Here is a 70,751-nt window from a genome sequence, read left to right as displayed (position 1 = left end):
CAGCTTTGCTAATTTCCCTGGTGCTCATCCCCTTCTTTTGTGCACGGTTCTCATGTGCTGGTGGATCTGCTGGAGAGGCCATGCTCTTGACAGCAAGTATCAGATACAGTCTGAGATCTCCTGGGCACCAGCAGGCTCCTCACCAGGCTATCCAAGTTGTGCCAAAGCAGTCTTTCTCACAGCCTGTGGAGGATTTGTAAACAGGCTAGGATCTGACTGAAGCAGCTTTGTATTGTGTATTATGATTTGTGTGCACTTTTACAAACTTACAGTAATTGCTGTTGCCTTCATTGTAAAGAGCGAAAAATAAATACACACAATAAACCCCCTAAATGGGCACTGATCCCACTGGCACTGATCTTGAGTAACTCTGAATAAAAGCAGATGCTAGCAAGCCGACTGGGCTGACCTGCTTTCCCCTTTCATACAAATATTGCTTGTATAAATGGGGGACACACACACACACAAATTAATGGGCTCAGGCAAGCCACCTAAGGACAGAGACTCCCCATGTACTCAATGCTTACATCAGCCTGAGGGCTGTTTCCAGTTAGCTCTTCTGTGGAGGGAGAAGTTTCTCACAAATTAATGGTTCCACAGCTCTGTGCCGTCGTTTAATAAGAAGGAACTGATGTGCATCTAGAAAGTAAGCACCCTGAGCTGCTGTGTGGCCTGTGTGTTGCAATAGGTCACGGCAGATACTTGCTGCTCAGCTGAATACACAGCATGAAGTCCCTTAACACACCACCTTTTATTGTCTTTATGTTGCAGAGAAGCATTAGATTTGCGTGGTCTTGCAGTGCTTTAATTCACACGCCTGTTGTTCAGCAGGAATGACAAATTTGAAGTGAGATTTCTACTGCTTCTAAAGATGCGCCTCACTGTGTTGTTATAACAAAACACTTTCTGAGGAATGACATTAAAAGTAAAGAGGGGAGATTGAGGTTAGATGTTAGGCAGAAATCCTTTAGTTGAAGAATGGTGAGGCCCTGGCGCTGCTGCCCAGAGCTGTGGGTGCCCCATCCTGGTGGTGGCCAAGCCCATCGATGGGCTCTGGGCAGCCTGAGCTCCCAGCCCACAGCAGGGAGTTGGAACTCAGTGATCTTTAAGATCCCTTCCAACCAAAGGCATTCTGTGATTCTATGAATAGTGCTTTTTTTTACTCAGCAAAGCATTTGCTTGGGGTTGCTATGCCTCTGCTAGAGATCATAGCCTGCAAAGGTAACGTTCTGAACAAGGTGACTGCACCCTCAGTCTCTGCAGTTTGCAGCCTGGTACATCAGGGCCAGCTGTGTCAGCTGGACCCACTGCTGGCTTGGTGGAGACACCGTAGTATCTTTAAAGGCTGCCTTCCTGGATTGGGTTAACAGGCATTTAAGACAGTCATTTAAGAAGGCCTCTTATCTCACATTTCTTTTTCAGTGTGAAAATTGCATTTCTTTTATAAAAAGCTTCGGTATCAGACCAGGAAGTCTTTGAGGCTGGTGACAAATTGCATGGATACCGTATGGTGACAGATGAAGACAAGGAGTATTACAAACACATATTTCAACTTGAAGAAACATTTACAGCACGGCGATAGGAGAAATGTAGGCTTTCTGTCCTCAGCACACACTGTGTTTGTTTTATTTTGCTGGTTGGCAGGGAAAGCAGATGTTGCCCTTTATAATTTAGTAGCTTGTGCATGGCTGAGGGCAAAGCAACAGAATGAACAGCTTCTGCTGTCCCGGTTGCACTGGCTGTGCTGATCTCTGGCAGAGGCAGCTGGACACCCTTCAGCTTTACCTGTTTGTAGAGGACTCTCATTTTAGCTTCTTAAAGCACTGCATAAAAATCGAAAGGAGCCAGCTGTTTGTGTAGTGCCTGGGTAGAAGAGAAATTACCAGGGCGACGGCATACGTGCCATGTGGAGGCAGCTTAATGTGAGCGATGAATAATCTGCAGTCTTTGCTTGCAAACCTCTTTTATGAAGGAGAAAGGAGATTTACAAATGCTGTCATTCTCAGCCATTAAATTCGTTTTGTTTTCTTACTGAATGCTTTGTAAGTTTGTGCACTGCTAACAGAGCAGAAGCGTAGCTGTAAAGTTGTTCTTAATGAAACCTACCGAGCCAGTAATATGGATACTTAGTTGATTGCTATCCACAAATTGTCAAATCAAATTGCAACATTAGTTTTTTTTTAATTTTATTGCTGAATATATTGTAAGAGTGCATGACTCGATGGCAGTTCTTATGCTCATGAGCAGTGCAGTTGGCTGGTATTTTATTCACTTGTTTTTCTGAATCCTCCAGGACTAAGCAGCCCTCCTGCTTTATGCATTGAACAACGGCCAAGTTTTTCTGGTACCTTCTTCTTGCTGCAGCAATACAAAGGCTGCCTCTAATTAAATACTATTAAATGCTACAGATGCTCTTCTCTGAAATACCTGTTGAAAATATGCTTCTGGTGGTTGCATTTGCAAGGAGCAGTGATAAATAATGGAGGTGGGTTCTGTTTTGTCTGCAGACTACTGCGCTCTGGTTTTCATCACGAGTGCTGTCACTCAGGGGAAGAAAATAGAAGTCTACCTAAAAAATTAATTCAGATTGAGAACCTTCGCATCTCTTGTTGTATAGAGACTGCTTTCCTTCTCTTATCTAAAACTTTTCTTTTACTTTTAGAGCAGGAAGAGCTGTTCTTATGGACAGTTCTAAACAACTTAAGTGAAAGTTGCGGAGTGTGACACAAAATACACAGCAGGTCAGTGAGAAGCATGTATTTCCGAGTGCCTTGGCTGCAGGAAGGTCGCTGTTTCTCTTTTGTACAGCACAATTTTGACTCTCTGTTAATGCTTTCTGTTTTAGGGTCAGATAGGTACATATCTTCAGTGCAAAATAATAATCAGCCATGCACAAACAATGGAAATGTGCATCTCACAGGCCACCCAGAGTCTGGGAGCACTGCATTTATGTTTTGGGTCAAAACGACGCATTGAAAGCAGGTTAGACTTAATATGGTTTGACCTGCTGACCTCCATCCTGCTTGTTACAGTAAAGCAATAATCTCAGGGTTGTGCATCATGGCCTCATTTTATGCACTGTACCTATCACGAGACATAGGCAGGGCTGTGTTTGTTTTAAAGGCAGTAAAAGAGCTGCAGTTTCTGTCCCTTGTCAGGCCACTGGATCTTCAGTAGAAATAGAAGGCATGGAATTTGCTGGCGCTTGCTCCATTGCTGTTATTTAGTTTGTTTTTATAATCGTAAAACCATAATTAGAGATCTTGAGAAAATTATTTTATTTACTTAACAGCTGCCATTGTGCGCTGTTATGTAAATCACAATTAATAAATGGGAAATATTTACTAGCTTGTGTTACAGCGTAAATACACCATTAGCTTCTTCAGAGTGCATGTTGCTCGTTTGAGTAATTGGAAGCGATCCTGGAGACATGCGAGCAGCGAGATTACACAGGGAATGCTTGTTTCTGGAGAGGGAGCTTCCTTCCTGAGTTTAAAAAAAAAAAAAACAACAGTAAGAAAAGAAGGGGAAAGAGTTTCCTGTTGAGAGTCCTCACTTAATGGCCAGGCAGCCGTGCTCTCCTGCCCCAGCTGCTTTTACATGCAGCCTTTGTGGAGGCGGTCGCTGCTGAACGCTGTCTAAATCCACTTTCACCAAGCTCGTTTTACAAGAGCTAGAAGCATTGGGGTCTGTCTGTGCGGGCAGATGTAGGGTTTAAAGAGATTTTTGCTCTTCTCCCATCTGCTTTTAAATGCAGGGCTAAGGCAGGCGGTATCTCTGTGGGTAGAGTCTGATAAAGGCTGTTCTGTTCCTGAGGTTTGTAATCTAGCAGCAGCCTGACGAAGAGATTCCAAGGAAAGTTGCAGCTCTATGTAAAAAAATGTCTTCTGACCTCGATATATATGATGTGAAAAATGAATAATAGCAGCACTGCAGGCAAAACCTTCTCTGCTATGATGTGACAACCCTCCCCTTCATTGGAGGTTTCAAGAATTTGGCTGTGCTCTTGGAAATCAGCCTCACGATTCTGCTGGAGAGATGTTTTAGCTCAGACAGAGCACAGCACACAACGGCTTTGTTAAAGCACTGGCTTTGTGCTTATGGCAGGAAACTGAAGCAAAAATGTACTTTTCTACCTATGATCTGTGCTGGTTGTTTTGAATGCAGCCAAGGCAGCATTTTAGTCCATGCTCACAGGCATGAGCACCCCTGCAGCTAGGAGACAGAAGCAGTTAAGAGAGCAGTTTGCCCCTGACTTTGTATTTCATTAGTTCAGCAGCTCTTTTTCTTTTTTTAGGACAAACCCTGTAGCTCTGTCTGCCCTATGATGGGCTGTTAAATGAGAGCATCCATTCAGCTCTTCAATTCAGCTGCTTTTTGCAAGCCTGCATGGAAAGTGAAGTACTTACAAAGAGTAGACTCCATGCATACCCACAGTTGGTTGGCGGTTGGACTTGGTGATCTTGAAGGTCTTTTCCAACCAGGACGATTCTGTAGGTCAGAGTGGTATCTTTAGGAGAAGTTTGCATCATGCAGCCCTGCTTGGCAATCTGTCAACCAGCAACAGAGCAGCCAGCAGCAGCAGCGAAGCTCGGGGGATGTGTGCTGGAGCTGACAGACCCCGGGATGATGTGATCTCAGAAGGCATCCAGGACATCTCTGTGTCACTGCGATTTGTAGGTGCACCGAGCTGGGCATCCCAAGTGTGTGTTTGTCCTCCAGTGTGAGCCGTCCGACTTTGTGCACGCACAGAGCACCGCAGTGCAGAGCTCACCAGAGAGAATATTCTGGAGTGTAAGCAAAGAAAGTTCAGATGTTTTCAGTCTGAGAGTGAAATCGCAGAAGGCCCTCCGTGGTCTGACTTATTGTGCAATCTCTGTAAGTAATTTGTAATCAAAATACCTTTGCACATGTCACTTTTATATTTCCTGTAATAAAACAGCAAGAGCAATTAAGATTTTGGACCATAATCTTCTACGAGTTTGCTTCTAAAAGGGGCTGGCTTGGGGATTTTTTCAGCTATGACTGAAAGAACCCATTTTAAGATTTCTGATTACTTCAAAAAAAAGTTTAATAATAGCTATTTTAACAGACTTCCAACTGTAGCCTGACAAACAAAGCCATTATGTGGTAACATAATTGATTTGGTGTTTACTTCTGAGAAAGTAAAATAAATAATACCACAGAACTCTTCACAGAACTGGGAGAACAGCTGTGCTCCAGTTACCCAGCACATGACCCACTGGGCTCCATTTGCTTAAAATCAGAATGAATTGGTAAATCTGCATCCATATTCATGCAAATGCTTCAGAGTGAGTGTGCCTGATAGCACGCTGTGTGCTGTGCATCTGCAGGGTCGTTCTGACACAGCTCTGAAAGCTGTCTGTGATCTTGGCATTCTTCAGGGAACATTAGATTAATGCAGCCTGCCTTCTCGTGTGAGTTTTTTTTATTATTTTTTTGGGTTAAGTAGGTGCACGAAGGCTGGTGCTGCATAAATGAATTACACGGAAGGCTTTGGAGGAAGAGGGTGCTTGTAAACTAGACTGAAATTAATGAATATAAGAATTAGAAATCAAAACTTTATGTTTAGTCTGAGGAGAAACAATTCCTTAAACCATAACCACATGGCTGTTTCTTGTTTGCATCAACTCTGGTTGACTGTTATTGTCTTCTGTTAATTCTCTGGGGCAGTGGCCTGACTTTGTTGAATGAGCCAATTGTTTTCCTTTGTGTTGCCCATCAAGTAAGTCCCCATCTGGTTTGTATCAGACTGTTTTCACAGCCAACAACTGCTGCCTTTTCTATATCCTGACACTTAAGGGCCCCATGCTATCAAAGCATTGCTGTGATAGCCTGTCTGGCTGGGCCTATACAGCTGTGCCTTGCAGCTTGAAACTATTACCCAAGTAATGGTAACTTAGAACTTGAACTGGCCCTTATTCCCATTGGTGTCGTGTGTACAGTGAACAGAATACATTTTTTGTTGAACTCGGTCCTTAGCAAGAATTCTTTAAAGCTCTTACGTGAGTTTATGTGATCGGTCCGTTTTTATTTTCCAGCAGCTTCCTGTATCTAGAGGTAGTTACGTGTTCTTCTAAAACATTAGTGAGCGCAAGACAAGCAATATTTATTTAAGGCACCGTTGTAATTACTTACTTTTATGGTACATTAAAGCTCAATAAGTGAAAATTAAACAAGCAAATGATTCTTAATAGGGACTTTTCTTATCAGATTGAGAATATATTGCCAGCAGTGGTCAGGAAGCTTTCTGAGTGTGATAAATGTGGGCTGTGTGAATCACACTGCACCTCAGCTATGACTCTGCTTGCTTTCAAAGTAGCTCTCTGAAAATACAGAGCAGCAAGTCTGCATGGACTTGTTTCTCTCCAGGTGGAACAGGGATTGGACAACTCTCTCTAACCTGGGAGGTAAAACTGTATTACAGATTGCATTACAGAACCCTCGAGGGGCCCCAGGCGTGACCCCAGGCTTTCCTCATCCTAGGAGACAGTCCTGTTCTGAGAGGCCTTGCAGCATGTGCGTTCTCTCCCTTAAATATGGTTGAAAACAACCTAATTGCATCAAATAACAGTGCCATTCAGATGTGATGATCTTTAAGCATTTGGTTTTCTCTGCTCTTGCATAGGCTGTTGTGTGGCATAAGTCTTAGTGAGGGGAAATATGTTCCCAAATGAGTGCATGTATTGAATTTGTAACTGTATTCTGGAATCACTTCTTTCATGATAGTCTCTATTGAAGAGAGGGAAACAAAGAGGGACAGAAGGAAAAAAGGTAACAAATAATGCATTTTAAATTTTTGCTTCTTCTGTGAGTCTGTATAGAAAGGGCATGAAAGCAGATTGATTTATCTGAGTGTTCCTAAACTTGGGAGTGCAGAGGAATGTATAGAATATATACCTAATGGAAATAAATTTGCTTCAAGTAAGGTACCAGGGAGCCACTAAATTCCATGAGCTGCTTTAAAATCAAATTATTGAAATTCCCTTGGCTTATAACAGTAAACTGTAATTACTTATGGACCTGAATGACTCATAGGTGATTTTATTCAGCATTAAGGTTTTGTATAGACTTGCATACACCTGTGGTACCCATGTAGCTAAGTTGGATCCTATTTCTTCACTTGCAAATGTTGTAAGCCCAGGACTTCAGCTGCTGCCTTTGCAGAACTGCGTGTTTGGTACAAGCTCACCTCAACTTCAGGACTGCAGAACTTGTTAGATAGGAATGGTTCACCTCTGTGCTTTTTGTAGTTGCACACTGGGTGTGATTGTGACAGATTAGGATTGTTGTAAACAATTGGCTTTATGTTATTGTCAGTTCTATAGAGGGTTTGCAAAGGTGCTTTCTTAAGGAGCTCTCTATAATTGCTGTTCCTACAAACTGTAACTAGCTGAATTCAGGAGCTGCAGTGTGCAGCCCCACAGATCTGCCCCATTCACCTAACTGAGTCACAACAAGTTGGCACGCAGCACTCACACCACTGCAAGCAGCCGCTCCCATGCATGCCTATTTGAGTTCCTCTTGCTTTCTGTTCCAGTGCAGATTTCCCCGTGCTGTGGCCAGGAATATTTAAACCTAGACAAGTGATAAATGAAGTTCATTCAGACAGCTTACGAGCTCTATTAATCATGTGGCCCAAAGCAATGAAGAAACCTATTGGTGAACCGAGTACAAGCCAAGATTGGCACCAACACTTTGGGCTGGGAAGAGTGACTGTCAAAGAGCTGCAAGGCTTTCTAAAGCAAGTTGGCACTGGGGACTGCAAAGAATTATCACCATCAATTAATGCTTCAACTTTTGTGTATGTGTATAGTTTTAGAAGTAAAGAACATCTGCCCAAATGAGAACCCGATGTGAGCGGGGCTTACATTTCAGGTTGGACCAGCCTCCTGGCTCTTGACTGAGCTGTAGGTGACCCTGCATGTAGCAGGGAGTTGGAGCAGTTAGCCTTTAAGGGTCCCTTCCAGCTCAAATGATTCTGTGATTCTAGGTAGTTATGTTTGTGTCCCAGGAGGCACTGCCTGGCTGCTGCTTGAAGACTGCAGAGCAGCTCCAGGGTTGCTAGCAGTTTGTTGGTTTTACTGGTGCTGGTGGGGAGCCGCTGGTCACCGCATCTTCCAGAAGCACAGTGTTAGAGGGAGCAGTCTGCAGTGCCTTTCTTTGCTTTGTACAACAACTGGCAGCAGTGGATGCATGAGCCATTACAATAAGCAGCAATGTGGGAAGTTAGGAAGGGGGTGTAGTGTGCTAAACTGGTAGCATAGCTGTAGAGCAACGTGTTTCTGCAGTTCATTGTCTCTATTGATTTAAAGCTGTGAGTTCTTTTACAGAGTATTGCAAAGGAATCTTGTTTTATTCTTTCCCGTGTAACAGGCTTTGGTTTTTGTTTTGTTTTCCAAGGAGGAATGCTTATCGTTACTCACAAAGTTTAAACATTCTTGACGTGTGCAAATGTTAAAATAGCACAAGAAAGAAAAAAAAATGCTGTCAAACATTTCCAACTTTCTGGTCCAGAGTATTGGATTGTAGACAACATTACTTGTCATTATGTTGGGTGCTCATTGCGAGGGAAGTTTTGGATACCCTTTGGCAGAATAAGGTCTGAACTTTTGCACGTTAACTCTCTCCCAGCACATCTGCTAGTAAAGACATTGAATGTATTCCTTATTTTAACATCATGCTGGTGTAGATTACTGTAGTATTCTTTCTGACCTAATGGAAAAATTATTTGCCACTTAAAATTTTCTAGAATTACTTATTCTTCATACATCTTTCAGAGTTAATTGATATGCACAAATATTAAGATCTTCAATTGCCACCTTCTGCTATTTAACATAAGTCTTGAAGGGAGATCTTTCTAACAATTTTGTGGGCACGCGTGCAAGCAATGTCTGTGCAGAATTGCAAAATGCAAAACTGCATAGGGCTGGATTTGTTCTGTCTTGTTTTGCTATGGGGAAAAAAAAATCATAATCTTTTTAAAGGGTGCAATTACAAAAATTGAGTAATTGTGCTGTAGCTATGGGCTTTTTAATATGCCAAATTTTTGTAGTGTTGGTACAGTAATGGCAGTCTTGGCAAACCGTTTCCATATGCAGAATCCCATGACTTTAAAAGTGAAAAAAGATCAAAACAAATGCACAAGGTCCTGTGAATATTAACGTCTGTAGAATGGAGGATTACAGCTAGGTGACAGTGATCATCTAGAAGAAAACACTTGTCATTTGAACAGCTTTTTATTCTGAGTAGGTCTGGTGTAGATTTTTGTTAAAAGAATGCAAGTAGTGACTTCAGTATAGGTGATGAGTGACTCACAGTGAGAAAATTCTGCCCTGCAGCACTGCTGGGGGGGCTGTGTGGTACAGAAGGTTTTCTCTTCCTGATGTCCATCCCAGAGCTTTCATGCTGACCTGACTGCTGCCATGGCTGGAGGGAATGAAACTCTCTGGCCAGGAAATCCACTTGTTTGGTTGAGAGAGAGTGCATCAAGGAATCTCGTCACGTTTTTAAGTGATAGAAAGTAGCTCTTGGCTTCTTGCCCATGCTCTGCAGTTTGTTGTCTCACATTCCTAACAATTGTTTTTAAAAGTCTCCTAGCTGGCCTTAATAGATGAGCTGAGTTAATAGAGCCGGATAGCAGATAATGTTTACTAAGCACATGCAGTGCGAACATCACTGCAGAGAACGTGCTCAGTCTTGACCTGCAACACACAGAACTTGTCTGATTGCTGTTTGTCTTGAACTGTGTGTGCACCCATCCCAAGTGATCTGGACAACTGCGCATCAAAGGCTGCATGAAAGCCATCGTAGTGCAGTGCATGGGCCACACTGACCCAAACAAAAATTCTGAGACAGGAGTGGATTCTAGAGGAACCCAATAGGTCTGCTAGCAGGTATGCCTGCTTATAAAGAATGTCACTTCTGGGATTCCCTCACTGGGACACCCATCTTCATTTCACCACACCTTGGGAAGATGCTCATTTTCAAACCCATTGCAAGCCTGATTTGCCGTGAGGCATTACAGAATTTGTTTGTCCAACTCTTAGCAGCTTGTGTAAATTATTGTTTAATTATTTCGAAATAAAAACAAGTCATGGAACTTTTATGAAGGTGCTTTGATTTTTTTTAACTTGACACTCCTCATGTAGGCTACAAACACTATTATGTCTAGCACTGTGGTACGGTGTAGATAAGGTGCAGGCAGTAGTACTGCAATTAATATGTAAAGATAAGACGTCTCAGAGGAGCCAAGCTTACTGCTAGGTTGTACTGAATGACTCTGCATCCTGACGGAGGTCTGTGTAACTTCATTTCAGAATTAATGTGAATTCATGCTATTGGTTGTATGAGTCCATTTTCTTACAGAATCATAGAATGGTTTGGGTTGGAAGGGACCTTTAAGGCCACCCAGTTCCAACCTCCCTGCTGTAGGCAGGGATATCTCCCTCTAGACCAGGCTGCTCACAGCCCTATCCAGCCTGGCCTTGAATGCTTCAAGGGAGGGGGCATCCACAGCCTCTCTGGGCAACCTGTTGCAGTGTCTCATTGCCCTCACTATAAGAATTTCTTCCTAATATCTAGTCTAAATCTACTCTCTTCCAGTTTATAACCATTTCCTCTTGTTCTCATGCTACCTGCTCAACCTTCCTAATAAAAAGTTCCTCCTCCTTGAGCTTTGTTTTGCTTTGCTTTGACAGCAGGCATGAAAATGTCTTTTGGATCCCCAGACATGAAGGTGTGAATAGCAGAGCTGTATGTGTTGCTTTTATATTACTACTTTCCCATCCATTCACCTTTAGATTTTGCAGAAAATGAAACAAAGAAAAAGAAAAAAGATTAATATATGGTTTTTAATGATCACTTGTCAGATTTTTCCAATCCCACCAGCTGTTTACCTGGGTTTTTTTGTGGACTGAGAGATTGCTCCCTCAAGCCTTGCACAAAATGCTTGTTTTCGTGGTATTTTTCTAGTGTTGCTGTACCTGCTGTTCCTTCTGCTGTCTGTTGTTCACTGTCTCTTTTACCTCTGAATAAAACTTGCTGTTTCCAGGTCTACTGCAGATGACCCCTCCTCTCCCTGTTTTGCAACAAAATGGTTGCAATCAAGAAACAAGCAATGCATACAAGTTACAAAATGAGTATTCATGTTCATGTCCCAAAAATCGCAGGCTTCTGCAAGGAGAATTGGAGCTGACTTTTCTATTTCTTCTTTGTATTAATAATTATTGCAGTTGTACGGAAAGATCATTGCACATCTTCTGGAAGTGAGTTGCTGGGAAACAACAGCAAGAGTTGCAGCCAGGGAACTTCATTGTTGAACAGTGAGATATTGTACAGCACAAAGTTTGTCAGATCGAAGGGAGGAGGGTAGATTTTAGTCACCAAAAGAAAATGTTTATTTAGTAAACTCTGCAATCTCATTCCTAGATGTTTTTGGAGCTGCTTTCTGTCTGCCCTTCCCTACCGGTCTCCAACAACTCCGTTAGGATTTTGAACAATCTGGTTCTAGTTTATTTTATGTATTTCTAGTTTTTGTTCTGTTTAGTGTTACTATTGGTGGGAATATAACATGTTTTGGAAAACCGCTGAACCTTGAACTCAGACTTGAGAGGAGGAAAAAAATCATTTTCAAATATTCTGCTTTGTAAAACGCGTTCCCTGCTTCGCCCATACCCCACCCTCCTGTACTGACTCAGGATCTGATTTATTTCCTTTTCCCAAATGTTTATAAGCAGGATATACATTGGAGTTTAAACAAACAAACAAGAAAGAGAAAAGAGTGTGTGTGTCTGCATGTTTATTTTCTGTGTATATGTACACACAATTTCCGTAAGTACACTACACCATGTGAAGATGGAATTTGCCAAGTTTAGGTCAAACCTTCAGCTGAACTCACAGTATGGAGTTTTCTGTCTCCTCTGGTGGCTGTAGCCCACTTATTGGATTTTATGAGTTGGCTGAAGTTTTCCAGAATGAAACTGTTTTTTCAGCTCAAGCAGTAGACTCATGCTTTTAGATCCAGACATTTTTTGGCTCAAATCCTGCAGATATCAGTCCATTTCTGTAGAATATCTGATGTGTTTTAATTGTAAATCTATCCCTTTCGTGTAACTCAGCCCTGGAAATTTGGCCTCAGTTTGCCTAGAGAATTTTCTGTTTGTCATGAAAGCATTTAAGTTATGGATGATCTGTTTTTGAGCTAGAGAACAAAACTGCTCGCATTTGCAGAGCATCTTGTTCTCTTGCTTTTGTGTTTCTAACCCCATGGAAGCCAGAGTTCTGACCTGCCTTCAAGAGCCCTGTGCTAAGCAGTGCATTTATGCAGTGAGATCACAGTCACACGTGCTTAAACATTTTTGCTTCGTTTTTGGCTGAGCTGGGAAAGGACATCTTCTCCATAATAGCATAAATGTGCACATGAATTCAAGGTGGAAGTGGGCCAGGGCTAGAAGAGTGGAGGACCTGTGGTTTCTAATGAGGGGAGAATAATCTTGTCCAAATGGCTGGGTTATTTCAGAAGCCACTGATGGCTGAGCTCCCTTCTGAGAATGTTGTATTCTTTGCCATCTTGATGCCATCTGACCAGTTCCTTACCAGACCAACTTTCAACTGTATAAGCCATTAAATCCTAGAAACATTGAGTTATGTATTCAGTATACAGAGTATAGCTTGACATGAGACTTGACTGGAAATACTGTTTCTTATAATATAATTAGCAACATGACTGACATTGCAGTATATTTTCTCTTTTCAGTTCAGCCTTCAGGACTGCTTACATCAAAATATGCCTGTTTCTTATTGATATATATCAACCCATTAAGTCTGGAATAATCTTGACTTTGCAGAAAATACCGCTTCTTGCCTTGCTGTGCTTAATAACTGTACAGCTAGGTATGAAAATGAGTGCACAAAATGGGGGAAGGATGGAGTAAAAACTATTAAGGCACTTTCGTTGGGGATTTTAAGATGCCGAGTTACGGATTTGCAGGTGCTGTGCTATCCCCTGTGCTCTGAACACTTGAGATAATGCCATCTGGAGGAAGTTATTTGTTGGGACAGGACAGCATTTTAATCTTTGAAGTCAGTAATAAACAAAGTGAAGCAGCTGGAACCTGGCAGGAGAAGAAACAAGCCATTCGTATCAACCCGTGCTATTAAAGGAATGGGAGTTCTGCAGTGGACTTGTTTTTTTTCATATGCTTGGAAAGTTATTCTTGCTCTAGAAGTTAGCTGCTTCAGTTTTTACATCGGAAAAAGAGTAGAGAAAGGGTTCTGGAGGGTGATGGTTGTTCATAAACTTCAGGAAGTAATATGCAGTTAATTAGAGCAATTATAGTCCCAGTTATAAACTACAACAACAACCTGGGTCCCAATCCTCCCTATTTATTGTCTGTGAAGATAAGTCCTTTTATTGATAAGGGTCTGATTTACCTCTTGATAAATTAAAAATGGAAACTTTATTTAATGTATGGACACCAACCCTAAGGAGTTAAAGCACGTGGTTTTTATTTGGCTTAAAAGTCAGACTTGTTTAGTCTTTTTATTTTGCCAAATCTAAAAATTTAAAAGGAAAGATTTAAACATTTTTCTTTGTTCTTATTGTTGCCATATGGTATGAGTAACAAAACCTCCCTTCAGCGTGTTTAATTCCTTTTCCATTTGGCATACATTCACGATACACTTGTATATAGCATACTCTCTGTGTGACGGTATGTCTTAGAGAAAAACTCCCTTCACAGGTCACTGGATGGTTGACACACCATTAATTTTTATGTTTCTGTTAAACAAAGATCTGGAAATTTAGTACTGTACACGAATTTGTTATAGATTGCCAAGCACAGGCAAAATCCCTAATCGCAGATCTGACATTTTCCATCAGTGGGTCATCAAGATGTTTTCAGTCACCGTTGAGTTTCTACCAGGCAGAGTCCCTTAAACACACGTAGGAAGGGTGTCAGTTTTCACAGTTTATACGAAAGTATTCTTTTAGATGGTGACAGTGAATTCGGAGAAGTGGAGGTCACCTGGGATCACTCATTCCATTTATTGGATTTTAACAAGGAAAAGTTTTATAAATACATCTAAGTACATGATTACAAAATTGTTTTGAGTACTTCCAGAACTTCTAAAGAGAAAAAGCTGCGAAGATCACCAATCGTCCTGCCCTGCCCTGCTTTGTAAATGGAGGAATTTTCCATATTTATTTTATGGCATATCAGAAGGTTCTAAGCACCAATGCTATGTGCATATTTATGACTGTGAAGGGTTTGGTGTGTAAGAGGAAAGCATCTTAGGCTTGGTTGTGAGCTGCTCTCTGATGGGGGGGAGGGAAGAAATGAAATGGAGTATCATGTTAAGGACCTGGACGAGGACTGTCCAAGCTCCATCACTGATGGTCAGCAAAAGCTCAGTATAGACACTGGAAAATACGTCTGCTTAAAAGCTTGTGTGTGAACATAGAAATAAGCATTTTAAGCCTGCATGCTCGTGTTTGTGTATTTATCCACATAGGCATCTCTGTATGTGTGCGCAGTGCGTGCCAGAGGTTAGATTCAGGGAGAGGTGAAAATGATAAAGCACGTGTGGGGGTAACAGAACGGTTTCATCTTCGGGCCCACATAGTGGTAGGACTAGCAGCTTTGTGTCTTGGAAAGTTACAGTCATGGAGCCGAGCTTATTGAGTAGGTGAAACAGGATATCCATCATATTTTACAGTCAAAGTGCTGACAATCTAGGTTCTGTATTTTCTCGTATCTTAACACAGTCAAAGACTTCAGACTTCAAGGAGTGTTTGCTTTGGTTATTTCTTACACTTTTCTTTAGGGATGTTTGGATTACTCAGGACCTGCTAATTTCTCAGCTGAGCAAGCAGATGGAATTATTCTGTTGATTTCTCTGTCCTTTTAGCATTTTACATCTGTCATAAAATTGAACTGCAGTACATCTGTAAAATATATTAGAGTACGTGTTAAGAAGAATGTAGACTGATATCATAGGGTCTTTCAGCACCCCGGAGTCAAATGCTTGCAAAGTTACTACAGAGCCTTTGGGATAAGGGAATATTCTTTTTTTTTCCCCCCTTTTTTTTTTAAACAAACCTGAAAACAGCTGTTGAAACAATGACCTCATGGAATATGACATGGCTGTGGAAATTATTAACAAAGTCAAGCTTTGAAAGCTTCAACCTACATGCGGAATTGAAGCGCTGCTTTGGTGTCTCGGATGATTTACAGGACTTCCTTGGGCATTACACATCCATGTCTTTACTGTGTGTCAGCTTCACGTCTAACCAAATAAAAGCTTTTGCTTTTCTTCTGTTCCCCTTCTGAGTAACCTATTTTTGTCATGCGAACGTGGTTACAGACTAAGCTCATGGAAGTACTGCTGGAAAAACAAAACGCATATGTTACTTGCACATCCTTGTGGTGTTACTGTAATGTGCTTTGGAATCACGTTGAATTTCTCATGCCATCTTACTGCTGCTGTGTTAGATTTGCTTGGGCCCACGCCAACACAAGCCTTGGCATCTGCGCCGTGCTGAGGGTTTCAGGAAGGGAGTGAAGAAGGCTATCCAGAAAGTGAGGACTGTGGTCAAACTACAGCCACTGCTTCTTGCAGAGCATGTGAGCAGCTGTGGCAGGCAGGTGACACTGGTTCCCAGGGGTCACACGCATGCTCCTGTGCTATTGCTGCCATCCCGAGGTGCAGGAGGCTCAGCTGACACAGGCTGCTCCATGAACTGGCTTTACCATCTCTGGCTTCATTTGTGTTTGACTTCCTAGGCTGTTGGCAGCTGCTCCAACATGAAAAACACCCAATGAAATTTTATTTTAGCAGTGGGTTTTTGTTATTTTAATTAGTCGTTTGGAGCGTGCTTTGCTACAAGGCAGATGAAAGCAGATTACCACTATAGTGACATAGTAGATAATTAAGTGGGGTGAAAGGAAGCCTAGCTTTCTTTTTTTTTTCATTGAGAAAATAGTGTTTTAATTACCTAGCCTGTGATAGAGGAAGGGAGGATTGTAATAGCTCACTGGAAAAAGAACAAACTCCAGAAGGGCCTTTGCTGTTGAGCACAGACTCATGTATGTTTGTTTTGCTTGTAGCTGCTGCATTTAAAATAAATATCCCAAGGACAACTGCAATCTCAAAACACTCTTTCTGGTTCTGTGAATGCTATGAATGCTATACCACTCATCCAATGCTATTTTTCCTGTCTGGAGCCTGATTCACATCTTGCTCCCTCAGCTCCACAAACTGACGCATCTTGTCTCCTTCCTGGGGCTAAATGCAGTAACTTCTGCCCATCACCCTCCTCCCTACCTCCGGTACCTGCCTGCAGGTTGTTTTCTCTCCCTGTAGTGCTTCCCAGATGGGGACTGAGCACTGCTGTGACTTTTCACAGCATGTATACACGTGTAGGTAGGTGTAAATACAGTCCATCCTTTGTATCCGTAGATATTCATCCCTTTGTTGTCTTAGCAAGAAAACTGTGATGGCTAAATCAGCATACTCTGAAATGCCTCGAAACTGTGGACAGTGAGCATGTCTGTCTCCTTGTATTCCCATGAGGTGATGTGATATGGAGATGAATTCAGTACAGTTAAGTTGTATATGTTGTAGGCTGCAAATAACGTGGTTTTGTTCTGCTTTTTTTTTTCTTTTTCCTAGGAGAAAGTGTTGTCCCACATTTACATTCACACGTTTCTGCAGAAAGGATGTCAGTGAAGCTGCCTTCCATGAATATAGATGACCAGACACAAAGTATAAGTAGCATTCATGGGGATTCAGATTCTTCAGGGGCAGATACATTTTAAGGCGTGTGGCTTTTTATGACAATCACTGTCTGAAGGTTTTGTCTTCAGTACATTTGTCAGCCTCGTGTGATGATCTGGATGTTTTATCCAAACAGTGGTCTTTCAGAACTGCTTGTTTTCTACTATTTTTCTAATAATTTTGTTACAACTGTAAATTCAGGCAATGTTTGTGAATATAACAAATGCTTTTAAGCAAATAAAATGATGTTCTTTTGGAATCGTTGTGTTTCAGTCAATGAATATGAAGGTCCTTTAAATATTTATTGTATGCACAGATGAATGTGAAAAGGATCAGTATTAAAATCCATGGCAAAGGTCTCTCTCAATGATGGAAAAAACCAATTGGCTCAGCACAGTACAGTTGAAATGGGGAGGCAGAGGAAAACGTACATGAAACCAAAGTCTTTGTATCAATATTGTGTTTTTATGGATATCTTCAGAACTCGGCTCTCAAAAGCTATGAAAAACGACTCCTTTTTGGTTGACTTGTACCTCGTTGTGGTGCCAGAGCATATAGCTTCATCTGCACAGCTTCAGTGCATCACTTAATGGGAGACACTTTGTTGTTGCAGATACTCATAACCGTGAACAGTTTCCATTACTCTTATTTTATGGAGCCTGCACTGATTTCATCTCTCTGTAGCAGAGACAGATTAAAGTTCCTGTTGGCTCTATTTTGATCTCATTGACACAAGGTTCGGTTGATTTGCTGCAAAACCTGCAAAGGGAAATGGAAAAAGAGAGAGCTTCAACCACTCAAGGTCAGTAATATCCAGACGATTCAATTTTAAAGGAAGTCCTTTGAGCACGTTATAGAGTTGTGTTCTTGTCTGTCTTGACAGACATGTAACTAGCAGATTTGGTTTGGGGGTAAAAGCGTGGCAGGCTTCATGTAACATCACTTTAAGAAATGAAAAGATACCAGAGTGACAGCATTACTGGGGGTTGGTTTTCACCATACAGTGTCACGAATCATAGAATCATTAAGGCTGGAAACGACCTCTAAGCTCATCTGGTCCAACCATCAACCCATCAGCACTGTGACCACTGAGTTGCACTGGAACTACCTATGGGGTACGGAAATGCAGTGGGGATGGCAAGAGCTCTTTAAGCCACCTTTCCTCCGAGAGAAAATCTTTGATGAAATTATGTTCCAAGTTCCCTGCTCTGTTTTTGAAAACGCTAATATATAATTTAGATTCCCTTTGTTGCAGCATAAATGGGAAATGTGTGAAATGAGCCGCACTGCTCCTGTGCCCAGAGCTGTCGGCCTGGATCAGAACTGTGTTTCACCAAAGTACAGTTACAGAATGAAGAACACAGACAGCTGACAAACCAGGGGTGAGACAGGAGACAGCAGACGGATCTCCAGGCAAGCAGAGCACACAGAGGGGTGAGACAGCCCTGGCTGGGGGGAAAGGCAGTTGTCCCATACCACGATAACGGCTGTGTCAGGTTTTGCTGGCTGCAGTGCTGAGCATTGCACATGTTTTTCTAATTCTCTTCTTTCTCCTCTTCTTGGAAACAAATGCATTTAAGTCAAAGGTATTGTCATTGACTGGGATGTGTAGAAACAAGCTCTGTTTTTAGGTGAATATGCAAGAAAATGCCCAGTAAAGACTGATTTCAACTGGTTTTGAAAATTCCATCTAGAGTTATGTACTGTCTCACCTCAGCATGACTGATAAGTATCTCTGGAAGCCCCTGTGTGCTTGGCAGTGTGATTTAGGTGGTGCTGGTGGGATGATGCTGTGGCACTGGGATGTGCTAATTGTTCGCCCACAGCAATCTCCATTTACCACTCACAGTGAACTGTGAGAGGTGGAGAAAGTGCAAAGTATTTGCTTTTCTTTCCCCCAAACTTACCCAAAACAACCTATCCTTCCAAATAAACATAAGGGAACCTCTGTAAATCTGGCACCCGTGCATAGATCGTATTACAAGGGACTATTTATAATCCCTAGGAACAAACTAAAGGCTGCGTGGGGGTTGGGGGCTTTGCTTTGTTTTTAATCAGGCTCTCATTTTTTCCTTTGAAATGGGAAAATAAAATGCATCTTCTAGAAATGTGTCTATTTCTTACTTTTGGATTCAGTCTTGTATTTCAGATCCCTGTAAATAGTTTTCCGGAGTTTGAAATGGTAAGCACATGTTCTGCGAACACAGCCAAGCCGTGATAAGGAATTCATCTGTCTGCCTCTTCAAGTTCCATTTTGTTTCTGCAGCTTTTATGATTGAAAATGCACATTTCTCATGGGCACTCACAGAACTGAAACAGCATGATTTGCAAGCTCGCTAAATGGATTTCTTCCAAGCAAGTCATTGGGGTATGTCATCAAAGCTTAGCAGCATCAAATAGAATTCCATCCAGGAAAAGTATTAAAAACCCACCTCTACACAGCTATACTTTTCAGTTAATTCTCAGCAGCAGAGGGGTGGGGGGAGGAGGTTGTTATTGGATTTCAGGATTGCAGCGTGGAAACCAAAACCCTGCCTTTATATTTTGGTTCAGCTGAATTCCTGGTGAAGCTCACTGGAGTCTTAACATTAGGAAAGCACTGGGACCAGGGCGTTTGCTCACAGATTGAACTCACAGTATATGAAAGAGCAAAACTGAAATGTCAGAAGTGTTTACTTGCTGAAGTCATTTTCAAGCTTTGGTAAAAAAATGTGGCAGCCTGGAGGTGAGGTGCTCAGAAACCAATTTCTTTCTCTTGCTCTAAGTAAAAAGAGATGCTGTGTGATTAAGGTGGCAGCAGTGAGGAGAATGGGTGGATCCATAAGCTGATCGTCTGATGCCAGCGTCACCTTTCCCTGTTCAGCTGATCTATCTTGGTTTTCAGCGTAGGAAGCAGAGCATTTCGTGCACGCGATTAATCTTATCTGAATTGGGGGAAATTGGATAAAGTGAGGCTTTTATTACTGCTGTTCACCTTCAGAGCTGAGAGGTTGAAGTTGTCAAAATTAGCTGCTGAAAACGTGGTGCCAACCTTCCAAGGTGCTTTACAGATCAATATAGGATAACGTTTCTGTCCTGCCTTGGTAAAGATGTACATGCCAGCCTTCTCCCTGTGAATTAAGTACTCAGATGTTTGAAATTACACACGTGCAAAAAATTGCTGGATCCCACTCTGAAATGTAACTGCTTCAGAGCTGGAACCCTGCAGCTATTTAACAGCTCCCTGTTAACACTAGACATGAATAGACAGAAGGGCAAGAGGGTTGCATCCTACTGTACTGAAATGACGTGAGAAGTTCATCTTCTCTATACAGGTGCAGCAGAGTTTTATAGGTGGGACTGAAAGCTACTTCATAAGCTTGTGATTTTTATACTGGCCAGCAGGTATGTTTCTATGATTCTCTCATTTTTTTATCCCATTCTTTTGGTGCACTCCTGATTTAAACATATATCTTTCATAGCTTGCCTCTAAAATACTCCTTGTTATGATCATGTGTCAACGCCTTCCCCACCTTCCAGAACTTGGATGAGATATTGCCTCTTTGGTCCCAGAAGTGTGACCATATGTGACCCGAATCTTGATGCTGTGTTGTCTTTGAGCCACATCGTTGTGTTTCAGTATTCTCTTGTTTCTGTCAAGACCAATGGCACCATCATTTTTGAAATGCGGAGATACTACTAAGCCAGAAGGAATTCTGGCCACTTTTCTATGACTTCTTCAGATGGACAGGGCTCTAGTCTGCCTCTCCAGGCTTGTCCTTCTTTTGCCTTCTTATTACAGCAGCAATTGCTTCATATATCATAGAATCATAGAATAGTTTGGAAGGGACCTTTAAGATCATCTAGTTCCAACCCCCTGCTATAGACCCTCTAGACCAGGCTGCTCACAGCCCCATCCAGCCTGGCCTTGAATGCCTTCAGGAAGGGGGCATTCAAAACATTTACATATTTAAGTTAGAAACCAAAAGGGCCACAGGCAGTGTCCCCTGTGTGGGGATGTGCTGCTGTTGTATTTGTGGGCTTATTCCCTGCTCTGCCATCACAGTGCACTGATTTCATATTGGCAGCTGAAAGATGTTCCCTTGATTGACACCTATTCCTTTATGCATATATATATATATATATATATATATATATAATATACATGTTGTCCTTACCCTACAGCCTTTATCACTTGGATAGCCCACTGTCTGATCACCCTATGAAGATCTTGGCACTGCAACCATGATTTATAGCTTATTTTTAATGGGTTCTGGGAGATGCTCGTTGCAGCGAGGGGGGATTTTGCAGGCTGAGTGGCAGCCTATCATTTTTTTCCCCCCTTATTTTTATTCTGACAGCTTTGGGAATTGTAGCCTTGGAGAAGGGCACCCAGCACCCCGCATCAGTCACATAAATGCTGCCTTCCCTTCTGTGCTGCAAAGCCGCTCTCCTTCTCCACTGTGTTTCGTTAATCAGCACCTGTGGCACCGAGGCATGATGAGACGTGGTGCTAAAGGGAGACCCAGTGCCTGCCTGCACTGCCTTTAGCTCTGCTAGTGCCCCTTGTTTGATGCAGCTTTCAGTGGTACAGTGCCAGGTACTGACTGTGCAGGAAGGGATTCCTCTGGCCCACAGATTTTGCACCTCAAGGCCAAAGAGGACGTCCGGTTCTGTGCCTCTCTCCATGTTACTCTATGAGCAGCTGATTTTCTTCTCTATTTCCCCAGTATTATTTCTCCCAGAGAGAGGGGATCAATTAACTACAGCCATCTTTGCAATCATGCTCTCTTTTAGTAAGCAATCACGCTGTTACCTCCCCTAATGTTGTGAACATGGTTTTCAGGACACCCCTCTCCAGGTTTGTTCAGTTTCTTGTACACTTTTTGGGGACAGTGCTGGCTGGTTGTTGCAAGTCTTGCTAAAGCCAGGAGGGCACAGGATGTGACAGGGACCTCACCACAAGGAGTCTGTACAGAAAAGAGTGCTGACAAAAAGGGTGACAACCCCTCTTCCATGCTTGTAGCAGCAGATCTGCATCTTCTTGCTGCACTGTTTGACGAGTAAAGGTCCCTTAGGGAAGCACTGCTTTTTCTCTGCTCTGGGTCAGTAAATAACGAAGGGACCACTCATCCCCACGCACCTGGCCCTCCTTGATGTTATCTTAATTGCTCCATTCTCACAATGCACACTTAATCTTTTCAGAAAATCAGAGCCTTCAACTTCATTCCCAGAACTTGAGGAAATCTCCCTGCCATTTCCCAGCATTGCTCATCTTGGAGAACAAACCCTATCTCTCCCTGCCCGATGCAGCCCAAATTTCCTCGGGGATTATCTAAACAGCGCCATGTGATCCCTTGCTCTCAAACTCTCTACAAATGGGAAAGCATAAATCATGTGTCCCCGCAAATAAACACAACTGGCAAGATGTTATTTTTCTCCGTCTGAAGTAACACCGGCTCTTTAATCTGCCGCCTCTTGTAAGCACGTCTGCTCAGAGAAAGTACAATCACTACAATGTATACACAGTGTTCTTCTGCCACTTTTCCTTGCGAGCTCTAATGGGAGCTCTGTGCCAGAAGCATTTAAAGTAATGCAGCCAAATGAATACCTCTTACTGTTCTCGCTTCTCTTCTTCGTCTTGGCTTTGAGAGCAAAGAGCATTCCTGCTTGTAAGGAAATGAACAGCCCAGCTAAGGAAGGGAAAATCCGAACCGTGAAATGCTGGTGCAGCTTAATTGTCAGACCTGTGACTTTCTTATAAGCACCATTTTATGGTGGTGGGTGGGGGGAGGGTGCTGGGACATCATTAATTCTGAAAATATTCTTTGTAAACTGAGGAAAGGGTAAGTCCTTGCCTAAACAGAAACAACTCCGAGCTGAGCACTTAGAAACACTTCAAAAACTGGAGATGTTTTTACAGTTAAACCTCGTCTGGAATTCATTTAAAATAATCATGTTTACATGGAGGTGAATTAGTGCGCCGAGCTCTGCCAATGCCTCAGCTAAGGGTGTGCAGCCAAGAGCCGCACCGGTGCTGGTTCTGTCCCTGCCTGCTGCACTGCAAGACTCTTGGGTAGGAAGCCCAGGGTTGGAGGGGGGGTGGAAGCCAAAATTGCTTTAATCAGGGATGAACCTTGTGGGGATAATACAGGAGGAGTGAGTGCTGGAGATATGTTTGGCCTTCCGTTGCAAACCAACTGGTTTTGTGTCTGCACAAGGCAGCCTGTGGAGTTCTTGTTGCTGTGAGTGCTGGATGGAGTCTGACCGTTCCACTCCTGCCCTTCAGCTCTTGTTTTAGGGCCTCTCTGCTTGAGATAAGACATCCTTATGAAGCAGGTGATACAGCAGATACCTGGGAATGTCTCTGCATGTCTGCGCTGTGCGGTCCTTCCAGGAGTCAGAGAAAGCATTTTTCTTGATGAAATGCTGAGTGCCAGGATCTCTTCCCAGCTGAGGTCTGTGAGCAATTGCAGACAGCAAAGCCTTTCCGTTTTGCTTTGATGGACAAAAATGCAGTTGCCTTGAGTGTCAGCTGATAGGAAAAGGAGCTTTATTTCAGTCATCCTGCACTGTTGTTTTCCTTTATTGAAGTTGATGGTGGTTGCAAGTCCCCTCCTGACCCTCAGCTTGTCCTCTACCTCCATCTGCAGATAGTGTGATGTCACCGGAGGTGCTTTTCCTGCCTGGGCTCTCAGCCTGGTCCTGGCAGACTGTGCCCACAGTGGGAATACGTGGACCCTGCTGGGGACTCGGATGTCACCGCCTGCTCACTGCTGGGCCTGTCCAGTGCCTGCTGTGCCTCGTGCGTGTGCCCCGAAGAAACACAGCTTTCAAATGTATGCTAAAAAAAGCAAAATAGGGTAAAAGAAAAGTTATAAATGAGACCAAACCTAGAAGGAAGACGGGGAGAAGCACGGGATGAGTGTTGGCAGCAGGGGGCTCTGTGTTTGGTCTGGATCTGCGTGAGCATGGGAGGTGATTTTCCCCCTCTGCATTGCTCTTATGAACCCCTGCCTGCAGTACTGTGCTCTGCTCTGGGCCTCCAGCACGAGGAGAACATGGAGCTGTTGGAATAAGTCCAGAGGAGGCTCAGGGGGCTGCAACACGTCTGCTATAGAGTCAGGCTGTGTCCAGTCTGGAGAAAAGAAAGCTCTGGGAAGACTTCCTTGTGTCCTTCCAGTATCTAAAGGGGCTGCTGAAAGCTGGGGGGGGACTTTTTCAGGCAGTGCAGTGACAGAGCAAGGGGCAATGGCTTTAAACTGAAAAAGAATCCTAAATTAGAGAATACCTCAACTTGGAGGGGACCCACGCGGATCCTTCCCTAACCACCCCAACCCTCCACGCCATTCCTCAGTACGTTTGCTGTGCTGACAGCAGCCTCTGATCCTAAAGCCATGGCTGCCACTGCTCTAAGCGCTTCTTACTAACCCATTTGCTTTGAATTCCTACAGATTTGTGTCATTTGCTACCTGTGGGACTGGGGAAGCTCTGTGCCGGTGCTGGCAGCTTTACCTGGAGATTTGCTTCTTCAGATAACAAATCTCAGGACCGGCAGCTGAACTAGTGCATGCTGCCATGTTAATGAACTGTAAACTCAGAGCATCTTAGCATGCTTGGAAAGAAACCACAAATCGGAGTTACTTCTGATTTCTTTCTTTCCTTTTTCCTTGTTTCAAGAGCATGCAAGCAGCCAATGATTAGGTTTCTTTCAGCTAATCGTTTCAAAATGGGCCACGTCACCGCCGGGCCCTGCGCTGCAGGGTCGGCCGCAACATCTGTTCTGTGCAGGAGCACCGCCTTGAGCAGAGATAAACCCCTTCCAGCAGGATGTCAGGGAACCCTGCAAACATGAGAAAACTGCTGCCACTGAGGCTGTGAAACCCAAACCTCTCGGAGCTGCAGGCTGGGAGCATCATTGCTGAAAGGAAGGGGAGAAATGGAACCCAGTTTCCATGCAGCGTGGTCGGGAATTGTGACCCTCCTGCAGAACCATTGCTTCACATGCAAATTTCAGACAGGATAATGAGCTGGAAATTCAATTCATTTTCAGCAAACATGGGACAATTCTTACACGTTTGTTTTCCTTGCTGCGGGCATCCACCACCAGAAGCACAACATGAAGCTCAGTGGATCGAGCAGAGCTCTTACGCTTCTCCAATCCGTTATTTTTATAGCTATTTCTGCATCTTGTTAGGTATCCTTGGCAGCAAAAAGGCTTTTGTTCCCCTCCCCCCCTTGTTTTTCCAATATATATTTGGTTTAATGGGGATTTTTTGCTGTGATACTTAGTTTCTGCGTGGCAAATGAAACATCTGAAGAGAACAGTGCTCAGAAACTGAATAAAGACATGCAAAGCTGAGATCTTGCGGCAAGGATTTCAGAAGAATAAAGGTGCTGCAGACATTTCTGACACAATCCGAGAACCTGATCAAATGCTGCTTTTCCCTGACCTTGTTCCTGGGAGTGTTTGAGTTGTTGGGGCTTCTGCTGCTGCTCGTAAAACTGACACAGTGTCTGCACCAAATGGAAAAATTTCACGTGCAAAGATTCTGAGCAACTTGAAAGAGGCTCAGAAAGGGGCAGGGCCTGGGACAAGCTCAGAAATGTGAAAGTATTTTGTATTACTGTGCCCAAGCCTCAAATTTACAAGATATTTAAAACACATGCCTACATTTAGGCAGATGAATACTTGCACTGACTCAATGAGATCCTTCACTAGGGTAAATGCAGGCCTAGGTTCACTTGTCTCACTGAATGAGAAATGTAGAAATAATCCATGCACTTCCTCCTTGGGTCACAATTAGTCACAGTGCAAACTTAGAGTAGATCCCAGCTGAGTACATAGAGCAGATGATGTAAAAATTCTGATAAATGCTAAGCTAGGTCTTAGATCTCGCTGACTGACAGCACAATAACTGCTTCTCCTTAAAATCACACAACCACTAAGGTTGGAAAAGATCACCAGGATCTCCATCTCCCCCCCCCCCCCCCCCCCCCATGCCCACAGCCCGCATCCCTCAGTGCCACATCTCCACAGTTCTGGAGCACCTCCAGGGATGGTAACCCCACCACTCCCTGGGCAGCTGTGCCACTGCATCACCACTCTCAGAGAAGAAATGTTCCCTAATACCTACCCTGAGTCCTTCAGACAGACCAAAGCATGCAGGATTTGGGTTGGTACACATGGAGCATTTCTCCTCATCTCACTTCACTCCCAAATATTCTCACTTTTGAGGGTGACGAGTGCACAGACAACAGCGTTGGGGGAATTTGATGCCCATTCTTCACTGCAATGTGGTTCAGTCATCAGAACTATGGTCACTGTTACTGGTGAATACTGGCCACAATTCCTCAATATCTGTATACACTAAAACCCAGATGCGTTCATTTTTTGTATTCTGGGCTTGATGTTCCCATCACAAGCAGGCTTCCATGAGCCACTGGAAAAAAGTGAGCAGGGAGCCCTGGTGCATGCAGCAGCAGCAGAAACACCTTGTTTTCTCAATGAGGGCTTCAGAAGAGCCACGGCTCCAGCACTGCATCACACCTGGACACCTGCTGTTCCCAGAGCTCACACTAACCAGCTGGGCCAGGGGCTGCTCACGGAGCTCTATCGATCCACCCACGTGTCCAGCAGGGCTCATTGGGCTGAGCTGCCTGCTTTGTCAATATCCACATTAATCTCCATGCAGACTCCACTCCAGCCACTTTGCAGCTTTGCTGAAGGCACGAACATATTTCCCATTTTCCTGCTGAATTCACAGAGCTGCAGGTGCTCGCTCACTTCCCTGGCTGCAGCCGCAGTGTTGCTGCCTGTAGGTGGGAACTGAAGGCTGAATTACTTTCTCTTGTCTTACTGATGGGCTCGGTGCTGGAGTTGATGTTTATTGCTGTTGTGCAAGTCCTCGATGTCCCTGTCATGTTCCCACAAGACACTGAGACGTCTCGTTCTTGGTGTGAACCAACAGCTTGGGAAGGGGCAAGTTGAACCAAGCAGATTTCCCACCTTTGGGAGCATGGGAAGTGCTGGGCTGTTGTGTAAATCATGTACTGTTTATTTCTGACCAACCCCTCTGCAACGAGCAGGGACACCCACAGCTCCATCAGGTGCTCAGAGCCTCATCCAGCCTGACCTTGGGTGTCTGCAGGGATGGGGTACCGTCACCTCTGGGCAACCTGTGCCAGTGCCTCACCAACCTTATTGCACGCAACTTCTTCCTTACATCCCATCTAAATCTCTTTTAGTTGGAAACCATTTTTGCCTTGTCCTGTCACAACAGCCCCTGCTGAGGAGTCTGTCCCCTTTTTTCTTACAGTCTCCCTTTAGATACTGAAAGTGTTCACCCCACAGTCCTGAGAGCAAACTCACACTGCCTTCTGTTGGCAGGAGCTGCAGTGAAGTTGTCTGGTGCTCTGCGATGCTCCGCAGCAGCACATCATGGTGCAGCAGTAATGCAATGGGATGTGGTGACGAGGTGGTCCTGGGTCAGGGCATGTTGCTAATGGCATGATGAAGCCATTTAGTTTTGAAGGGTTTAATGAAAGTCTCGAAACCTTCACTCCAGCGCTGTCTTGGTGCTGTAGAAGTAATACTGGATTTTCAAAATTCTCTTAGGAGGATACATGGGAGGACTGCTATTAGTTGAAGAATACCAGTTACAACGTGGCACAGTGCCTCCTTTTTCTAAGCTTTTTCTAAGCTGAATTCAGTCACCACCATTGAGAACTTCCCCTGCTGGGCTCCGATGTACCACCCTCATACAGCAGCTCCCTGCAGCCCTGCTCTCGGGCAGATCACCATGCTGAACCAGGCTCTGCTGAGAAAAGAGAGGGGAATAATGAAGTCAATTAAGAAAATTAAGAAAGAGTTTTAAAAAAAAAGGATTGATCCACAGATTGATCAAGCTAGGGGTGTGGAGGCATGAATTGCTTTGCCCATGGATGTACCTCCTCCCACCTGGATGGTCCCCTTCTTGCAGCCCCCTTCTTGCTGCTCCCATGTTTCCCTGCAGCCCCTGCATGGCCATAGCAGGAAGGCAGCGGTTTGGTGAGGGCTACAAAGCAGCTCTGCCAGCCAGCAAGCCGGCATGGAAAAATCCAGTTGCAGATTTCTTTGAGCCCCATAATCCCTTCCTCCCTTCCTTCCCACAAGAGCTCCCATAAATCTCACCTCCCTATCACAGAGCCCGTGCCTCTCCTCCACAAAAACAGAAAGAGCATCCTTAAAACTGGAAGCTGTGCTGGGGCAGGGAGGGGCAGCACCCAGCTGTTGGCTCGGATACCCCTCACAAAGGAGCTCGAACTGCAATATTTGTTTGCAACTTGTGTTTTCCTCGCAATAGATGCGTTATTGCTTAAAAAGAAGGTAATATCTGTAATTTCTCCAGGAGGGTTCATTTTCAAACTGGAACCAGGCTGGGTTCTCAAACTGGGATGTGGCTGTATCAGCAAGGGATCTCGTCCTGCTATGTGAACTACTATGGAATTCTTCATTTCCTTTCACAACTATTCATTATCTTCCCTGTTTTTAGGGCACTTTCTCCACGTGCTGTGGGCATCCTCAGGCCTATCGGTACCACTGCCACCACTGAAATTACATCCTGGGCACAGAGGGAGCTTTGGCAGCCACCTGTGCGGGGCTCACATTATTCTAGTGCAGAGGGAAATGCCTCTGTGCTGCTGGGCTGCCTGCTTCCCCCATCTGATGTATTATTAACGATGCTCCTGGCACTGAGCTCATTAAGAAATGCGTTCCCCAGCTCCTTCTAGCTGGCCCTGCCTCTTTTAAAATTGAACCTTTTAATTTGAATGAATCTTTAATTCGGCTCTGTCTCCTTTCATGCCCTCCCTATATAGAGCTATTCTCCCGGTTCCTTAGGACAAGGAGTTATTTGATCAGTTTGAAATGGGGATGTGTAGCCGTGGCATTGATCTGATTTTGTTGATGTGGCTGCAGGATTTCATTGCCTACTCATAGCAGGGATTCATAGTCATAAAAAAGCAGGAGGGAAGTCTTCGGGTTTCTGCTCTGCTCATCTCCGATGCTTTTAACACATGGGAAGGGCTCACTGCTGCATTGGTTTCCTTGGTTTCTCTGGGGGATGCATCATTTTCAGCTGTGCCTTTTTTGTGCTAGAGCTCTCCGTGCAACAGGATGCTGGGAGGAAGGGAGTGGGGTTTAGGAAAGACAATGGATCCGAGGGGACTTTTTTTGAGGGGTGGGGTTAATTGGTATTTGTAGGTCCTGATCCTCTTTCTGTGAATTAAATACTCATGGGATTTGAGACTTTTTTTTTTTTTTTTTTCAGAGGGATGAATGGAGAGGGTGAATGGAACCAAGACAAAGCATCGTGGTGGCTCTGTGACTGTGGGTTTTGACTACGATGGGACCAGCTGGTGACCTCTTTGGTAGCACATGGCCAGGATGCTTCTGCATGGAGACATGGCTGGGAACCTGAAACCCCTCTCCTGCCCATGCCCCAGCCCCTTCCTGCAAACACTTACTTACCAAGGTACAGTCACAGAATGGGTTGGTTTGGAAGGGTGCCCTCCCCAGCTCAGTCTGCACAGGGCCCCATCCATGGCCTTGGGCGCCTCCAGGGATGGGGCACCACAGCTCTGGGCAGAATTGTCAGGGCCTCACTGCCCTGATGTCAAAAAACTTCTTTCTTATATCCAGAAAGATCTCAGCTTTGCATTTCTGTCCATTCAGACACTAAGCTGGCTACATCCGTATCTTGCAGAAAAGCTCCCAGATGCTTCCCTCTCCCACATGGGCTCTGAGCACCATGAATGAGCTGTGGGGCTTTGCCTTAAATTCCTCCTGCCCTCCAGGAATAAAGTTAGCCCCAGCTGTCTGAGCCCTGGTGTTTGCACCTGGCCCACCTGGGAGGATGGAGAACATGGATTATGCTGCCCTGGGAGGTTTAAATTACCCTTAACCCTTGGGTGTGCCTTTGTGCATGAATCCACATCTGGCCAAAAGCTTCTTTCCCATTCAGGGTGCACAGAGAGAAAAATACAGCTTTTGTGCCACTGGATCTAAATTGCCACTGGTATTTAGGAGCCCAGAGCTCTAAATGCAGCCAGAGAGACCTGGTTGGCCTTTGCCTGGGGTACCCAGATTGCTGGCATCCCAAATGTGCACGCAGTGGGGCTGGTGCTGGGTCTGGGCGTGGAGAGATGGAGCTGCTTGGTGCTAATGTGAGATGTTAGTTGTGCAGATAAACCACATCTTGCAGCTGATTTAGCTGAATTTGGACCAGCAACATCACTCCCAGCCTGGTTCTCCATCTTCTTCCCCCTCCCCCTTCAACTGTTTTATGGATTATGCAGCTCCTGCCAAAGGTTTTAAGTTTGAAACTGTACCATAGCTCGGCACATAAAGATGTTGAACGAACGATTTAAAACTCCGAGTCATTAAAACTGTCCAGGAGAACCTAATGGATGTTATTTACTGTGCTTCCCAGCTCAGCCGAAATCTAGCTTTTTCTTTGCCTGCTTTCTATACTTTCCTTTTAAAAACAGCAGCCAAAATTGTCTGGAAAGCATTCCTTCCGAGAGACAAACTGGATCCGTAAGTGGAAATGTCAGTTTTTAAGAATCTCTGCCGCTGCTTTGAAGTAACTTAACTTTTTGTTTGATTGCCCTGCCTCACAAGCTTTATCTTCTGGGCTATCTCTTACAGAAAAAAAAAAAAAAAAAAAAAAAAAAAAAAAAAAAAGCAAGCAATCTAGTGGCTGCAACCAGGGTTAAAATAAAAGGAAAGCCAACCAAATCATGCTCTTTTGATGGCTGCTCTTCAGAGGGCTGCCTAGGTGGGCTGGCTCCTGGGCTGCGCTCTCTGGTTGGAGCGTGGCTCCCCCCACTCCTGCCATGCAGTGGAGGTGGGATAGGGCCCCGCTTTCATTTCTGTTTGTGTTGCTGAGCTTCACCTTGGAAATGGAAATCCGACTTGAAAAGAGACTACATGCGATTAGAGGCTGTGAAAAAAAAAAAATGAGTTGCTGCTTTTAATTCCACATCTGAAAGGCAATCTATTACTGTCTTTTATCACTTCTGTCTCCTATTAGAGAAGCAATCTCGTGCTGGGACTCTTTCAACACCCAGGCAGTTAATATACATTATAATTATTGCCTAATGTATGAAGAGCCTGGTGCGCCCGAGTTCTCTGCTCATTTTTCCTTGGCTCCCAGAAAGCTGGTGTGCTACGTAAGCAGGGCAGGAGTAGGGATCTCCTAAGATTGATGAGGGTTTTGGTTTACTTTTTTTTTTTGCAGTGAGCTCTCACCTATTTGAGAGTACATGCAGAGCAAGGGACTGCTCCAGCCTGGGAGAGGCTGTAGAGACATGGGCAGAGGATGGAAAAGATGGAGAGAAGTCACAAGGATGGCACCAGGGACATCCTCAGCTGTGAGCTTGGGGGCCTGTGTTTGTATGGGACATCTCTGCTGTTACAAAGAAAAAAGAATTTTATATATATATATATATAAGGAAATTTTAGGAAGGACAGCATTCCCCAGATTTCATTTCAATCTAAGTAAAAAATGTTTTGTTTTGTCCGCGAATGATGAATCTGTGCTCATTTCCAGGTTACTTAGCCAGATCTAAAGCAAGAAGCAGAAGGAAACAGGCAAGTGCTTTCCATGCCACATGCTCTGCATGCAGATCAAAGCAAAACCTCCCCCCTCCTTCACAGGGGGTTGATTTGATGTGGTGCTCCAGCTGTGAGCTGCTGCCGAGAGGTGCTCGGGACCAGAGCGGGGCTGCGTTTGGTGCTCTGACTGATGGGCAACACGCTGCAAAACCCCAGCCCCACTGTGACCCAGCACGTGGGTTTTGGATAGGACAGAAGCTCACAGCAGGTGGTGGGCATCCTCTGTTCCTTGCTCCATCCTGGGGACTGCGTGCTGTCTGCATGCTGCTGCAGGTCCCTGCCACAGGCACCAGTATGCTGGACCAGTATACCAACCAGTATACTCCAGTTGCCTTGTTGCATTCAGCCTGCCCCATCGGGCAATACCTCTGCAAACCATCCATTGTCCAATCAGTCCCTCATCCATTGGGCTTTCGTTGAAGCCTTTTGTCCAGACCCTTTCCCAAGGCTATTTGAGGCTCTTTGCATTCTGCTGCTCCTTTTTCACCAGGACAATTTCCTTGAGGACCATCTACCCTCAAGGACAATGTCATCCCCAAAACTGTTCACCCAACTGCCTTACAAACCACCATCACTGTGGGACAGAGAGTTGGGATCCTCCTTCAGCAGCCTATGCTGACCACAGCGCTGGTCCAACTAGAGCGGCCCAAACCCATGGAATAACTAATTTACCCCTTCCTAAAATTGCTCTCAGAGCACAGTTAATCATTTATAAGCCTTAACTCTTACAGCGGTGCGGACCCAAGGAAGGAAGGGCATTAAAATTCCACTTGATGCTCACCAGGCCTGACTAATAAAATAATGTCCAACAAGGACATCAATTAGCCGCCGAGTCGCTAACGCTTTGCGAGGCTAATGACAGCTGGAGCGAGGAATTTGAAACCCGAGTCATTTCTCCAGCCTGCACCAGGGTGCCAGGGATAAAAGGTTAGTCATGTGTACCAAATGCAGCGTGAGCTCCTCCATTATTTATGTGTGTCAAACAGACAAGGAGCGTTTCAATGCCTGCAGTCGCTCTATGGTAATTTGTTTTATATAAACAGATATAATCTGGTCATTAATACACATAATTCTGAGGGAGCTGACAGTAATGAATCTGGAGTATATTATTGCATTGACTCATTCTCTTCCTAAATAATAGTCTGTATTAATAAGAGCTGATGTAGCCGGCAGCACCCAGGAGTTTCATGGTGGACTCAAGATGGGTGGCTTTGCTCTCTGCTTCTTGTCCTAAGCTTTTCAGCCAAGCTGTCCTATAAACTAAAGGGATTTAGGATCCTCTCTCATCAGGCCAAGTCTCTGCTATTTCCTGGCTCGGGACTGCTTGTGTTGCATCAATCACAGCTTGGCACTGCACGCCCCAAATCTCTGGCTCTGGTGAGCTGGGTTGGGCTCAGAGGCTTTCCTGTTTTCTCCCACCTCTCAGGAGAATGTTTTTGTTCACTGCTAATAATTGAGGGTTTATTTCTGTGGTGGTGCAACAGGCGTTTTCTGGGAAAGTGGAGGTGGGTGTGTGTGGACACTGCTTGGAGACTTGACTTGCCACAAGTACGTCAGATCAGCGCTGTAGATTCGCTTCCCTTGTGAGGCACTGCAAGTTGAAGGTACCGGTTGGCACATGCCTCCACATGCATACCACAGATGAGCAGGGCGGCTCGGCTATTGACCCTTGAGCCAAGAGTGGCCAGCAGGATACGTTTGTTTGACTGCTCACCCTTAAAATGGGATCTGCCTACTCACATGGGTGTGTGGTCAGCCCAGGCTCAGTCAGGAAGATGGGCAACAAAGGGATGGAAGAGAGTCCAACCACAAGCTCATTGAGCTGTCCCGGGATCACTTCATCTGGATCTGTTTCCATCAGTTTAGGTGACTAACTCTGCCTTTCCAGGCAGCTCTGACGATGTTTTTAGAGCTCCCAGAAGGGCTGGAGCTCTGCTAAAGAGCAGGGAAGAGGCTGAGGGTTATGGAATTTCTAAACCAGCTTTGCAGTAAGCAATCTTGGTTAACAAACCCGGATGAGGTGGGTCTGGGAGTGTCCAGCTGGAAAGGCAAGCACTTGATCCCACAGCAAGCCCAAGCCCAGGATCCATAGGGGTGTTACGTTCATAGATCCTGACCCACCCAGCGCCTGAACCTGTTTCCTGCTCTGAGGGGCTGTGGCTCTCACATCCCATAGCAGCAGCAGCACAAGCTCCTCATCAGATTTCATCCACAGCATCTCACTGCTTCATGAAGGCTACTCCCAGTTTATCATCTTGCCCAACAAACAACTTGGCTGTGTCTCTGCATGAGAGATCCCAGTGTTGCTCGCATCAACAGAGCAGGAATGGGAAATTTCAAGGTAAAAGCCCAGTATGGGCAATACTGCAGGTTGGACAAACCCATTTATTTAAAAATAACTAGCTTCTGTCTAATGATCACCTTAGCTACCACTGGAGTGAAAAATATGTCATCAGCCCCATATGATGTCTCCGTGCCATCTGGCCACTCTCAAAAGATGCACACTGGAAATGGTGCCTTCTCTGCAAGGCTGTTTTGTCCCCCTGCACAGAAAACAAGAGGTTCCCCTGTAATTAAAAAATATATTAAAAAAAAAAAAATCAAAAAGCCAATTCTTCTGGCTGTCTCCTTTCCCTTGTGCCCTTTTGTTTCCCAGATGGATGACCTGTAGCTCCTACCTTCTGATTTGTATTCACTGCTCTTAGCTCCCCTTTCCCTGCCTGGATCCAAAAGGAACCTTGGATTCTCTGCTTGGTGAAGAGGGGCTTGCTGACGAATCACTGCGATAGTCTCTCTCAGTTCTGAGACTGCAGCTTTTAGTGAGTACAGGGAAATGTTCTTAAACACTGACTAATTTTCATTTTTGTGGTTTTTCATCTTCTTCTTCTTCTTTTTTTTTTTCCCCTTTTCTTTTTAAATTCCTTCTCTGATGTGATTTGCCTCACGAGCATTTTCAGGTTTGTAACAGCAGCCCGGGAGAGCAGCAAAGCAATATCTTCCTGGGTTTGATTTTATTCTGTCTGCACATTACAAACGTTTTCAAGTGGCAATCACTTCCTACCTAAGCTACTGTGTGTTTTTCGTCCTGTGATCAAATTCTCTGTATCTGACAAGAAAAAAAAGAGGTCTACTATACAATTCCCCCTGTTGGATGTGAGAGTTCTTTTGCGATGGGGAACAACCACCATCATCTTTACAAACACGGAAGCTGTTTCAGCACTGGAGGCAGCTTTCCTGCAGAATTCACTGCCTGTGAAGTCTCCTGGTGACAGCCTGGCCCCTTTCCCCCCTTGTCTTTAGCAGGCTCTCAGGTAGACGTGGGGCTGGTTTGCAGGTTGGATTTTGTGCTCTGCTGCCGACACCAATTGGTCTGTTTTGTGCTTTCTCTTGCAGATGATGGAGCCATCAATTTTCAGATTAATTTACTACCAAGTCTAATGACCTGGATGCTCACAATCCTATTTCTGACCTCTTCTTTTTTCCCACTTCAGCCTTCCCAGAAGCCCTGCTTGTAACACTCCAATCAGCTTCCCACCAGGTTTCCACCATTCCAGCTATGCTGAATTTCTCCCTGCACAAAAGCCATTCCCTCTCTTTATCAGCCAGGACCTACCTTTGGTGGAGGAGGAGATGAAAGAGTTTCTCTCCCTTTCCTTCAGAGCTTTGATTAATTTTCTTCTCAGCACCTTCATTATGTGCTAAATGAGTTTCCATTTGTTCCCTCTTTGCACCTTTCCCTTTTGTTGTTTGTCTAACACCTCCCTGCCTGAGGCAGCCTGTCTTTCCCTCAGCAAATCAGTTTCCAATCTGGGAAGGAAGCATCCAAAATCCTCCAAACCCTCTCTTGGAGTGCTTTGCAAATGACACTCATCTTGCCACTTCAACAGTCCGCTTTCCCACCAAAGATCTTCCGTTTTTCTTCACTTACAGGAGAAGCAGAATCTTAAAGCTGTTTGGGGCGCTTTTTTTCCATCATTCTTAGGATTGATGTAGCCTAGAAAACAAGATAAGCTGTGATTCAGGGGCATTGGTGTCTGCTTCAGTGATGTGCCTGCCCACAGCCACCACAAGGTAGATGTGGCTTTCTTTTTCAATGGGTCTGGCCCTTTGGAAAGCTGGTGCAGCTTGGTAAAATAGCAGAGAACGAACAAAGGGAAGAACAGAAAAAATAAAAGGGAAGCCCAATGGGTGCCCCAACAGCCCCCTGCAGCACCAAGACACCCTGCTGGGGCTGCTCTCTTTGCTGGCAAGCCAGATTGACTTAATTTCAGTTTATATTTGAAAGGCAATTAATTTCACTGGATTTATCCCATTGATTTTGACTCCCGTTCAGAAAAACGCTTCCTCTCCCTCCCAGACCACAAGCATCTGCGAGCATCCTATTCATCACCAAACACTCCAGCAGATGCAAAGCATCCCTTGGAAACTGCTGTGAGAGCTGCACACACACTTAGGTGTTCTGCAGAACCGGGGACTCTCTACATGAGAAGAGGCCATTAGTTTTGGCTCATTAGCTAAACAGAGATGACTATTAAATCCCACTCCTCCCGCCACTTTCTGTAAAATAAACTTAGAAATGAGCCATCTTTGCAGCTGTGACTGGTAATAAATCCAATTAATTTCCATGTCTTTAGTGTTAATATATGCATCAGACGTGTCAGCCCTGCCTTCTTGTTGCCTTCACGGAAAAGCTTGTCTCAGAGATTTCCTTTTAATTAGAGTGGGAATTTGCTGCTTTCCGGGTGTATTCCTCCAGGAAGCCACACACTGAGAGACAGCATCTCCAGTCCCAGGGAATGTGTTCCTGTTAAGCCATCTATAGCAGTTCCTATCACAACAAATTCCAACTTCCCCTGCTAACTGAAGGGTTAAGGACAAATCTCCGCTTTGTCCCGCGAAAGTGTGAGCAAACACAGCAGAACCCAAACACACAGATGCGCTCCTCTTTGAAATCTGCATCGTAATTAGTGTTTACAGTCCTTCCCCTTCATCGATGGCTCCGATACAAAGGGTACAGTAAACAGCTGGGTGGGATTCATGGTCAGATCCATTAGTGGAATCACCTCTCTCACCGACAGGCAAGTCTCACACTGGTTGAGACTGGATAACAAGCTCTCTACAGCTCCCTGAAAGGAGGTTGTGGTGAGATGGGGTTGTCCTTTTCTCCTTGGTAACAGAGGCGTCTAGTTGTGCCAGAGGAGGTTCAGGTTGGATATTAGGATACATTACTTCTCTGCCCATGGAGTGGTGGGGTCGCCGTCCCTGGAGATGTTCAGGAACCATGGAGATGTGGCACTGAGGGTTGTGGGCAGTGGACATGGTGGGGGTGGGCTTGAGTTGGGTGTGGGGATCTTGGAGGTCTTTTCCAACCTGAATAATTCTGTGATTCTGTAAACACCACATGGGTCAACACTGTGTAGCAAAGTCTTTTAGGAAGAGTTGTTGGCAGTGTTCTTTATTATTGCCAGGACATCTGAGCCCCAGTGCTGATGTAGGGGTAAAAAGCTCCAGCGAAGCCTTTCAATATTTGCTAGCCCTTGTGCTCTGAAAATTGCTCGCAGGTGTCTTGGAGCTGTATGTCCACACGCATAGCTGGAGTTCAAGACTGCTCCTTAAGCTTGAAGCTGGAACTTGTGTCCTGTTCATAAAGATCTTTCAACTGTAGCATACCCAAGGGAAAATCAGCCCAGAAGCCAAATTTACAAGCACAGCTGGAACCTCCTTTCCTCCTCCTGCTGCCCCACAGCTAACCTCCCTTCTCCACCCTTACAAACAACGCAAGCTCCCAGCTCCACTATCTGAGACTCCCCTGAGCTCTGTGGGTGCTTTTCTTTTGGCCTGTCTTTTGTTTTACACTCAGATGTGGCTCTTTCTCCTCTCAGAGGTTATCTGTGCTCCAAGCCTGCTCCCCATGGATGGAATCATGAGGTCTCTGATGACGAACAGCAGGTCTTTGTTTGCCCCCAGTGCACCGGGCTGTAAATCCTTGGAGGGTGGCCAAGGAAATCAAGAGCTTGCTGCCTTCATCAATCAGCCAGGCACCGTGTGCTCTCTGTGCCCAGCACGTTTCCAATGGCCTCTGTAGCTGCAGGGTGGATAATAAGCCAGCAGATGTACAAGGAGGCAGGAGGGCATAATGTTTTAGGTCTTTTTAGGAAATGAAGTCCCCTGGATGAGCTGCCTGGGAAAGACAAGGCTGTGTCCTACATCCAGATGTGCCTGTACCCTTGGCTGGATGCACCTTTCTCCTCTTATCCTTCTGGCAACCATTTAATAACCAGATCCTCTGGTGATGCTCTTCTGGGCAGGTCCACAATGCAGCTAGTCGAGCTCTTTTTAACCACGTTTGCTTCCTTCTTCCTCCAGGCAATGGGCGATGTCTCTGGGAGGGCTCACACCCTCCTGCTGCCTCAGATGGCTGAGTACCGCTTCCCCTGCTCCCCCAGACAACTGGCATTCTATTTGTTTTCAGCCTCCCTGCCATGAATCTGGCCCTTCGCTCTGCAGCTTTATCCTGCCCTGCCAGCAGCCCTTTGCCAAAGCAAAAACAAGGAGCCGAGCGCCGAGATGTGACTGGCACTGGGTGGAATGGGAGGCAAGGCTCAGATTTGGCCACGTGGCCAGATGGTTTTATTTGTGTTTCTTCGTTTGTTTGCTCCTTTTCCCATCGCTGTTTCACTCTGGAGGATGTAAGCTTTTTTTTTATAAGCAAACAACGCACCAAAACAAAAAAAAGCAAAACAGAAAAAAAAAGGAAAAGAAGGTGTTGAGGAAGCAGTGACATTTGGAAATGTGCTCAAAGCAGTGTAATGACGCTTGCTTCAGTCTACTGAAAGCTTGAAACAACAGCTGGGAGGCTCCGACTGCTGGGCTGGGCGCTTCTCTTGGCTGCATCCCCCAGGCATGCAGCGCTCCTCGTTCCCACTGCACTCTCCCTCTGCAATTGCTGCATAAATGCTGGATAGAATTTTAATAATAACCAAAGTCGGAGGATTTCGCATGATTCTGGGAGCTGGGCTGCAGAGCTGTGCTGTGGTGGGGTTAAGAAAGAGCAGCCAAAGTGGGGGAGCTCCGCAAATCCTCCGCTGAGCACCTGCACAGTGCACACCGAGGCTCGGGTTTGCATCCCCGTTAGGTGGAACAGGGGAAAGTGTCACGGATCTCATTACTTTAAAGCTCATACCCTAAGAGCTGCACAGCTTCCCGCCTGCAGTTCTTTAATGAACACGAGCATCAGTGAGGCGCAAGCTGAAAAATTCAGATCCCAATCCAAAGCATGAACGTGCCAGCGTTTGGGTGTGTAGGTCTGGAGCTGGAGTCTGACTCACTTGCAAATAGGGACCCTCTGCAAAAGGTTCGAATTCCTGTCCTCCCTCCAAAATTTCAAAGAAAAGGTTGAAGAAATTCTGGGAACTCAGTGTTTTGGTTCTGGGCCATCTAAGAAGGGTGAAGTATGTGCTTAAGTGCTTTGTTGAATAGGAAGAGACTTGAGCATGTGCTTAATGTTATTAAGTGCTTAGCTGTTTTTGTTGAATCGGGGCCCCTGGCTTTTAAAGTCAATAGGAACCCCTTAGGCTGCATCTGAAAGGGTTTGGAAAAGAAGTGGCATCCAGATACTGAGGGATGTTTGTCTGCTGAGCTCCACATTCCTGCTTTGAAGGCTTGTGCCTCTAGATCTACTCCCATTGCTATTCCGAGCCATCCAAATGACTTGTACCTGGCCACCAGGTGATTATGTGAGAGAGCCCAGGGTGTTACAGATACTCAGCTCTAGAGAAGTTGAGCTGCCTGCAGTTTGTGTCGGTGACCTCAGGGCAGTGTGGAAAAAGCAGGATGCTGGTATGTGATGCTGCTTTGCTGGCCCAGCTGAGGAAGATCCTTTTCTGAAGGGCACCTTCTGCCTCTGAGAACCTTGTGGGATGGCCCCTGCATCCAATTTACTCAAGAGGAGTGGGTGAGGATGAGCTAAGCTGGGTGATGAGTTGGGAGTGACCACCCAAACACACCTGGCTGGCCCTTCACCAAGTGTAGGGAATGCAGAGCAGCTGGAGGCAGTGAACTTTTCAGCTGAAACAGATGCTGCTGGAAAGGAGATGCAGAACTCTGCAACAGGAGGGTGAATCTGAGCTCTTTTTTAGTGGCCCATGAAGTGGAAGCAGTGAGCAGTGCCTGAAAGCAACGAGTGCAGGAGGGAATGGGGAAAAAGCAACTTTTGGTGCTTTACTGGTAGATGAGTGGCTGAGAGCGGAGTGGAAATGGATGGAAAACTTATGCACAGATGAAAGGCTTGAAATGAAATACATTATGCATGAGACTAGCAGTTGGAATCTGAGAGCCACTTGGAGGTAATCATCGGAAAAGCAGGAATGGTGCCTATAGCAGAGGCACCAAAACAGTTCCCAGAAATGAGAGTTCCTTTTAAACTGAAGCTGAAGTTAGAATGAAGGATGGGAGCGGTGTTCTGTGGACACATCAGACCCTGTGCTCCCTATGCTTTGTGCTTTTAAAGTGCAGAGGACAGGTGGGCTGCTGCTGGCCAGGACAGGGCTGTCATGGTGGAGGGGTTGGAAGGGCTGTCCCAGCACCGCTGCTGCCATTTGAAAGAAGGGCTTTGATTTGCAATGCTTGGAATGAAATAATTTCCCCGTGCTGCCTTGCTATTGCCAGCTCTTTTCCTGAGAATTGTTCCCATCTGCACATCTGATGCTCATACAGCAGATGATAATGCACAGAAGCAGCATGCCCTGAGTCAACAGTTCAGCTGCAGGATTCAGGTTAAAGTTTTGGGCCAGTAACTTCAGGAAATTGAAATGTCATTCTTTCCCCTTGCATGTTTGCAGATACCTGCACCAATAGAAATGTGCTCTTCCAGAGCAAATTCTTCATTAGCGAAGATTAAAAAGGATATTTCCTCTTTAGCCAACACTGAGAACGGGATTAATACTCAGAAAGAAAAAGGCAGAACAGTGGAAACAGCAGAGATTCAGCTTGTGCAGCAGGTCAGCTCGCACCTGATTCTGAGCTGCCTTTTGAGTGCGGCGGTTCAGGTTCACCGCAAGGATGGGAGGCTGACAGCAGCTCCCTCCCAAGCGCTGTCTGTTCCGATTCAGCTCACGCCCCGCACGTGTGGCAGCTCTCTGACTGCACACCTGACCTTGCAAGTTTTATGGGACTCACTGATGTAAAGCCAGTGACGCCTCTCTTCCTCCCAGCACGAGAGTGCACAGCAGCAAGAGGGCTGTGGTTGTTCTCCCCTGGAAAGCAGAACGGTTTGGGGAAAGAGATTTATGATTTCTTCTTCTTCTTTTTGTTTGTTTGCTATTGGTTTTTTGTTTTTTGTTTTTTAGTGCTTTCTTGACTTGTTGTTGTACACTAAATTAGACCTGCTCCTGTTAACTCACAAAGCATGGGAAACCAGCAGGGAGACAGTGTGTGGAGATGAAGCTGAGAATCTCAGGGAAAGTTCTTCAGTGCAAAGTTCCTGGGTGCAAAGAAGGGAAAGGTGAGAAGGAGGAATGAAGCGACGTACTGGAGACTGTCTAGCAGAGATGCTACCCATACCTGTGGCATGCTTTAGTGGGTGTGGTGTGATGGGCTGATGGAGTAGATGATTGTAGTGGTCTTTTTCAACCTTAGTGATTCTATGAATCGTAGAATCATATGGGGATGCTACACCTGAGCTCCTCTGACACTGAAGTCTGTTGACCTTAGTTGACTTATTCAGCCCACCTCAGCTTACCCATATCCAAAAAGGAGATTAAAAGTGGAGGCCAGCCCATGAAGTGGGCTGCCTCTTATTCATACTCAAGAGCCATTGTATGCTGAAAGGGGATTGGATGTGAAGGGGCTTTTGTTCTAGTGGGCATCAGCTGAGGCTGAATGAGCTCCTTTAAAGGCAGGGAAAGTATGAACTGCAGCAGCTTGTTTGTGTCAAAACATTTGGGCTATGCTGCTTTTACTATTGCTATTGCTTCACCACTTTGTGCATCATCTGGCTAGGTGAGCCTATAGAGACTGCTTCTGTCCTGATGTGGGCTGAGAGGGGAAGGCAGATGGGTTTTGCTGGGTGAGTGAAGGTGCGTAGCAATGTGAAGGAGTCAGGGAGTGCTCAGCAGTGCTGGCAGTCCTTTGCTTGGCCACCATGTGTAGGTTCCTGAAGGCTAGGTTAGGGCTACTGGTGATGGCAAGGTGTCTGTGAGGCCAGGCTCACTTATGGTAGAACTCCCATTCCTGGTAAGTAAGGATGTGTGGGTTCTCCAGGGCAGATTGAGGGCTTAAAACAGGGAGAGGAGAAGGCAGAGAGTAGCAGGGCTGGGTCTGGCTTTTGAATGGACTTGCTCTACCTGGCTGCCACCGCAGCCTACGTTAATGTGGTACATAAAGAATGTGAGTTCCTGCTTGCTGTGCTGTTGGCCCTTGAGGAGTCTTTATCAACCCTGACAAATCTTTGTTTAAACTTCTGTCCAAAACGCTCCGTGATGGAGAAAATTTCTCCTCCTCAGGTTGTTCCAGTTCCTTCTGTTGAGAAGTTTTCCCAGGCTCTCTAAACCCCAAACTGTAATTTAACCCATCATTCTCTTCTTCCATTCCTGGTGGCTGATTATTCACAGTTTAACACATATCCCTGCACAAAGGTCATGCTGGTGAGGGCTGTTGCCAGCCAGATGTGCTGAGATGAACACTGACAGCGTGGAGAGAAGACAGTGAACTAGCAGATGCCTGTGTCACCAAAGGGTAGGCATTTTCAAATGTATATATGAAACCCAAGCCAGGAGAGGAAGGGGAATCAAAGACCAAAAAAAGATCAAAAAAGATGATGTGGAGGATGAGTCGAAAGTAACCGTAGCAGAACTGAACTGATATCATCTGTTTGGTGATGAGAGAGAAAAGGAAAAAAGTGAGAAAGAACATTTGAGTGGAGTGGCTGAGCTCTGACTATATCTGTTTGTAAGCCTGGGGAGAGAAGGCAGCCCCTCTGCTTAGTGCTGGGACGTGATGTACGAGGTGCCTTGCGAAAACGCTGCTGGGGTTTCTTTATACTGAACAGCAAGGGGGTGGCTTCAAGCTCTGCTTCTTGTCAGCTGTGAACATTGTGAGTGATCCTGGTTTAACTCCACTTTTCTCCTCACCATGCTGTCCTTACCAGTCTCTCATCCTTAAAAAGAAAAAAGAAAAAAAAAAGGAAGAAAAAAAAAGGTAAGAATTGAGCTGCTGTTGCCTCTTTCCACCCTTCCCATCCAATTTTCTTGTACATCTTCCCTAACCTAAGGACCAGAGGCATTCCTGGAGCAGCACGTGACACCTTGCTGGGCTCAGGGCTCACCAGGATCTGCACTGCTTGGGCTCCTTTGCTAAGCACAAGCTTATCCTTTAATGTCTCGGGTTAGCACCAAGGCACTTGAGGCAGCAATGGGTGGTTCAAAGTGAGCCCTCTTCCTGGCTAACCAGATGGGCTGCTGCCTGTGAAAAGGAAACAAATGTCTTTGTGAGGCTCTCAGTCTGACAGGAGTGTCTGGAGAAGCTCTAATGTCGCTTCCCCACAAGCAGCTGTCTTCTGCATCCTCTTCATGGCCTCCTGGGGGACTTCTTGCTTAGCGAACGGTCTGTCCTTCCTTCCACATTCCCTCTGCATGGAGATTTTTGCTGAAGGGTTTCCTGCTCCTTTCTCTTCTCTCACACAGAGCTTTGCCTTCTCAGACACAGCAGTGCAACTGTTCACACTGGAATAGCTGAGATTTAAAGAAAGAGGAAAAAAGAGGCTATTTTTTTAACCCATACCAGAGTAATGATCTGTTTTCCAGCCACAGTCCCTGCACAGCTGGTGGGATGCAGCAGGTAACTAGCGACAGGACAAGAGGTAACAGCTTTAAGTTGCACCAGGGGAGGTTCAGGTTGGACATTAGGAAACAGTTCTTTACAAAGTGGTGATGCAGTGGCACAGCTGCCCAGGGAGTGATGGGGTCAACTGTCTGTGGAGGTGTTGAAGAAAATGGTAGATGTGGCCCTGAGGGACATGGTCTAGAGAGGGCACTGGCATGGGCTGATGGCTGGAGTTGATGATCTAGGGAAAGATCTCCATATCTTTCTAACCTTAATGATTGTATGATTCCAAGTGTAGGGACGCCCAACTCACTGCAGTGGGTGGGATGCAATTATTGTCCCCTTGTTTCTAGCACTTGTTCTCCTCTCTCACTTTGCATCAGGGTGTCAAATCATTGTGGTGACTCCATGGGAAGTGCCTGCCCCCTCACCTGATGGATGGGCACTGGTGTGAGAGAAAGTAAGGTGGTGTCTTCTCATGGGATCCCAAAGTCAGATCAGGTTAGAGCAAGGAGGAACTGGACCCTTGAGGGACATGCTCGAGGTGTTGATGGTTCCTGAAGTCTCCGATTTTGCCATAACAATACAAAGACGGTCACGTTTTGACAGGCTGGAATAGTTCTATCATCTGAATATTTTAACTTTTGTGTTAAAGTTCCTAATTCATGCTTGATAAATTTGGCCTGTGCATCTTGTTGACAGCGTGACAATGCGTCAGTGCTGTACAAATGCAAGGAAATGAACACGGGATGAAGCAGCCTGAAAAGAGCAGGATGAATGCATCACAGGCATGCTGTAGTTACCCATCACCCACCCAAACTGGTTTTGTTTGACAAAACAAAACAAAAAACCAGGAAATACTGCCAGGACATTTTGCTTCAGTTTAGGTTATTTGCTAGAATTGTTTGTGGTTAGGAATGAGCGCAAGGTTCACTTGTAATAATAATGTAACCATGGCAATATGTAACACAAGCTGATGTCAGTCTGATTGGCTGATAAGATTTATGTCCTAATATATAATCCAAGGCAATTAAGAAATGATTAGAAAATTAACATTAGAATAGATTAAAATAAAGTATTAGAGGTCTCGTGGCAGCTGTGGGTCTTAAGCACAGTCCCCAAGTGGTTGTTTCTGGATAATGTATCACCCTGCCCCAGACGTGCTGCATTACAGCAAGGAAAGCAATTGCCTTCATTTTACAAACAGGGAATTGTAATGTTCCTCTTAATTTCTGCAATTTCCTGCACTCATTTCAGTGTGGCCAGTCAGAAATTAACCTAGGAAAAACAACAGGTGGTATCTGCTCTCATTTCATCTAAAAGGAACTGAATGGTCAGGAGGGCTGGAGCATGAAAAGACAACTGCGTGCATCAGGATGTGGGCTTTGCTTGCTATCTCAGGCAATCAGCAGTGAGATGGGCAGCTGGAACTCTTGCCTCTTTGGTGCCTCAGTTTCTCTGTTGGCAAAATGCATGGAGATGGCAGCTCTAGCAAAACCCTGGAGCTGAATCTATGTGTGTTAGTCTCACTGCCCATCACGCAACTACTGCTTTCTTGGGACCACTGTTATACGACCAGTGGCAGCCATCTGCTGTTTCTCATCTCATAAGCTCTGTGGGGCAGAGCCGTTTCTTTATTTGCAGCATTGCTCCCACCTGGCAATATAATCGTTAAGAGGTGAGCCAGGATAATCAAAGAAGACAAGCATTTTCATAACCGCCTCTGCACCAGGCAGAATTACACCTCTCAACACATCCTAGCAACAGAGCTCTTCCTTCACATTCCCTCTTTTCTTTGCAAATAACTCACTGACTCCATCCGTGCAGCTTCCACGTGCAAGTTTAAGACAGACAGACTGGGAGGCCCTGGCACAGCTGCCCAGAGCTGTGGGTGCCCCATCCCTGCAGGTGCCCAAGGCCATGGATGGGGCCATGGGCAGCCTGAGCTGGTGAGGCACAACCCGACCTGTGGGAGGGAGTTGGAACTAGATGATCCCTTCCAACCCAAACCGTTCTGTGTTTCTACGTTTTTTCTTTGGGGATTTTCAGTTGATTAACCCAGTGAAGGCACAGCCACTGGACAGTGAAGTGTAAGAGTAAGTCCTTCAGGCGTTCGGTAGGCCAGGAGAGGAAATGCTTCCTGATTTGGAGACTTTTTTTCATAAGAGCTCTATTGTTTAGCCCTTACCAAGAGTTTTGGGATGTTTCGTTTGCTGAGATAGAGGCCTCCAAAGGTCAGCCAGTTGGAGCTCATCTGAGGACTTGGAACCTTCCTCTTGCTTCACGCTGTCTTTTCTCTGGAACAAATGACTGCAATGTAACTGGCAGGGGAGGAGCCAATTTTCCCAGTCTCCTTGTTCCTACTTTGACTACAGCAAATGCTTTACATGAGGATGATACCTAGCAAACACAACCTTTTGTCCAGCCTCTCCTCTCACTTCCCTCCTCTGGTTCCATTTTTCATCTATATTCCACTACCTGTCCTGCTGCTTACAGACTCTTTATGTAGAATCACAGGAACATACAATCATTAAGGTTGGAAAAGATCTCCAAGATCCCCATGCCCAACTTCAGCCCACCTCTCCCCCGCATCCCATGCCTGCTGCCCACGTCTCTCAGTGCCACATCTCCATGGTTCTGTAGCACCTCCAGGGTGGTGACCCCACCGCTCCCTGGGCAGCTGTGCCACTGCATTACCACTCTTTTGAGAAGAAATGTTTCCTAAAATCCAACCTGAACCTCCCCTGGAGCAAGTTGAGGCCGTTACTTCTCGTCTTAAAGCTGCTTTCTGCACAGTATTTCCCTAACCAAATTAGAGGGGCTGTATTTCATGCTCATTCTCTTTGGTCTTCCTGCTGCCTTCAAATTCTGTCTTCCTGGGTTCTCCCTCTGCTCTCCTCCATGACCCACACTCTGCTGAGCTTCACCCTTATTCTTGCACAGTCTTCTGTAACTCTTCCATCACTCCCAGTATCTTAGATCACATCTTTTCTTTCTAGTGTTCTCATCATTTTGACATTTCTTGCTGGCTGCTCATCATACACCTCTTGCACTGCTGTCCAGCCTTTTAAATCCTACTACTTCTCTGGCACTTTATTATTTCTCTGTCCATGTGTTGAAACCTGAGCATCTCTGCTACAGACTGCCCTTCCCTTCCTCTATGGTGCTCCCATCCAAGCGGTGAGTTTGGTTTAGTAGAATCATGCTGCATTCTGCTCTCCATGTGATGCGTGCAGCTGACAGGTTTGGCAGTCCTCGTGTTGCTTTTTCTTCCTGCAACTGATGCGCTGCGAAGGATGAACACAGAAATGTAAGCAGGGAGAACAGGAGACTGGCAGCATCCTGTCCTCTTCAGAGTGGCTTGGGAAGGAGGAATCGGACAGAAATCTGCAGTAAGTGGCAAAATAAATAAATGTGAGCATTAAGGCAGCAGCTAGCTAGTGTTGCATTTTATATTTGAAGTTATGTCTACCTTGCACAGTGCACAATAGCACAGAAAGAGCTGAAATAGCTCTGCATAAATATTGCATGAAGCCTTATGCACAAATGTATACGAAGCACAGAGCTACCTGCAAAATCTGGCTGAAGAGCATGAAGGAAAATGTGGACACTCTGTGGTTCCTTATCTGGAGAGCTGCTGGAACTGGCCTGGGGAGGTAACTGGCATTGCAACACAGCTTTCAGCATAAACATGTTCAGAGGGTGCTTTGTGCCAAGCGCCACACAGGAGATAAAGCCATGGAGCAGGCTTTTGGGTCAGAAGTGGTGCCCTATATGTTGTGGCGCTGGCACTGAGGCTGCTGTTTGTGGGCAGGGAGAAGTAGCATAAATAGAGGAGTGGAGGTGTTTTTGTTTCCAGTTTTATTCAGCAACCTCAGTCAACCTTTTGCCCTTGGGGTATCCCCTTGTCCTTTCAGTGGGTTCTCTCCAAGGCTGCAATTTCATGGTCTCTTGAATCCGGAGCGATACTGCTCCCCTGTTTCTGCTGCCACATGCAGCTCCACCTACATCAGCAGCAGAACAGGATCTACACATCGCTGTGCTGAGCACCTGCTGTCCATGCCAGGTGTATCTCAGAGGTGTTTCTTTGGGCTGGTTGTGTGCTGGAGTTGTTTTTAGCCTCAACCATCCTCCGCTCTGATGTGCGTGGCCTCAAACGTTTGGGAGGGACCAAGGGCTGGCTGTGGATGGCCTTTTTAGAAAGCAGTTTGCATTGGTTTGAAATGACTGTGAAATAACGATCTGGATTTACTGCAGGCTCTTTGTGACAAGGACCACCACCTACAGTGGATGAAGCAGGTGCCTCGCACCTCACAATGTACCCGTGTGCTGCAGACAGCATGGCAGCAGGAGGATAACCTCATCTGAGAGCTCTCAGAGCCAGCACACCACAGCCACAGCCTGAGCAGCCCAGGGTGAGCATTTCGCTATGCCCATAATGGCTGAGCCGCCCTATCGCAGACGAGCGTGCTTCCAAACAAACCCCACATTGTGAAGGGCTCCCTGAATGCTTCCTTCTCTCCCCTTCCATTCTCTACCCCTCAGAACAAGCCTGGAATTCAGTTTTTGTGCTATTTGCAGTGTAACATTTTCCTTTTTTTTATCTTCACTGTCTGCATTTTTCCCCCTCCCTCTTTCTACCGCCTGCCCATTGCAAATCTAATTGCACATCCCAGCCTGCAATTAGTTAATGTGCCCTCTGAAGTTCACTTCGTTATGGCTTTTCGGGCTGTGCAGCAAACACCTCTCCGCTGCTTTGATCCCTGTGCCCATGCTGCAGCCAGCACCAACAAGATACAATTCTGCCCTTTGTTTTTCAGCTGCAGTACCTTCTCCTCATCCTGCCACTCATTCAGGTGGGATATTGGCATCATAGAATTGTTTGAGTTGCAAAGGACCCGTACAGGACGTCTGGTCCCACTCCCTTGCAATGAACAGGGACACCCACAGCTCCATCAGGTATTCAGAGCCCATCCAGCCTGACCTTGAGTGTCTGCAGGTATGGGGCACCACCACCTCTCTGGGCAACCTGTGCCTCACTACTTTTCTTGCGAAAAACTTGCATCCAATCTAAACCTCCTCTTTTGGTTTGGAACCATTTCCCCTTGTCCCATCGCAACAGCCCCCACTGAAGATTCCTGTTTCAAACCCGTCGGGCTGCTGCTGGGGCGTGATCCAGAACTGGAGATTTTGGGAACACAGCGAGGACCTTTTGGAGGAGCAGATGGGCTCCGTCGCCTTCCAGCGGCTCACCGCGGGCAAGTCGGACCCCGACGGGGGCTCGGGCGGGGAGGCGGAGCGCTGCGGTCGCAGGAGGTGGAGGAGGACGAGGAAGCGGGCGTGGAGCCCGGGGAGCCCGAGGAGGGCGGAGCGGCGGTGGGCGGGCGCGGGGCGGCGGCAGCCGGGGAGGGAGCCGGGCGCCCCGCGGCCCATTCGCGAGCCGTAGCGGCGGCGGAGCGGAGCGGCGGAGCCGCGATGAAGCCGAGCCCGGCAGCGGCCGCCGCCGCGGCGGGACCGGGGTTGGGGCAGGCGGCGGGGGGACCCGATGCTCGCTGGAGAGAGAAAGGCGAAGCGGAGGCGGAGAGGCAGCGAACCCGCGAGCGGCTGGAGGCTACGCTGGCCGGGCTGGGCGAGCTGGAGTACCTGAGGCAGCGGCAGGAGCTGCTGGTGAAGAGCCTCCTGCTGCGGAGAGCCCCGGGAGCGCAGGGCGGCCGCGGGGAGCAGCAGGGCGAGGGGCCGCCGCCGCGCAGTCTGGAGGAGAAGTTCCTGGAGGAGAACATCCTCCTGCTGCGGCGGCAGCTGGTGAGCCGGGCACGGGGGGCTGGGGCGGGGAACGTCGCCGCGTCCCGCGGCACCGAGCCGGTCCGGGGGATGCTGCGGTGCTCCCCGGGGAGTGCGTGCCGGGCTCCGTTATCCCGCCGCCTGCCCGTCCCAGCCGTGCCCGCTGCCCGCAGCATCCCTCGGGGACGCGCCACGGCGACAAACGGGCGGAGGACGCCGGCACGGCACGGCACGGGAGAGCCGGCGTTCGAGCGGAGCACGGCGGCGGCCCCGGCTCTGGCGGAGGTTCCCTCCTCGCTTCGGTTTGGTTCCCTGAGCCGGGCTGGAGGCTGCCTGACCCGACTTCCATTCAAGGCAAGAGATGCGCTCCCGTTGCCTTGAATGGAAGTTAGAAGCGAGCTCCTGGGTTGGAACCCCGAGAGGAGGTAACGAGCGCTCTGGCACGGCCCGGATCGGGCGCCTTAAAAGAAGGGATGCTTTTGTTGGGAAGGCGCTTTGTCGCTTCTGTGGGAAGAGATGGAAGGCGGCAAGAAGCGGCAGATCATTTTTCAATGAAAATAGCGTACAGCTGTGCCTGGCCTTCTTTTGTGCACGGCTCAGCATTTGCTTTCACCGAGAAGCAGGACTGCGTGATTTATTTGCTTGTTTCCCCCCCTCCCTCGTTTTTTTTTTTTTTTTTTTTTTTTAAATTTTTATTTTATTATTATTATTATTATTTTTGCTTCTTTTGGCTTTGGCACATTCACTGTGCCATTTCAAGAATGGTTTCCCTCTACAAAATGCCAGTGAAACGATCTTGCTGCTTGCACAGTAATGGATGCCAAAGAGCCGTATTGAAGTAGTGGGGATTCACTGCCCCCACTTCCTTCCCCCCCCAAAAAAAGGGATCCTTGATAATGATCCATTCGTGCACTTGACATTGCAGACTGGGACCAACCACACTGCTGGCTGGGGATGCTGGTGGCAGTAGGTGGCGCAGAGTCACCACCCAAACCCTCTGCTCTGAAAGGTGGGCAAAGGTTGGCTCGTCCCTTTGGTTCTCCAAGGATGGTGTTCAATGCCAGCACAGCTTCAAATGGCCTCGTTAGTACTAGCAGCATTTGCTTTCCCTTTGCTTGAGGATTGGCCCAGCCTCGGGGAAAGGTTGTCCTTGATTTAATGGGTCTAGAGCATCAAAACTCTTTGCTCTGAACGTATCAGAGCACCGCTGGGCTCAGATCAAATGATGCACTTAGGAAAAAAAGAGAAACCTCCCTCCTGCTTCCCCCAAAGTCAGAGCAATTAAAGAGTATGAAGCAGAACAGGTGATGGATAAGCAACACTGTAATACACACAGGGAAACTGATTGCTTGACCGTGGGTTAATGACTGCCTCACAAAATCATTTCTTACTGCTTATTTTATGCCATCAAATTCCCTTCATAAATAGCCCTAAGTTCATCTCCCAGCAATTTTGTACAATTATAATGGGAGAAGAGGAAGAATGACCCTTCCTGTTGGCACTGCTAAACTAATAAAAGGGCTGCAGTCCCAGCTCTGGGAATCCTGCTGCCTATATGGTGGAACATGGCCTTACACTGCAGCAGAACGAGGCGGTTCCCTCACGACAGACACTTGTTGGCAGAGCTTTTCCATCCCATTGTGTGAACAGATGTGCGCTTTGACTGGATCACTGTGCTGGTGAACATCCCCTGTTACATTGGCAAGGCTGTGTTTTCACTGAAGGGACCCATTTTGTATGCACAGGTCTGGTTATACCATATCATACAGAACAGCTTTGTTGTTACAGCTGTGTTCTTGCAACAGAGTGCTTTGCCAGCACAGTGTATTGTGGGGCATGCTCCTTATGTAGAACTGGCTGGAAGAGGCTGGAGTGGAGTGCCTGCATAATTCTTCAGTTAAGTATTTATCCAGAGGGCCTATCTAGAATGTCAGGACTTTCTCCTGTTTTTATCATTATTTTTTAAAGAAAAAGGGATTCACATGGCCTTGAATGCAGAAGGCTGATTGTCCTTGGAACCCCTTCATGCTTGCCCCACTGAAGTAGCTGATGTTTGCCATCTTGTTTTCCAGAACTGCTTGAGGAGGAGGGATGCTGGCCTATTAAATCAGTTGCAAGAGCTAGATAAGCAAATTAGTGACCTCCGTCTGGACGTGGAAAAAACGACAGATGAACACCTTGAGACAGACAGTCGTCCAAGTTCAGGTGAGGCCAATGGTCAGCATGATGGAGCCTCCCATGGTACCTGGAATTAAGCTGCCTGCAGTTCTTAGTGTTGCCACCACGAATGTCTGTGACATGTTCACGCTCTGATAATTAGTGCCAACTGGGAAAGTTCACCTGCTGCTGGAAAGGCTGCTGTTTTTCGGCAGAGAAATGTTTCAGGCTGAATTAAGATTTTCGGTGTTTGGGTCAATTTTTTTCTCAAGGCCCCCCACAAAACTTCCATTCCTCCTGCATATTAGGAAGGAGGTTGCAGGGAAAGTGGCAAAAGGAAGCGCCAGTGGCAGAGGAAAGATGTCGGAGTTGATCTTATAACCAGGTGGAGTGCTGAGTCTAATAATTTAATCCCTGTTGTATTGAGTTTCATTCTGTTCTGACTGCATTGGAGCCAGTAAATGGTATTCAACTGTGGGGAGCCTTCCACAGAGGATCTAGGCTTGTTCTGACAGCATTGAGGAGTGGAGGACCTACCAAGCAATCACTTGCACTGTTAAAACCATTGCTTAGTTCTAATTTGAACTTGACTCGTTCCCATACTGATTTTTCAAATGCTTTTTCCCTGTAGACTAAGGTCTTTCTACTGCCAAGCCTTTTCTCCTCTTGGAGGTGCTATATATTTTAATTCCCAGGCTTTTTTGATGAGCTAAACAGGTCAGTTCATTAAGTCATTGGTTTCAAGGCATTTTTCCAAGCTCTTAAATAGTTTTATGGCTCCATTCCAGTTTTTTAGCTTTGTTTTAAGCTTGCTAGATTTGAGGACTAGGCACACTGTTCTAATGTCTTTCTTACCACTGCCATGTAGGCTGGTGAAGTCATTTCCCACCTGCTATTCATTAGTCTCTTTGTACATCCAACAATCTCGTTAGCCTTTTTTTTGGCCATACTATTAAGCTTGATTGAGCTACTTTTCCATGCTGACTAAGTCCTTTCCAGGAGTATCATTTTCCAGAATGCATCCTCATTCTGCAGACATGCCCAGAATTCCTTTTTCCTAAATGTACAATTTAAGTCTTGTTTATAGTGTGTTGCATTTTTCTAAAGTAGACCCGGTTTACCTGGAAGTTTTTCTGCCTGCACTCCTTTCTTGTCATCCTAAATACTACATGTTTGTCCAGAACTTGATGAAAATAATGGATAGCATTGGCCCCAACTCTTGGCAAAGATCTGCAGTCAAGTGATAGCTGGGGAGTTTGCGGTGGAAGGTAGAATGCACTGTTACATGAGTGGGCTGGCCAACACAGCCTTGAGCCTTCTTGCTAAAATCCATAATCCCCTGTTAAAGTTAAAACCTCAACCCCTATAAAAGCTTAAAAAAAATAGTTTAAGATTTCATATGTTGAGCAAAGTTGTGTTCTTTTAAGTGCTTTACTGTTAAACGGGATTCTTTGTAAGGATATTACTAAATTGTGCGCTGTTTTTTTGGACGACTGAATGAAATCCCCATACTAATTGCAAGAGTAAGCCAACATAAACATGAGCTGCACTGCTTTTTTAGGGGCACAAATGGTAACTTTATGTAGACATAACTAATATAAATGCAAACTCTTATTTTTGCAGGGTTTTATGAGCTGAGTGATGGAGCTTCTGGATCGCTCTCCAATTCGTCTAACTCTGTCTTCAGTGAGTGTTTATCCAGTTGCCATTCTAGCACTTGCTTTTGCAGCCCTTTGGAGGCAACACTGAATATCTCAGATGGACGCCCTAAATCTGCAGGTATAGTAAAAGCAGGTCGAATGCATCATACTCCAGGAGGTGGCTTTGGCTTTGGAAATACTGCCTCAGGAGTATCTGGGTTGGATTAACCCTTCTTCTTTCCATTTGACGTGCTGTGCTCTGAAAAGATTCCAGTGCCTATCATGTACATGTGTTGCAAAGAAGGACCGTTTCTTCTCCACTGCTCCATCTTTGCTTGTGAATCTGCCCCTCTAAGCACATGAAAATAACGTGTGAAAATATGGCAGCTGCTCTACCCAGCAGAGGGCAGTGGTACATATGCACAAAAACACATTAGTCGGCTAATTTCTCGTGATTTCTTTAAGAAAAGCATTTCTACTAAACAGCAATAATTAGAGGTACCTCTGCAGCCATGCGATATAGATGTACCATTGTCATTGCTGAAAGTGACTGAGTAGGGAGCTAGCTGCGGGTTGCAAGTCGTTCTATTTGCAGCAGTCTTTTGTTCAGTTCTGATGGTCCTCAACACCCAGGTGACTGAGCTTTGTTCTCCATTTATATATTAGAGACGAATAGACATCACAAACAGACTAAAAGTACTTTGTCTCTTTGGCACAGAGCTGTCGAATTTCCTTTGACATTAGGCTGAAGTTGCAATCTTTTAACATGTATGACAGTAAAATAGGAAGGCCACCTCTGTCTGTTGTCCAGGTAGGACACTTCAGTAGGACTTCTGCGATTGAGCATTACTGCTTGACATCACAGCCACACTCATTCAGAAGCCTTAGTCCAGTCTGGGTTGTGGAGGGTGCTCCTAACCATAGTATTTCCAATTTCCATTCTGCTCTTTAAGGTTAACTTGTAGTGAAATTTTGTGAATCGAGGATAAAATACTTCAAGCTCTTCTGACTCAGAAACGGGAAAATTCAGCCTGGGATACATTGATTCTGAGATGCTGAGAACTCCTCTAAGTTATCCTTTGAGCAGCTTGAGGTAATTTAATGTTCCCTGTTGAAAGGTATATCAGCCAAACATAAAAACATGCACAGGGCTTTTCAGCAGATTACTTTCCTTTTTTTTTTTTTTCTGTATGCAACACAAAAATCTAAAGCTCCCGTTAATCATGCTGTCTCATTTATAGGAATGAAATTTCTCAGTCTGGCACATTTCAAAGAAGTCTTTTTGGCAACATTTCCTGACTCTGACATAGAATTTAGGAAATGTGGGAAAACTGGGAGGTGATCTGGAGGAAGTTCCTGTTCTTGACTTCCCTTTCTCTCCTGCCCACACAGGAGCATCATCGTTATCAGCTAATTTCATCAAAGTATGTGAGACCTCTTTTGAAATAAACTTAAGATAAGGAGCAAGCACTGAGCTTTCAAATTTGAGCACTCTGGCTGAAGTTTCTAGCCCAAGGGTAGAAAACAGGACTGACAGTGATCTGCCAGGATCGTTTAGGTTGTCCCTCTAACCAAGAAGATCAAGCGAACTAGACCTTAATAAAATCATGATCTTAGGTGCTTGGATTGAAGCCTTGCTGCTAAGGTTGCTTATATCCGACGTAAGTGCCTTAGTTATTAAATCTGACTCATGCATCTTGAAAGGCACTGGATTTCTCTTAAAGAACTCTCTTTGCAGAGCCAAGGCCTGGGTACTGGTTGTATTGACCTGCACTCTTGTACTTATGTGGAAATATTAGCCTATTTCCCATTCTTTAATTCTTTATTGTTCAAAGTGAACTGACATTATTACAGTCATAAAACAGGTAGGATGCTCATGTTAATAATCTGGATTTTCTTTTATATTCCAAGATATACTTGGAAAAATATGGAAGTGAAGCTTGTCAATAAGCTAGAAGCAATTTATTGGTCTCTTGTCCATGTTTTCATGTTTCCCTTTGCATTTAACGGAGTAAAATATAAAACTCATGCATGCTGAGACCCACAGTGAGTTATACAAGTGACTGTGTAGCACAGAAACGTGGTGTTTAAGTGGCTTGGATGTAGAACAAGAAGCTCTCAGCATCCTGGACCCAAGAGGGCTCTGGGTTTTATTTTTTCAGTGAAGAAGTCGTGTTGGCACAAACCCTCCATAGATGCAGTTAGGAAGAAACCCTCAGACCCTTTTACAGCTGTTGAACAGCATCCCTGAGTGTGAGGTTTCTCCTATTTGAACAGCAGTGCTGTAGTGAAAGCGTTTGTATAGATGAGTCCGGTGCTCCTGACAGCATGTGAAAAGCAGCAGAACTGTCACTGGCAAGCTCTAAACTCTTCTAAATGCCTTTCAGATCTCATAGGCTGGATGGATTATAATAAAGAAAGCCAACATGAGGACCAGACCGCGGGCTCTGTGTGTCGCTCTTTGTCCACACCGCACTCAAATTCCCTCGATGTCGTTGCAGATGTCCACCCAAAGTACCAGTGCGATCTGGTGTCTAAAAACGGGAGTGACGTCTACCGGTACCCCAGCCCACTCCATGCGGTAGCTGTGCAGAGTCCTATGTTCCTTCTCCCTGTGACTGAGAACCCCCAGCGAGAAGAGGAGAGGCTTGGCTGTGACATTACCGATGTTTGCACCGGATCTGAAACAGACTCAGGAAAAGCAACCGATGCCTTTCTCCCGCCAGGCTCCTGGCCTGCCTCGTGCCCGTCTGCCAGCAAGAGGATAGATGGCTACATCTTAAGCCTGGTTCAGAGAAAGACTCACTCTGTAAGGACTAACAAACCAAGGACAAGTCTCAACGCCGATCCCACCAAAGGGATCTTGCGACACGGCAGCATGTGTGTCAGGCAGGCTGCCGGGGCGGTTTCACACAGCAACGTGGTGAACCTGAAGAGCGCGAAGCAAGTGAGCTTGCCATCCAGCGGGGCAACTGCTTCAGAGAACACGGCTCCCTCCCCGCTCAAGCAGAGGCCGAGGGAAGCAGGTGGTGAGCAGGTGGAGAGCAGAAAGGTGCTTTTGCCAGCGGCTTTTCCACCCAGCGAACTCCAGAGCAAGCAGCAGCCGCGGGGTGCCAAGGCGGTGCCTGCAGAGCTCAGCCGGCACGCGGTGGCTGCCACGGGGGATGTCTCCAAGGAAGGCAGCCAGCACTTCGCTGCGTCTCCCAAAGAGAGCCCAGGGAAGCCGGTGGTGCTGCAGCCAGAGACCAGGGTCAGCCAGCCGCCCAAAAAGGTCCTGCTGAAGGGCGGCTCGCAGGCAGCTCACTCGTCGTCGCCTCCTGTGGAGGAGAGGCCCACGCTGGACTTCAAAAGTGAGGGCTCTTCCTCTCAGAGCCTCGATGACGGATTGCTGGTGAACGCCCAGTACATCCCAGCCCAGCAGCAAAGCGTTAAGCTCCACAAAGGCACCAGGAACGTCAAGATTTTGAAAAGCTCTGCGCTGAAGCACAGGCCACACCTCGCCAACGGGCTTGAGAACGGTGCTCAGGCCTTGCGGGAGAAAGGCAAGCCAACCGGCAAGAAGTGCCGCTTTCCCGATGAGTTGGATACAAATAAGAAACTGAAAAAGCCCTCCTCAAGGGGGAAGCGCGGCGGCGGTCTGCAGCCAGAGTCAGGCCTCCAAGGGCGGCCAGCCAGTCTGCATAAATCTGTGGTCAGGTCTCACGGACACGGCCGGGAGGTGGTGGTGGCCAAACCAAAACATAAGCGGGCTGACTACCGCCGGTGGAAGTCTTCAGCGGAGATCTCCTACGAGGAGGCGCTGCGGAGGGCAAGGAGGAACCGACGGGACGGCGTAGGAGTCTACGCTCAAGTTCCTCTGCCGTATGTCAGCCCTTACGCCTATGTGGCCAGTGACTCGGAGTACTCGGCAGAGTGCGAGTCTCTGTTCCACTCCACAGTGGTGGACACGAGTGAGGATGAGCAGAGCAACTACACAACGAACTGCTTCGGAGACAGCGAGTCCAGCTTGAGCGAGGTGGAGTTCGTCGGGGAGAGCACCACCACCAGCGACTCTGATGAGAGCGGGGGTCTCATCTGGTCCCAGTTTGTCCAGACGCTCCCCATCCAGACCGTCACCGCTCCGGAGCTGCACGAAAATGCGGCAAAGGCCTTTGTCAAAATCAAAGCCTCCCATAACCTCAAGAAGAAAATCCTGCGCTTTCGGTCAGGCTCCCTGAAGCTCATGACGACCGTCTAGTGAAGTGACTTGGTGGAATGTATCTGTTTCTGCTTTTGGAAGCAAGGTGCTTTTGTGTACATATTACCACAGATTTTTTTTTTTTTTAATACAAATATTTAAAACTTAAGGTAAATTATGTCGCTTGTCTTCTGAACTTGGGTGGATACTAGTGCCTTTCAAATGGAAATAAAAGACCATTACACTTGTCTAAAAAACCATAACACTGCCATTTCAGTGGTGAACAGCCTCCAGTGCATAGTATCAGAAGGCTTGGAAAAAAAGGCTCATGTTTTGGGGAATGGATCATCCTTGCCTAGATTTTTCCAGTTCTGGGTCTTATACAGGGTATCAACAGCTTAAGGTCATAAATTTTTAGGGGAAAAGGGGGAGGGAGTGTGGGTGGTCTCAGTGTTTTTGCTTGTCCCTTTCTGCTGCTCCTGGTGCCACATCTTGAACTTGTTCCTCCTGACAGTCCAGCCTGTTCTGTTTCTTTTTCTCATTGATTCTCTTCTTGAAGCTGGCCCTGTCCTCCCCCAACCTTCTCCCGTGAGGAAAGGGCTCCTGGTAAATCCATCTCCAAGGTTAAGTTGCCTTCTCAGGAGCGCACTCTGCTCTGATTTCCTGGGAGTCCCGGTGCGGACTGTGGTGTTGTTTGGAATAAACTGTTGGAGCAGCTGACCAAGGCTTAGTAACTTCAGTATATTGTGTAAAACTGCTTTTGAAAAGAAAAACAAACCATATGCATGTCACGTGCATGATTATCAGTAGTTTTAATATTCCTGTTGATGTCCAATTTACTGTACATCATCAATGGCTGTTTTTATATATATATATCATTGTGTAAATTAATATAACACATCATATGCTGTAATAAACAGTCTGTTTTAATTTTTTTTTTAAGTTTGTTACATTGGGACAGACTCAATCTTACAATGGTTTTGTACTGGCGTTGTCACCACGTCAGTGTCTCTTTAATGTGGCCTGTTAACATTCCCTGGAATTCGGTCGTGCAGGAAATGGAGCAAGTTTAAAATGTTGCTGTGTGTGTGATTTGTGCTCTGAGAGAACTGGATAGCCATGGCTCTTCTTGTTCTTCCAGTGACTTGCATTTTTAAGGGCAGGATGGGACTGAGGACACTTCTGAAACCTACTGTAGGGAGCCCAGTTTATCAGGGTGTTGGACTGGATGATCCCAGGGGATCCTTCCAACTTCTGCAATTCTGCAGTTCTTCAGGGTGTTGCTTATGAGCAGCTTGCATTGTGGAGCAGATGGCAATGTAATATTAATCCTCCTTGCTTCAGGGTGCTTGAAGACCTTGGTTGGTACAACTGAAGGGTGAATGGTAGGGTGCTGTAACCAAATGGATCTGTGTAATGCAGCAGGTGTGCCTCTGAAGTGATCGGTAAATGGATTGCCCAAAGTTGTGGGCTCAGGGTGCTCTGCCTGGCCAAGGAGAGCGTGAGCTTGGTGAACCTGGTAGGAATTTTTCGGGTGTGTGTGCAGCCCGTTTGGTCCACAGCAACATCAGCAGAGAGGTACATTCTTCCATGGTTCCTCTGTGTCCTTCCTGCTGTCACCTGCTGTAAGGCAGAGCAGTACTTTGTCAGGTTTCCTTGTGTAGCAAATGTGGGAAGGAGACATTCACCAAGAATTAAATGTCTCTATGAACAGCTTCTGAGACAGTGGTAACAGTTTTTCTAAGTGGTGGATTTGATCTTAACTTGCAGGCTGCAGTGAATCCCCGCTGTTAGATGTCTCTGACAGTACATGCTTTCTGTTACTTTTTGTAAGGGGCCATGCAGTATGGTCACAAGTTTTTGAGTACAGGAACCTCAAAAGTCCTTTCATTTCCATCTTCCATGATACAGGAGAAGCTGTACCTCACCTTAGCTGGTCTTAACCCTCCTGTAGCTTTGCATGTGGAAGGGCAGCCTGCATACATACAGAAAACATAAAATGTTATATATACATTTTGTATATTAATATAGAATAGTTATTCCAGAAATTGTGGGACAATGACTGCCTCTACAGAGAGGGGAGAGGAGAAATGTTTGTTACTCAACACAGTTCTGCTGAAGCTGAGAGCAACTCAATATATTCTGTTAATAACAGATGGGTGTTATATCAAACAAAGGGAATGTCAAGAAGCTTATCAAACCTAGTGGTTTCTTTCCTAGAATATCTCTTAATCATGCCACATAATCTCTCTTCAAGCAAGAAAACCACGTGCAAATCCCTATAAATCTCCTCAAAGGTGCAGCAGAGAGGAGCTGCAGACATACACTCTGTGTCTGACTGTAAAGGAGATGCTGGTGGGAAGACAACCTGACCAGTGGCTTTGGAAAGGCAAGTTTTAATTGCAGTGCTGGAATGCATTTTCTCTTACTGGCTGAAGGAGGCTGGTTTTCAAAAGCAAGCTACTAAATAGTTTCTGTTTTGATAATTGAGTAAAAGAATAAGAAAATAAACACCTAAATATCACTAAGGTTGTATCAGCTGCAACCAGTGCATTCTGTAGCACTCTCATGGAATAACTTACTACCAGATGGGGAAATGTGCTGATGGTATCTCTTTCAATTGCATCTGACTCCTTTCAGTTTGCAGAAGGATTTTTCCTTTTCCTACATGATTTAGGTAAGCATCCCAAATCATTTAAACAGGCCTTGATTTTTTTTTACCTCTCACTTTCCTCTTTTTTTTTTTTTTTTTTTTTTTTGAATAAAAGATCTTACAGTGCTGGAAAAGTACTTGATATCCCAGCACATTCTCTTCTCTGGTTCCAATTTAGGAAACACTACCTCTGTTAGTAAGTTTTTGCAATGCTAGGTTGAAAAACATCTGCAAATCTTGGAGACCAGTTGAATATCTGGCACTTCTTTAAGCTACCTGGCTTTCCAGCTCCGCAGCCTTGAGCCCTTACCAATGCACTTTTTTTAATATTTGTGTTTTAATTATGCCCAGTGCTTATGGCAGTCTTTGGAAGTCAGAAGCTGTGAGGTTTGTCTTCAGCGCCCGGGGGCCTGTTTCAAGGGGAGGAATAATTGTAGTGAGGATGGTTGGGTTTGTACCCCTGTGCTTCATAAGCAGAGCAAACGCTTAGCAAGAGCAGACTCCTTTGTCTGGGTTCCTTGTGATTTAGGTTATATAGTGTTGCTGTACATCTCCCAGCTGTTCCCTGATGAGGTGCTTCAGACGGAGTCTTTCCAATCCATACAAGATATCTACTTTTTCTCCTGGCATGGGGTTCATCCTGGATAAAGACTGACAACGGATTCCCCACAACAGAGTCCTGCACCTTCCCTAACCCCAATCTGTCTGTTGGAAGGTCAGAGCTCTTCAGGTGGCAGCCAGCAAAGCCATCCCTGAGGAACCTGAATCCTTTTTTGCCACAGAGAGCAAGAAGGTTTTTATTAGCTGTGATGGCCACTCAGCAGATGATTCACCACACTGAGTTTGGCTCTCCTGCAGCATGTGATAAAGGCATTTTTAATAGCTGCATCAAGCATCTAGCCTGTATCTTTGGAGGCACCAACAATCACGCATACAAGTAAGCTGGTATGAGAAAATTGAACCATTCTCAACTCTTTGCAATGTAATACTTACACTGACAGTTCCTGTGCACAGTTCCAAGAGGATACAGAGACTGCAAACCAATAGAAACAATTTGTAAAGCCCAAATCTATCTTTCAAATCTGCTTTTCCCGTGATTTGCTCTAAACCTCCAAAGGGATTGTGTCGAGGCTCCTTGCACAGAATGGTGTTTTATTTCTCTGGCAAAATAGAACAGATAGATCAAACAATTGCTCTGGGACTTAAAAATCCCACAATGCTGGAATGAGGGGAGACATGGAAACAAGTGGGACATCGGTTAAAAGGGATAAAAGAAAGTGAGTGCTTTTTTTCTTCTTTTGCTCAGCAAGGAATTTGCTGCCACAGGCAATAGCGGCACAGATGTAATGTCAGCAAGTTCAAAGGAGATAGACGAGGTATTACAGACAAGGTATTATAGACAAGTAAGGAGGGAAGGATGTGTGCTCTACCATCCCCAGTAATGACCGTGAAAGCTGGGAGAGCCGTGGGGTGAATGGACTTCAGAGAGTGGCCAGGTTTGCATGCTCTCTCTGAAGACTGTTGCAAGTATTGAAGAACCATTAGGTGAGAAGACTGTGATCTTCGTTTAGCTTTTGGGAGTTGTCTGTGCAACAGATTTCCCCCAGTCTTCTTCATTCTTTTGTGCTCACAACTGTTGCTGAAAATGAGGTTTGTGTTGCTGTGTAAGGAAATTTACTTTGCACGCTTGGTTGATGGTGGCATATACTTCTTAAAACAGTGGACATGTGTTTCTGGTCACTCACGTCCTCTAGCAAAATAATTTAATTCCATGCTTTCACAAGCACAGTCCGTGCTGAAGTCCCGTATGAATTCCAATTCAAGCAGGACTGGTGGTCTGCATGAGGGTAGAAGGGCTCTTTAGAGGGCTCTGTATTGTTGGGTTGATAGCTGATTCCAATTGTGTGATGTGCAACAAGACGAAATATGGGTGCTGCACCAGGGTCACAGAATCTTCATGCGGTGATACAGGCTTGGGGAAGAGTGGCTGAAGAGCTGCCTGGCAGAAAGGGACTTGGGGTGCTGGTTGACAGCCAGATGAACATGAGCCAGCCCAGGTGGTCATGTCATCATGACCTGCATCTGCAGTATGGGTCAGCAGGGCTGTGGAAGGGACTGTCCTGTTGTACATGGCACTGGCACCTCGAATAATGTGTTCAGTTCTGAAGAGTATAAAAGAAGGGTATTGAGTTGCTCAAATGTGTGCAGAGAAGAGCAATGAAGATGGTGAAGGGACCAGAAAAAGGGTGTTACGAGGAGCAGCTGAGAGGACTGGGGCTACTCAGTCTGGAGAAGAGGAGGCTGAGGGGAGTGTTGGCTCCCTTGAACAGCTTCTGATCCAAAAATCTGGGTAAATTTGGTCCAAATAATATTGGGAACCATGCTAATTCTAGGCTGAAGTAAACACCAAAACTGTATATACTGTACCTGTGGGAACCTCAGTTTGGATCTGCTCTTTTTGTGTGGAATGACTTATTAATGTAAACAGAGCTTCTTTCTCAATTAATGGCCTTTGTTTCCATGCTGTATTCCTTTAAGATCAATAAAGTATATTAACATTAGTAAGTTGGTTTCAATGAGCCAAGCTCTGAAAATCTGTTTTTTGTTCTTTTTAAAGGAGTTGAAGTCCTGAGAACTAACATTTTCATGATAAACCCGAAGGAAAATGTATATGATTTGGACTCTGTCCTCATGATGTAATGGCTTTGCAAGCAAATTAAGTGTTTTCTCCCCCAAAAAGGTTCTTCTGGGGCCAAGGGCAGGGAGGTGGAAAGACTGCAAACCATTGAAATATATGTTCTCCATGTCCCTTGCACTCCGTGTGCCTTGTGTTTTAAGACATGGGCTTTTCTGGAGGGCAAGCTTGAGCTACTGGGAGGAGAAGGATATAATCAATCTTCATCTCTGAGGTGCTCATGCAGTAAGTGTTTAAGCATGTGATTAAGCTCATTCTTACTCAGTGAAGCATTTCAGCATGTGCTCTGTGTACTTCACAGTTAGGGGTGAACTTAGCGCACGCTCAGGAGCGCTGGTGGATCAAGGTCTCTAAACTCGAATTTGCAAGTGTTCCAATGAAACGTGTCTGTGTCAGATGTCCTGGTAACTTACCAGTCTGGTAGTGCTTTTACAGGAACAGATACACTTCTAATTTGTTTATTTGAGGTGACTGAGCTAAAACACGGAGAAATATGTAAGAGTGAATGTGCTTGTGGTCTATATTGATAGCAGGATTTTCTGCAAGTCCCGGAAGTGGGATTCAGGAAGAGGCAACCCTTTCTACATGTGTTCACTTCTCTCAGATGTCTAGGTGAAGCTGGAAGACTGATGCTGATAGGAAGGGCCAGGCACATACACACAAAAAGGCTTCTGAGATTACAGAATTATTAAAGAAAAGACTACTAAGATCATCCAGTCCAGCCATCAACCCACCGCCATCATGCCCACTAAGCTATGTCCATCAATACTACATCTCTATCACCCCACCACTTCCCTTGTTCCAATATCTCACCAATCTTTCAGAGATTTTTTTCCTAATATCCAGTCAACATCCATTTTTGTGCTTAGCTATTCATACTTGAGTGTCAGTTTTGGGCTCTGGAACTAGCAAAAGAGTAGGGTCTCAGGGTTACCCAGTCTGGAGAAGAGAGCCATAAAGCACAGAGAAGTGGATTCTGCTGGGCTTCAAGGAAAGCTATTCCTTGATTGAGCAAACAGTAAAAGCAAGGGAAGGGTTAAAAGTTTGTCTTCTCCTCCCAGACGCATTATTTACAGTTGGTTGGTTTCCTTTTGGAAGGAACCACTGTAAAATGAGACATTCCCAGTGTTTCAGTGGGTTAGACCTGTATCACATTACAGTTTTCTTTCCTTGACTCTTGACTGACACCATTTCCTGAGGTTCTCCTCTCTCAGGAAGGCAAATTCAGGAACAAGTAGGAGTTTGCTGAAAATCCACAGCCTTGGAAGGCAGAAATGCAGTGATGTCCTTTTCTTTCTAGAAATAAGGTGAGTCCTCTGTGCTGTGTCATGCTTTATGTCTCCAATGCAGGGCAAGGTCTGGGAAAGGAGTGGGAGAGGAAATACATCAGGTTTGATAAGAGAGCACTCTGTAAATCCAGTTGGATCAGCTTGCAGAGGCCATGGCACCAAGCACAGCAGCAGCACCTGACTGCATCACGCGAGCAGCTGTCTCACCCGGCGGCCAATGAGGTCAAGGGCAGTGCTGGCTGTTGACCTGTGTATCCAAATCACTGCTATTGCTTAAGCCACCATCTTGCCTCCAGGCTACTGCAGACACCATGTTCACTCTGGTGTTTCCTCTGCTGTTTTTCTTTTGTTCTTAATTATATAAACTGTGGCTTGTCATTAAAATGCAAACACTGTGTGAAACTGAATTTCTGTCTTTTCCCTCTTGTCAGACATGGTAGTGTTTTCCTAGATGTTCAGTTGCTTGGAAGAAAAGGAAGCCATCCCCTTCTTGTTTGCAACATGTCTATTTTTCCAGGTATCTTCTGAGATTCAACTATGGAACAACACATACAGTCAACACGTTACTGTCTTATGGCACTGTGTAGAACACTCCAAAGCAACCCTGTATCTGCACAATTCACTGATACCCCAAGATATTGTTTCTGGTATCAGGACTGGGGGGTTTGGATCTAACTCATCCCACCCAAGGCTCATCGCCCATCAGTGCTTTGGATGAAGATGCTCCTGCAGAGAGGTTTGGTGGCCATGGGTGGATCTGGATGAGAGGAATACAAGTGCTCACCGTGTTCAAAGGTTACCTCACCATGGCTGATAAATGATGGTGGTTGGTTCTTCCAGCTGCCACGGATGGCTCCTGTCTTGTCCTTGTCTCTTCTTTCTAATTACCAGTCCTTGTTTAGGTTCCATGTGAGCTCTGTGATTTTCTCCTTGCCACTACAGAGGCCTTGGGTGCTGCCCAAGGAGAGCAGGTGCTGGGAAAAGGGAAGCTCATGGGCAGAGAGAGCTTGGAGCAAGAGGATCGGAAGGGGATTTGCTGGGGAGAGTGGAGCCATGCTGTTCCCCATCTCCTGCATCCAGATTGTGGACTCTCAGTCATGATATTTGAGGCTAAATCCCTGTTACATGGTTACAAGCAGAGAAGAGCTGGGCCCTAAAGATGACCGGAGGGCTGGAGCTGGTTTTGTTCAGCCTGGAGAAGGCTCTAAGGGAATTTCATTGTGGCTTTCCAGTTCCCAAAGGGAGGGCTACAGAAAAGCTGGGGAGACTCTTTGTCACGGGTTGTCAGGACAAACTTTGTCAGGGGCAGTGACAGGAGAATAGATAATGGCTTTAAACTAAACGAGGGTAGGTTTAGTTTGAATAAGAGGAAGAAATTTGTCACAATGACAGTGGTGAGGTGCCGGCTGCCCAGAGAAGCTGTGGGATGCCCCATCCCTGGAGGTGCTCAAGGCCAGCCTGAGTGAGGCTTTAGGCAGTCTGATGTGGTGGGAAGTGTCCCTACTCACAGCAGGGGTTGGAACCAGAGAATCTTTAGGGTTCCTTTCCAACCCAAACCGTTCTGAGATTCTCTGACTGATTTGTCACTGCCCAGCCCTGCTGCTCTGCTGAGGCCCTTTTTGTCTGAGACCAAGTGCTGCAGGAGCCTCGAGAGGAAGCACACTCAGAAATGTTTATTATTGTTGTCAAATGATAAGTTTCCTTTCTACCCTGGAGATATTGATCTCTGCTGAGGTCCCCACAGCTTCCTTTTTCCTGTATTGAGCTCTGACACGTCTCTGACACGTCTCTCTTGAAAGACAGTCTTAGCCATGGAAGAGGCTTTCATTGCTGACATTTTATTTCAGGCATGCATTTCCCCTGTGGTCCAGTTACAAAGACCTACTATGCCCCTGGGTGTGTTGCCTAGACATATGGCACTGTGATGCTCTGAGCCTTCCCCTCTTCCCTCCTCTCTCCGAGTAAAGCAAAATTGTTCAGCTTTCCTCCTTGGTCCTTTCTTGCCTGAAGTTGGCCTCTTCTTCAGGCAACCAGTGACAGGACGAGAGGGAATGGCCTTAAGCTGCACCAGGGGAAGTTCAGGGTCGAATATTAGGAAACATTTATTCTCAGAAAAAGTGGTGAGGTATTGGCACAGCTGCCCAGGGAGGTGGTAGGGTCACCGTACCTGGAGGTGTTGAAGAACCTCAATGGAGATGTGGCACTGAGGGGCATGGCTTGGTGAGCATGGTGGGGTGGGTTGATAATTGGGAATTATGAAGGTCTTTTCTGCACTGAATGATTGGGAATCTTGAAGGACTTTTCCAACCTTAATGATTCTGTGATTCTGTGAAGTCATGCAGCTGTGGAGGTGTTCCTTATGACCTTCAGAGCACTTTTGTCTTTGGTCTAAATGAACTCTGTGGATCCCTTGCAAATGTGTGAACTAGGAAATGGATTTAATGTTTGGAAAATGGTGAGCAGAGAGCTGAGCTTTTCTTTTATTCTGGTGTGTTCTTTCTGCTCTTTTTTCATTTTTTAACAAAAGCATCATAATATGGGCAGGAAAGACAAAAGGAAAGACAATTTAATAGATGAAAATAAATCACCATCCCTACAGGATATCAAAGAATCAATGCTTTAGCACAGGGAAAGAAAACAAAAGGCTCTTTGTCCTGCCAAAGAACACATTGATATCAAAATAAAACCCCAAAGATTTGACTGGTATGCAGTTATTGGGGGTAGCAAAATGGGAAATGTGATGCTGGGCAGAATGTAGCTGGTCCTTATGCTAAAAAATGATGCCTCCGTGTGCTGGCATCACTCTTGATCTTGTTGACTGATTCTGCAAGACCATTTCCTTGGTGGTCAGGGCTGCATTCACAAACCACTCACAGTGTACTGATGAAAAGGCCAATTTTGTGAGTAAACATCCTAATAAGCAGGTCTTGACAGACAGTTTGTTGCTCAAGCCCTACACAAACCTACAGCTTGTGTCAGTGTCTCCACCAGATGTTTCCCTGGAGAAGCTCCCAGCAGCATGCTCAGGAGCTCTCATCTTTCACAGCACGCCTGGCTGCATCCCGAGGAGAAGCTCTGGTGCTTGCTCAACACATTGCAGGGATGTCTTTGGGAGCAACAGATTCCGGAAACGTGTTTCTCATAGCATTGATAAAATCATGCTCTTGATGGAGCCTGGTGGTGACTTAGCAGGGTAAGCAAAGGAGACTGTGCATGGCAGCTGCTGCTATCACTTGGTTCAGGAGCAGGGAGAAACATCCAGTGCCACGTGAAGCACAACAAGAAACCCTTTGTATACTTTAGGTAACCCTCATTCCTTTTTGTTTTGGTACTATCTTGTTTCAGTCTTTGAAACATCTGTCCTCCTTTCCCTATGTTTTCTAGCAAATCATAGAAAAAATTATTTAGCCAATGATTCTTATGAACGAGTCTCTTCCCCAGTTCCTCTGTTTGTGAGTCTGATGAGCTGGTCTGAGCCTTGGGACCCTACAGTCACTCACATCAGAAGTGTACCCATCCATAGAGCGAATATTTTCATTAAGAGTTTGTAGAGAGATTTCACTGTGTTCTGCTGTCTTGGGGAGCTCTGTGTTGTAGTTTCTATCACCTGTCCTTCAGATTAGGCAACTTAATGTGACTGATCTGCAGTGTTTCTGGCGGGCTGTGCAGGGGCTCGCAGCTCCCTACCTCCCTAAGAGCAAAAGGAACAGAACTGAGGTTCAGAAGCTGTTGGCTACTGCTGCCCTGCTGAGGTTGGCTGTTGGAAATGAGCTTAAAGTACTCAGCTTAAAGGTACTGGGTGAAAGTAGGCTGAATTCCTTCCAAAGCAGTAGAAATTTTGCAGAAGAAATTATGTACCAGCTTGCATTCTCTCGCAGAAGAGATGCTCTTTGGAGCGCCAGGCCTCTCAGCTGTCCATCTCTTGTGTTTGCTCCTGAGATGGTCCAATACCAGAGACATCACAAACTGAGAGCTGTGGGAGCACTGAGGTCCCCTCCTGCAAAACAGCTTGTCTGGCAGCAGGCTGCCCTAAGGCCCTGTAAACCTGAATGGTGGAGGAACCAGATGGGTGGCCAGGCAGGAAACTCAGCAGGTTTCTGACATCTGGAGCCCTGTGTGAGTTTCATGGGAACCTGGGCAAAATTGACTCACCTTGTTGAGATCTTGCTGAATTGGTGAATTCCTCCAAAATGCAGTTTTGCTGGAAACCTTCCGAGCAGGTGCAGTATCTTCAGCTATCTCTTGGAGATGATGACAGTGCATTCCCCTGCATTTTGCTGCATGGGTCTTCTGGGAGATGAGGAAGGACTGCTGAGCCCGCTACCAGCTTCCATGCTCCTGAAGTGGTGTTGAAGAAGGAGGATATCGGAAATTGGCAGAGATGGGTGAAGGATGCTGGCAGGTTATTCTGGCCCTTGGAAAATCATTGTCTTCTCCTCATTACTCTACATCTCATCCACCGACTCTGTCTTGTCCCGTAGACTATAAATTCTCCATATTAAATTAACTCCCCAAGTTCTCTATTTGTTTTCACAGCCTCTAGCTGAGTTTCCTACGTGCTACCCTAATATAAACAGTAATAAAGACAGCCCTGTCCTGCTGCAAACCACTTCTAAGGATGTTCCTTCTAATTCTCTTCCTTGTTTAGCGTTGTATCATTAAAAGGCATGAGGTGGTTAATTGGAGGCTTACAGCTTTTGTGACTGATGCAAACCAGTGTGTGAGTAATTGCTGGCTGCAAACGCTCAGGTGAATGCTTTAAAAGAAACTGCTTTAAAAGACGCAGATGGCCCTGAGCAGAAGGCTCCCTGCAAAAGGTCAGAGGAAAAGGTTAGCGATAGGGCTGCCCCGAAGCTGGGAAAAAGAACCTAATACCTGGCCAACTGGTGAAGAGCCTGGCTAGACTGCAGCTTTGTTCCCCAAAGGGGGCTGCTGTTGCGGCAGAGCTCCTACATCAAAGCTCTCCTAAAAAAAACACAGCAGAGATCCGTATCACCCAGCCTGTGGCACTGGCGGGAAATGTATTGGTTGACAAGTCAGAGGCCCTTTTTGGGCAGATGGCTGGGTAGGAGTCACTGGCTGCTTGCAAAATCTCTGAACCAGCCTTTAATCTGTGCGTGATACTGTATGTTTTAGCGAGCATCAAGATGTTTATCTCGGCTGCATTAGTCACCAGGAGAGTCTGCTCCCAGCATTTTCTCTTCTGTACCTTCGCTGCAGGCTTCTTCCCCCAGTTTTTGGGACAGCTGTGGGCTAAACAGTGTGGGATTCATTGAGCTTTCTATAATTTTGGTAGGGGACTCTTCAGGAACAAGTTGACTCGCTAATACTCTGCAGAACAAATGTAGTGCCATGGCTTTGTTTGTTGGGGTGGACTTTCAGAGCGCTGCCCAGGAGCCAGTGGTCTGAAAACTCTTATCGTGCTCCTAAACAAATAGTTCTGTCTTGAAGCCCATAAGAATAACAACTACAAAGCTGTGATTCTCTCAACCTGATGTTAAGTGCTTTGCAGTGCCAAAGGTAAACAGGATCAATCAGTCATCCTCCTGGGGATGGTCTGATGGCAGCCCATGAATCAAGCCTGGCTTTGAGGTCACTTTATCTGCCCTGAGCTGTACAAGCCAACCGAATTGGGGTCTTGCTCTGCATGTGCTGGCTGAAGAGTGCAAGGCATGGTCTGGCAGGGTGCATTAATTAGGTGGAGCCAGCGTAAATATATCTGTTTCGGTGGGCTCTGCAAGAGAATGACACCTGAGTGTGTGAGCTCTGGCCATCTCTGCTCTCCTACAAAGCTGATTTAGAATCATTGAATCATAAAGGTTGGAAAAGACAACTGAAATCATCTACTCACCACCATGCCCACTAAGCCATGTCAATATTGCTGTACTGCATCTGCTGGATTGCCCAAACAACAGTTTGATGCTACTTCTGTGCTTTAGTACCTGTGGAGTGTTTTTGTCTTCTTTTGGCAGTAACAAAGAAGAGCTTAGCTTAGCAGGGAAACAAAACTCCCAGCAACGCCTGTAGAATGCAGACAGTTTAATAGTCTGAAGTTTTGCTAATCCAGACAGTAACATGAGCTCAGGGTGTTCAACTGAGGTCCCACTATAACTTTGCACACCATCCAATGAGATTTAGAGCCTACCAGGTCATGGGCTGTGCACGCAATTAAAAAGCTCCTTACCCCAAGGGGTTCACGACACAGAGACAGCATATTATCCTTCCAATTGGTTTATTGCAGCAAACTAGGGCACAGAAGTCAGATTATCTGGGGCCACGCTAAGATCATTCATATGCCGTTGAACTTGGAAGAGGCATTTTTTTGTGACATCTGTATTCAATCAATTTGTTGTAAATTCAGAGTGCCAGATCCATTTTCTGGGGCCATTAAAGTACACAGCACTTGTGTGAGGCTGCAGCTGTGATGCAAACATGGGTATTCAGAGAATTAGTTGTGCTACCTCTCACTATGACTGTAGAGAACAAGAACCTGGTGGCCCTGGTCTTCTGAATACAGCTCCTCTTCCCACTTGAGCCAACTACAAAGTGGATTGTCACCTCCAGCTGTGCCATATGCACTTGGCTATATGTGTAATGCTTGGATAGACCTTGGCTGAGAGGAGATTCAGTGCTAGGCGTTACAGAAGTCTTTGCAAAGCCCCTCTCTGTGTGAAGCAGGCTCCTTCCCCAGCCTACCTCTGAATTTGGCTTTTAGCTCTCCAACAGCCTGCTGTGGCTGTGGTTCTGACAGTATGAGAATGTTGAGAGGAGCCCAGTTCATCCAAATGTGTACAACCACAGCTCATGCTTTTACAGCATATATTCAGTGAAGCAATGCCTTTATCTGCAATACTTAGTCTTTATCTACCATCTTTTCAGTGTAAAGCTTTTTTTGAAACGCAGATTAAGTAATAACAGCGTAGGATAATTGAGTGCATTTTTTCACAGTGACTTAATGATACTTATCTATAGCTACTGAAAGGCAAGGATAACATACTGTGTGAGCGCTGCATTATCTTGCTTCTGAAACAGACCAAGTTTGGCATTAGGGCTTAACTAATTGAAATACGGCTCCTTGTACTAAAGCCTGTTTGTTTATAA

General features: G+C 45.8%; 2 protein-coding genes and 1 long non-coding RNA gene across 7 annotated transcripts in view; 2 read left to right on the top strand and 1 right to left on the bottom strand.

Moving 5' to 3' along the window:
* The window catches only part of KIAA0586 (KIAA0586 ortholog), a 64,860-nt gene extending 47,801 nt beyond the window's left edge, over nucleotides 1-17,059 (top strand). For all 5 annotated transcript variants that reach the window (XM_042814115.1, XM_042814114.1, XM_042814113.1 and 2 more), the window contains one exon: nucleotides 16,696-17,059. In XM_042814115.1, coding sequence (XP_042670049.1) covers nucleotides 16,696-16,841 — 146 coding nt within the window. In that variant the 3' untranslated portion in view covers nucleotides 16,842-17,059. The remainder of the gene's footprint in view (nucleotides 1-16,695) is intronic.
* Nucleotides 3,255-4,799, bottom strand: LOC122157904. The gene is made up of 2 exons (XR_006168065.1): nucleotides 4,410-4,799; nucleotides 3,255-3,486 (listed from the first exon to the last, which is right to left on the bottom strand). It is a non-coding gene; the product is annotated as an uncharacterized LOC122157904 (long non-coding RNA).
* A 31,674-nt stretch (nucleotides 17,060-48,733) lies between the features above and the next one.
* DACT1 (dishevelled binding antagonist of beta catenin 1) lies at nucleotides 48,734-57,943 on the top strand. The gene is made up of 4 exons (XM_042814717.1): nucleotides 48,734-49,060; nucleotides 51,112-51,244; nucleotides 52,820-52,975; nucleotides 55,224-57,943. The coding sequence occupies exons 1-4, from the start codon at nucleotides 48,734-48,736 to the stop codon at nucleotides 57,071-57,073; spliced, it is 2,466 nt and encodes an 821-aa protein (XP_042670651.1). The 3' UTR covers nucleotides 57,074-57,943.
* The last annotated feature ends 12,808 nt before the right edge of the window (nucleotides 57,944-70,751 follow it).

Source organism: Centrocercus urophasianus, unplaced genomic scaffold, assembly GCF_019232065.1.
Source record: "Centrocercus urophasianus isolate 14NV4802_14NV808 unplaced genomic scaffold, USGS_Curo_1.0 seq_14, whole genome shotgun sequence".
Classification (NCBI taxonomy): domain Eukaryota; kingdom Metazoa; phylum Chordata; class Aves; order Galliformes; family Phasianidae; genus Centrocercus; species Centrocercus urophasianus.
This window is presented reverse-complemented; position numbering and strand designations above follow the sequence as displayed.

What these genes read in the sequence shown, in the direction of transcription:
- DACT1 (XM_042814717.1), top strand. Translation starts at nt 48,734, where the DNA reads ATGAAGCCGAGCCCGGCAGCGGCCGCCGCCGCGGCGGGACCGGGGTTG. An exon ending in TCCTGCTGCGGCGGCAGCTG is followed by an intron (nt 49,061 to 51,111) that starts GTGAGCCGGGCA and finishes CTTGTTTTCCAG; the next exon opens with AACTGCTTGAGGAGGAGGGA. An exon ending in AGACAGTCGTCCAAGTTCAG is followed by an intron (nt 51,245 to 52,819) that starts GTGAGGCCAATG and finishes TTATTTTTGCAG; the next exon opens with GGTTTTATGAGCTGAGTGAT.